Below are 71069 nucleotides of genomic sequence, written 5' to 3'. Positions count from 1 at the left end.
CAACTCTTGGCCATGTGATGGTGTGTGTGCTTATTATTGTCCTTATTTGGAGTTGTGTTTCATGGGCCACATGGCAGAGGGCTAGCACACAGTCCTCCTTCACAAAGGCAAAGCTGCCCCTGACTGCACCCATGGCACCTGTAACCCTGTAAATGTCACTGTACTTAAGCCATCGGATTGGGCACAGGGACATGTAATTAGCATAAGGACAGATGGAAAGGGCCTTGACCCTGGAAGTCTGATGCACCTCAAATTAGTAACTGTTACCCAGGAGAGTTCCTCCTACAATTTTTTCACTCCTTTTATGAGGAGATGAGGAGTGAAATTTCCATCTCTGCCAAAGCTAAAAACTTGTTCCTCTCACTGGCTGAGTCTATAGCACAGACACTGAATGTCACTTCATGCTATGTTTGTGGGGAAACTAACATGGGAGACTATTGGGCTTGGGAAGCAAGGGAGTTAAACCCATAGGAACCGTTTAATGAAGTGCTTTTCCAAAGCACAGGAAAGGCATCTGGCTCATAAAAACTTCCATCATGGAAAATTATTGTATCTCCCACCCTAAAGGCCAATTCTCCACCTCAGTAAGGATTTAACTTGTTCAGGACAGAAGTTTTACAATGACACTGCCCAAGAGACCCAATGGTGGGGAACTCCAAACCACACAGAACCCCAGCCCCATCCACTGGCCAACTTTTCTAATCTCCAGAGAGCATGGAACAATTTTACCGCAAACATAGATTGGCAGGCACCCAGGGTGCTACCTAGCAGCTGATTTGGATCTTGTGTGCTATGCTCAATCAGACTATCTTTCTTCTTGCTTCCCCTCAGACAAGGTGAAAAACTGGGAGTCACCATATATAAAAAAAGATTAAGGAGACAAAAACAAGATGCCTTACAAATTGGCAATTAAAAAGATAACAAATGGCCTCCTGAGCAAATTATCCAATACTATGGTCCTGCCACCTGGGCAGAAGACAGGTCCTGGGGCTATCACACCCCTCTATCTCTATATATATGCTCAACCACATCATCAGGCTGTAGGCTGTTGTTGAAATTATAACTAATGAAACTGCAAGAGCCCTCAATTTGCTTACAAAACAAAAGCACCAAGATGCGCAATGCCATCTATCAGAACTGCTTGGCTTTAGACTATTTTTGGCCTCCGAGGGAGGAGTTTGTGGAAAATTTAACCTAAGCAACTGCCACTTACAGATTGATGATGAAGGAAAGGTCATAGAAGGGATCACAGACAGAATAAGAAAGCTTGCCTGTGTCCCCGTCCAGACTTGGAGAGGATGGGATCCCAATGACCTGTTTGGAGGATGGTTTTCTGCCTTAGCTGGATTCAAAACTCTGATAGGGGCAATAGGCCTAATTCTAGGAGTATGCTTAATATTGCCCTGTCTGGCTCCCCTGGTGCTACAGTCTATCAGGACTATTATGGAGGGCATTATAGAAAGAAAAATAGCAGTGCATGTAATGATGCTATGGAAATACAAACCCCTAGATCAAGATGATGCTCTTTGACCCTGAGTGGGTCCGAGCATCAAAGTGGGGAATAATGTAGCAGGAAAGGGGAGGCCAGAAAAGAAACAGACAGGCTGGTGTTCTGACAGTGAGACGGGGTGGGGGGGATGGCAAAGCGGAGAGATAAACTTAAAGAACTGAAACATGGTCACATAGCACTGGGGAAATGAAATAGCTAATGGAGTCACATGCAGCCATATGTGGGTTGAGCTTTGCTTTTTGCTTCTGTAACCTGCTGGCAAGGGTATATAAGGTGAGACCCCTTTGTTCTCGGGGCTCAGCCTTTGGACACAAGTCCGCAGAATCTGTGCCGGCACAATAAACATTGCTTCCTGCTAATCTGCCTCAGAGACTCCTATCTCAGCTCATAATTTCCTGCAACAGTATGAAGGGATCAGATTGAGCTTTCTCCAGGCATTGTGACAGTGTTGGGATGTTCAAGGTGATGGGAGACCATGCCTTGAGATGTTTCCCCAAGATGCAACTTCTATATTCTCACATGGCACCTGTCATAGTGTGTCTGAGTTTCCTGTTTCGTGCTTCACTCACATAACTGTATCAGTAGCCTCCCTTCTGCTTGTTGATGTAAAATAATGAGGAAACAAGAAAATAACTGATTCTGAGTCAAATATAAGTGACCATCACTGAGGAACATGGTTCCACTATCCTCAATGACATGCCCTACTGTAAAAGAGATTAACTGTTTAGCCATAAAACAAAAGAAAGTCATAATCAACATATGTACAAAATACATCAGGAAACCTACAAGATTCAGATGTTGTCTTATCACATTCTTAGCTTTATGGCTAGTGGAGGCTAGAGGTCTATAGACTTAGCACACAGTCAAAGAGTTTTATCTAGCAATTGGGAAGATGTTAGGTCAGATACAGAGGTTGATAGTAACAGCTATTAAAAGATAATTTTGGCTGTGAACCTACAACATTCCATCTCTCTACCGTATGATGCGCTACTTCACCAGGTCAAACAGTCTGGCCTCTTCAATATAGATATGGCTTCTTCAGAAAACTGTATTCCATATGCAACTCTGGGGATGCTTCCATGAAAAAATAATGAGTTCTGCCAATGAAACAGCCAGTGGTCTCAGAGGTACTAGAATTGTTATTGGAGGAGGGGTGAGGGGGCGCCCTCAGCTTCCCAGTTTCCACATAAAATCACAGGTACTTGAGATTCTCACATGAAAAGCATTTCAAAGTGTCTCAACAAGGAATCTCACAAAGTGGAGGTCTTAGCAAGGATTTATTTTAGTATAACAGGATAAAGTAAGGAGGGCAGGGAGGGAGAAACATTTCCTGTTCCCCATGGGAGAAGTGGAAGTAACTCAAAATGGCGCTGTGTCTCTGAGCTGGGGGAATACACGTCATCAAGTGGAAATCTAGCAAATATAATCATTAGACAATGGATCTCAATGGCCAAGATGGGTGCAAAAACATGGAGATGTCATCCAGTGAGACCCACCCAAAACACAACAAGAAGTGATGAGTTTTAGGACTTCCCTTTGCCAGATATGTGTGCCTTTCATTCTTTCCAGCCCTCAACCCCTTCAGGAAGCCTTGCAGTTTTTAACATCTCACAGAGAAAGGCAGATATAGGTTTCCCCTTTAGGTCTCCCTGTTCTTGTAATTTAAAAGGAGCTAGGAGGGAGCCAGCTGCTTTTCAGTTTTTACTTCTTCATTCCAATGTCTGAGACTGGCACTTTAATATTTATTAGAATATTATAATTTCCCTGTCACTTCATCTATCTATCTGGCCTCAGAATGATGTTCTGTTCTGCTCTCTGGACTCTGGACAGGGCCTTCCTTTAGTTTTGGATCTGCAAACACACAGTTTCTTCTGCCTGGAGCCCTCTTTCCCCTTTCATCTTTATTCCCTTGAAAGGTTCAAACAGCTTCACTAACATCTATGCTGTCTTTGATCTCATCTGGAACGTCACTCTCCCAAAGAGACCTTCTACCTCTCGGCTCCTCTCTGGCCCCAGGAATCCTTAATCAGTGAAGACTGCCTGAAATAGATGCTTGAGGAGTTGGGATACACAGGTGGGGATAATTCTCCAGTCCTAGCATCCTGTCTCACTTTAAGTCTTAGCTTGGACTACTGGGTTGTGGTGGTGGTGCTGCTGCTGAGGATATAACCTAAGACCTTATGCATGCTAGGTAAGTGCTCTACTACTGAGCTACATCCCCAGAATTTTTAAATTTTATTTTGATATATAGTCTCACTAAATTTGCCCAGGTTGGCTGTGAACCTGAGGTCCTCCTGCCTCAGTCTCAAGCCCAGCTGGGATTACAGGTGTGTACTTTTAAAGTAAATTCCCTGGTTAATTATAGGAACAGGTCAGGGGACCATTAATGTTCCTTCTGCCAATCTTGCTTTTTATTGCATTGCTCTTAATTGCTGTGTCCTTAATGAATTTTTTTCTTTTCATCCATCCTGGCTTCCAAGTATATTAGTTTCCCCTTGCTACTATAACAAATTAATCACAAAGTTGGCAGCTTAAAACAATACACATGTGTTCTCTTACAGTTCTAGAGTCCAGAACTAAATGGGTCTCTCTGGAATGAAGTCAAGGTCAGGACCTTCCTTCCAGAGGCGCTAGGAGACAGTTCTTTCCTGTGCACTTTCCAGTTTCTAGAGGCCATCTGTGTACCTTGGCTTATGACCCATACCTCCATTTTGAAGCATGCCACTCCAATATCTGATCCCATGATAAGAAGGCCTTCTCTCTGACTCTTGCTTCTTGTTGTGTCTCCTTATAAGCATCCTTGTGATCATATTGGGCCCACCCAGATAATCCAGAAAAATCTCCCCATCTCAAAGTCCTGAATCACACCTGCAAAATACCTCTTACCTTGCATAGTACCATTCACAGATTCCAGGGAGAGGATGGACATTGCTGGGAGCCCATTCTCTCTACCACACCAAAACTCACATTTATCAATAAATACCAAATGTATTATTGGACAACTTTTCAGGCAACATAGAATCCCTGGTTTCTGACTGTCATCAGTAGTTAGAACACTCAAGCCTGTTGTATAATTTCTAAATTGAATATAACACTTTAAGAAATTAGAGAATGTCAGATTTCATTCTGAAAAGTTTGCAACAGCACACTATTCTAGAAGTTTAACTAGAAATTCTGAAAGAAGTGCTATAATGCCAACTTAACAACTTACTGCCATGTGACTTTTAGTACAATGTTTTATTTCTCTAAATTGTAAAGTTGGAATAAATATACCAATATCTCTCAGATTTATTATCTGTAAAAATGAATATAACAATGCCATGTTTCCCTTAGGGCTATTATGAAGATTGACTGAGTTATACTTATCTAGCACTTATAAATGATCAATGAATATTTGTATTATCATTAGGGTTATTTTGCATTTTATTACCATGCCTGCTCCATGTAAAATGCGAATTTCGAACAAAAAGTTCATGGGCTCCTAGGAGGCCCATGAATGGGCTTTGGGAGGTGTATGAATGCCCAAAATTATGTGCACAATTGAGGTAAGAGAGCTTTTCATCAGATTCTTAAGAGTTCAGTGACCTGAACAGTTCCAAGACACTGTAGCTAGTCCTGTAGTAGGTCAGGACTTCACCTTGGTATATCAGAGGAAATGTCGCTGATTATTGGACTTCAGAAGTAGTAGCTTAGGCTCTAGTCGAAGGCTGATAAGTTTAAAATTGCAATTTCATAAGTCTTTACTGTCAATCAGAGTTTCAGAGACCACCACTAGACTAACTCATAAGAGGCCAGTATGCACAATAGAATGTCACTATATTTAAGGATGGGGGAGTGCCTACCTAGTGACTGAAATACCTGTTCCTCTTGTCACCTGTTGCTTTGGGGTGGGGTGGCTGAACACTATTCCTATTAATTGATAAGAAACAGGTCCCCACAGCAGCTCCTTAGTGGCAAATGTGGAAAATAAGTAAGAAGAATGGTAAAGAAAGGGAGTTGAAGAATTGGAAGAGTTGCTTTTATTCAGAGTGTGACAAATCTAACAATTCTCTCCATACCACATCAAAGCGGCCATGACTCCTGTTTTCACACTGTTCTTTTGAAACAGTGAATCAAGGCCAGTCGGATGCAGACCAGCCCTTCCTATTGATGTGTTCTTTCTGTAGAAAAATTATAATACAATTGACTATGTGATGGGATTTTTTTCTTTTTAATATTCAATTGTATTTTGGTGAAATATTATTCTTCTTCCCTTCATTTAATTTGGTGTCCAAAAAGTCCCTTTAAGGTATTTGCCTTCTTTTAAAATAGGCTTTTTTCTCACATGGGTAACTTCATCCATTATTCATTGATCATAATTAGTTTTTGCTGTCAGAGCATTTCCTTTTTAAGTTCTAGGTATACCTCCAAAAGTCACTTTGTGCCAGCAAAGAGAGCTATTGATCATTGTCATCATCATTGTAATGATAATAAAACAATGCAGCTTCTTCTTCCTCTTTGTCTTTTCTTTTTGAGACAGGTTCTCACTATGTTGTCCAGGCTGGCCTTGAACTCTCAACCTCCTGTTTCAGCCTCCCAAGTGCTGGCATACTAGAAGTATACCACCATGCCCAGTCAAATGGAGCCTTTTTTGAGCCCGTTAATATAGACTGATCTCTACAAAATTTAGGTAATATTAGTTCTGTTTTTATAACTAGCTTGTCAATGTTTCCTGTCCTTTTTTTTTTTTCTTCTTCTTCTTATGTTACTGGGGCTTGAACTCAGGGCATTCACCTTGAGACACTTCACCAGCCCTTTTTGTGATAGGTATTTTCAAGATAGGGTCATGTGAACTATTTGCCTCAGCTGGCTTCGAACTGTGATCTTCCTGATCTCTGCCTCCTGAGTAGTTACGATTACAGGTGTGAGCCACTGGTGCCTTGGCTCCTGTCCTTAGCATAAAATCTAAGGTTGGTGGCCAACTGTTGGTGCTTTTAGCCCATCCTCCAATCTGCCTTCCCTCTCTTTTGGTTCATCAGCCTGATCTTTCTTTGGAGACCCACTGTTCGCATGTTCTTCGTGTGGAACAAATTCTCTACTCGGATCTGAAATAGGTGCTTCATTCAGTACTGACCAATCAGCATCTCCATTCCCTTGGCCACAGTGATTAGCACAGGGGTAGACACATGATCCAGATTGGTCCAATGGATCAGGTCTGGACATTTTGTGGCAATTATTAGAAAACTAGTGCAACTAGGATTGCTAAACTGCTAGAAATATGGGTGGTTCTTATATTATCCCTAACTTGCAACATTCTTACCACATTTTGTTTTTCTGGAAATGAAGCAACCCTGAGGATAACAGAGACATTGGTTGTCAGGGATACCATTTGAGTATACTTTAGTCCACACTTCATCTCTTAGGACACTTTGCCACTGGAGAAGGGATGAGGGGTTTCCCTCATATTTCCAGTTTCCAACTACAGGTACTTTAGATCCACACACATAAAAAGAATTTCAAAATGTCTCACACACAAAGGAGAGTCTCACAAGGTGGAAATTTTAGCAAGGATAAAAGTAGGGAGAAATTTCAAAAGAGAGAGGAAAAAAAAAAAACACCTCTTAGAAGTACCAGGGTAGGAGACAAGCTTAAAAATGGCAGCCCTTTTGTGGGTTCTATATGCTGAACTGGGGAATTACACAGCTTAAGTTGAAGACTAGCAACTCATAATAACTACACAATAGTTCTGGGTGACCAAGATGGGTGCTAAGACATGGAGATGTGATCTAGGCCTACCCCAAATACAGAAACAATAGGTGACTTTTAGGAATTCCTTTTGCAAGACATGCTTTTCACTTTTCTGTCTCTCTACCCATTCAAGGAAACTTGTACCTTCCTAACATCTTAAAAGGGACACAGATGCAGGTAGCTCCTCTCATTTCCCCGTAAATGTAAATTAACATCTAAAAGGATATGATGGGAGGAGAGCTTGCTGCTTCTTTTTTTTTCAAGTTTTTACTTCCTGGTTCCAATGTCTGAGTCTGGCCATTTTAATATTTATTAAAAACTATAATTTCCCTGTCTCCTTGTCTATCTATTCTGCCTCAACCTGAACCAATGAAGTCTCTTTTCTCCTTGAACCATTTTATTTTTTACTTTATGTGTGTGTGTGTGTGTGTGTGTGTGTGTTTTGCTGATCAAACCCAGGGCCTCACATATGCTGAACACATGTTCTACTTCTGAGCTATATATCCCTAACTATTCAGAGGGCCTGAATAGTTTGTCTCCTGCTGACCTCTCCCTTACCTCATCTGTGTGCCACTATACCTGTACTCTACATTATAGGTGCTCTGCTTTTCTGTCAATTCCTAGAAAAATCCATACTCCTAGGGAGGCTGAGGCAGGAGGATCACAAGTTTGAGACTAGCCTTGATTACATAGCAAGTGCTTGTGTCAAAAAACAAAACAGGAAGTAAGGAAGGAAGGAAGGGACAGAAGGTAGGTAGGTTTTTGTTGGCTTTGTGTCTATTGGGCGTGCACTGGGCCAAGGCAGGACTTGGTTTGGTTCTTACAGTTCTCTTTCCTCCACCTTCAAATCTGCCAGAGATTTGTCCTTGCAAGCTTTCTTGACCATTGTGTGTAGATCCCACACACAACACACATGCTTATACAATGGACTGTAAGTTTCCTGTGGGCAGAGACCACATGAGACTTGTGCAGTGTCATTACTTCAGCCCCTGGCATTGTACCTGGCACAGAGTAAGTCGTAAGACATTTTGTGGGCAAGTTCCTGGAATGTGTCACACCTGTTCTCCTTCCATTCTGCTTAGAATTCTTTCCTTAGTCTTTGCATAACCATCTTCTCAGGAAGGCTTTCCTTGGTCATAGATTCTAAAACACCCTCCCCCATCCTTTCCATTACCTCGTGCAGTTTTATGTCCTTCATCATACTTATTATCATGCCCTGAGATTATCACTTTCACTTTTCGTTTTTTATTTATTTTCTGTCCCCAAATGTAAGATAAGAGAGCAGAGACTTTTCTCAACTAAAACTTTGCTTTCAGCATCCTCAGCTGTACCTGGTCCATTACTCAGTCTCAATATATACACACTGATTCAATGAATGAATGAATGAATGAATGTCAAGCAGACCACATTCCACTCATTCATATGCCTTGTTTTATCCAATCCTCACAATAATCTTATGAAGTAAGCAGTTTCATGCTTTAGTTTCACATTACAGAGAAGTAAACTAAACCTTAGAAAGTCCATTCGACCAAAGTCACATTTGTCAGTAACTTGAGAAGCCAGAATTCAAACACAGATGAGCCGTTCATTTTCTGTCTCTCCAAATATCTGCTTCATTTCTCATTATGCATGCCTGGAGATCGCAGCTGGGCTCCATGTAGAAAAATGAGATTCATACACTCCACCCCTCTCTCACTAGTGCTGTTAATCTTATCCTTACAGCCACAGGCAGAGAGAAAAGCTGGCAGTTGTAGCTCCTGCAACCTCAGATACATGAGGTAGAGCCTGCCCTGATGGGTTTACCACATACAAGGAAGTGGGAGAGTGTATACTGTTTTTAGATTTCCAGCTCCAAAAGACAGAGCCAAGAAGGGTCTAGCCTGAGCCTACACTACAACCTTTTCTCCAGTCTTCACCCCAGTTTCTTCCCGAGGGACTGGGGCCAGGCAAGGGAATGAGGGGCAGAGAGAAAAGGGCAGAGCTAGTTTCCTAATACTTCCAAGAAAGCCAAAGTTCCTGCTTAATGGATGAAAACATAAGACAGGGAGAAAGAGAAATTTCCCCCACCTCCAATAAGAAATTATACAAGAGACAGTCTAAACTTGCATTTAATAATGGAGAGTGTGGGCTGGGCTGGGAAAGAATTTTACTGTATTAGCAATTTCCGAGCTCAGCTGAGCTAACAAATTTAATCATATCACTTGTAAAAAAAAAATCACTCAGTTCCCTTATACTACATTTACCGTTTGAAGGATTGATAGTTGATTGACTGATTGAGACAGGGTCTCACTAAGTTGCCCAGGCTGGCCTGGAATTTTAAATTCCTTCTCAGGACCAGATCCTTCATGAACAGCTCCTGGCCCTCTGCAGCCAGTGAGTCTCCAACTGGCAGTCCCAGAACTCTGGCAGAGAAGCTGTGAGATCCTGCATTTCCCCATACCTTGGAGACTTTGTAAATGCCATTCTTTATTTACCTGGCTGCTTCCTGTGCAACTCTCAAGGTGAGGCAATTAACCAAGAGCATCTTGAAAGCAGCTTGTCTTGGGCTGCTCAGAATGGCTACATTTAAATGAGTTTCAGAAGTCAAACTTCCTGTGTACTGACTGAACCCAGGGTGTTATTTTCTTTTTTGTGCCCCACCTCCCCCTCTCCCATGTTGAGGAATCAAACCAGGATCTTGTTTATGCTAGGCACATGTTCTGCACTGAACTACATCCCTAGTTGTTGTTTTTGAGACAAGGTCTTACTATGTACCTCAGGTTGGCCTGGAAGTGAGTTCTCCTGCCTCTTCCTCCTGAGTGCTGGATTACTGGCATATGCCACTATGTCCAGCACCTCCCACCTTTTTTTTTTTTTTAATGTGGTACTGGGGTTTGAACTCATGTGTTACACCTTGAGCCACTCCACCAGCCCTTTTTTCTGTTGGGTTTTTCCGAGACAGAGTCTTGCAAACTATTTGCCCAAGCTAGTTTGGAACTGAGATCCTCCTGATCTTTCTGCTTTCTGAGTGAATAGGACTATAGGCGTGAGCCACCAGTGCCTGGGTACTACCTACTTTTAAAACAGATCCAAGCCACATAGTGAAAGACACTTCTAAACTCATTAAGAAATGAGAGAGAGAGGGAGAGAAAGAGAGAGAGAGAGTGAGAGAGAGAGAGAGAATTATAAACAGAAATGAATTGGTTGGAGTGCTTAAAAGTCAGGAAACCACCTTCAAGGGACATTAAGAAGGCTTCTAAGCTAGGTAGCCTTGACTTGGTGTAAAAGGGTGGGATGGTTTAGAGTCTACACTGAAAGGAAACAGATGGTAAGCCTTGGGGGTAGTTAAAAGCAAGTGGTAACAAACACGGGTACTTCCCAAGTCCCTCGGTTTGCCGTCTGGGACATGCCTACAATAAGGCCCTAAGAAAAATGGAATACTCACGAGTACTGGAATGCAGCAACAACAAATCATCCTAACAAGTAAACAAGATAAGAATTTATCTTCTTTCCCATTGGGAGCATTTGGTTTTAAAATCTAATTTGTGGCTAAGCGTTACCAGTACAAACCTTTTCATTGCCGTGTAGGATGGGTATTGCAGAGTCCTGCAGGACAGGGAGCTAGCACTTGAGTTTCATGACTAGAGCAGGACAAGGGCACACACTGGTTGACCAAACTGGATGTGTCCATAAAACTGAATTCCAATTCAACTATAAGCATCCCGAGACTGCTTCCAATCCTAGGTGGCAACCCAACTGAACTTTCCACCCATGAACTTTTACATGGAGCATGGAAGAGCATTTTCTGTGGGTGTAAACGTAAGGAATTAAGAGCTGGAAGTGCCTCATTGGTCAATGCATAAATCAGGCCACACTGACAGCTCAATGTGACAGGGGAGTGGAGGAAGAGGCAGATATGAAACTTGAATAAAAATCCTGAATAGTCTGAATGCACCAGGTCCTCACTCTCTTTTAAACTAATATTTCTCACTGCTCCATTCATTTGGAACTAATTGCAGCTTTGTGACAGCTCAGAAATACTTTCACATTGCTTTTAATTATCTCCCATGTCTATGTGTTTGTACTGTAGTATACTGTGTTAGGCCACCAGAGGAGTGGGACTATCTTTTCGATGTTGAAACCCCTTTCAACATCTAACACAGTGCCTTGCATTTTATACCCTCAAAAAAATGCTTGAGGTGGCTTGCTCCTGTAATCCCAGCATTTGAGAGGTCGAGGCAGGAGAATTGCAAGTTCGAGACCAGCCTGGGCTATATGCTGAGACCCTGCTTCAAAACAAACAAACCCACCTGAGGAATTAATGAATGCACTTCTTTGTAGCAGGAAAGAAGTTAGGATGAAACTTTTTTTGTGGGAGTGGTGGTACTGGGAGTTGAACTCAGAGCCTTGGCATTTGCAAGGCAAGTGCTGTACTAGAGCCACACAGCCAGCCCCAGGATGCAATTTATTTCATTCACGGCTAGAACGCATATTTTCCTGTTTATTTCAGATATGAATCAGTTAGTCAGCATAAATTGTGCTTTTTGTTATATTGTTTTGAGGCAAGTGTCTCACTAGGCAGCCCAGGCTGGTTTCAAACTCCTCACCCCCCTACATCCGCCTCCATAGTGCTGGGATTATAGACGTGAGCCACCACAGCCGGCTCTTAAATCGTGTTTTAAATGCTCACCAGGTGTAGGAAATTCATCATCGCACAGTAATAAAGTGGGCGGGGATCTGGTCGGCTCAGAACGGAGAGGAGGCGGAGTCACAGAGAGTTTGAGCATTTTTGTCCAATCAAAAGGAGCCGGTAGGAGCAGGGGAGATAAAGCGGGAGCCGGAGCCAGAAAATCCTGCCCAGTTACCGCAGCCAGCCGCTAGAGCTGCAGCTTCTGCCCACCGAAAGCGGCCGAGTCCTAGGCCTACTCCAGCAATGGCCTTCGCAAGTCTGCGCAAAGTACTCATCAGTGACAGCCTGGACCCTTGCTGCCGGAAGATCCTGCAAGATGGAGGGCTGCAGGTGGTGGAGAAGCAGAACCTGAGCAAAGAGGAGCTGATAGCGGAGCTGCAGGTAAGGTGAGCGGGAGAAGCGAACTCCCCGGAGCATCCTCAGCCCAAACAGGCCTAGCGCACCCTCCCCCCCCAACACACACCCATGTCTCCTGAGAAAGCGCGGGAAAAGTGGGGCGGGGGTAAAGACGGGCTGCGAACTGCAGGATGCAGGCTGGGCAGAAAGTTTGCAGCCGCGTGCTGCTCTTTGGCGTGATTCCCGCGAGCATTGCAAAGTGCAAGCTGCTCCAACTGGTCCTGCGGGATGCCACCGCGGCTGCAGCGCCTTCGCGCCTAGTGGCCTTGGCAGCTGGACGCCTCCCCTTGCCTGGGAACCTCAGGGTAGGGGCGCCAAAGTGGCGTCCTCGCGGGGAGTCCAGGGCTGGCGACCGTTCTCGCACTTGGCCTTCTCTTCTCCTTGGTTGCAGGGGGAACAGCAGAGGAGGGCGGCCCTGTAGGGGTGGCGGCGCGCACCGCCTTTGTCTGATGCAAGACCGCGGGGAGCTTTCACCGCCCCTCGGTCTCCGGGGAGGCTCGGGGAAGGGGCGGGCCGGGGCGCCCACGCGGCCTCATCGCAGATCAGGAGAGACCTGAATCCGATTCCAAGCGCACCAAATTTTTAGGGAGGTGTCTCTGATTGTTACGCATAATTAGTTTAATCGACTTAAAATCTTTGCCTTGTTTAGAAAGGTCCTGCCAAGTTTGGTAACCTTGCCCAGTCTTTGGACATTTATTTCGTGAACGCTTCACTCCGGTTCCTGCCCTCTAAATAATCCAACCAGCTGCCCAGTCTCTGCTTCACCCCATCCGAGCTGTCCTTCCCCCACCTCCCCACGCCCCACGTGCGCGCGGTGCCAGCTCGCGCCAGGCTAGGCGCAAGTGTGCGCCCCTGCCACCCGCGCACAGAGGCCCCTTAACCCGCTGACGCTGCACAGTTGAACTAGCTGTCCTGGAAACTGCCTGCTCTCCCCGGACCCTGCCTCCACAGCCCCCTGCCCCTGTGGTTCAGTATCCAAGGGTTCAGATCCTGTCCTGGTCTCAGAAGTTTCTGACTGGTCCCTATATTCAAGGAGCTTATAGGAGCCCAGTGTACGGTGGTACACAGTTGTAATCCCACCACTGTGGAGAGTGAGACAGAAGGATCGAGAATTCGAGGAGCATGTGAGGAGCCCTACCTGTGCAGTGTAGCTAGACCCTGTTTAAAAATTAAAAAAAAACTTGTAGGCTATGCAGAGAGCAGCACTGCTGCACGCATGAGAAGACTGATCAATCAGGCGACACAATACCTAAGTGCTGAGAGCACCTAGCAGCCGTGTCTGTGCCCACTCCCCTGCTGGAACGTTCAGAGAAGGGGCTGTCATCTCTGACAGTTTTGGAGTCAGGGACTCTTACCCTGACCCTAAAGCACAGGTAGGATCGGATGGGGCAGGCTTCCCCCACTGTCACCCCCTTTCTTTATATCAATGGCACAGGAAGGCAGTGGAGTAACCTCGGACCAACTTCAAACCCGCTCCACCTCCAGCGCATCAGTGGCCAGAAACATCGTGCTTTGACTCTCCAGTGGAATCGATAAATCTTATACCCCCATGAGGGGGACAGCTACAGAGGGAGGCCTCACCAGCAATGGGGGGCGGGGGCGGGGGCGGGGGTGGGGTGGGCTGAAACTGGAGAATACTTACAAGGCTTTGAGAACTTGGCTAAAAAGGAGTGGTGTTTGCTGGCCCGCTTGGTGGTGGGCATTGTTAGGCTGAGTACTCAGCCTTGCTTGGTAAACCCTCAGTTCAGAATGCCAATTAATCTCCTGAGCAGCTGGCTGAGAGGCCGTCATTTCTACACATTTTATTCCATGGAGAGGGATCCGGTGGTGTCTCCGGGCCTTTTCCCTCCATAACTTATCAATGCTCAAACAAAGTTTTGCACCTTGATTGAATTGGTCCTGGGTCACATTCTAGGCAGGTACGTTTAACTTTCTCCTCTCCAGTCAGGAGGTGTAATCACCCCCCAACCCCAGTGGTGCATTTCAGGCTTGAACCAAGTCACAGCTCACTGGGGACAATGAAGTTGGAGTAATGAGTCGTGATTAGCATTTTAAAAACCAAAATAGGAAATAAACAGAAATGTAGATAGGCATTTGGTTTCAATTACATGTGCTGGGGGCGGGGGAGTATGTGAGCAGAGCCACAACTTAAAGATGTACTTCTTTGAGTCTTGGTCAAAAAAAGTTTGGAAAAGGGCAAAGGCTGTAGCTCAGTGGTTTGAGCACTTGCTTAGCTAGCATGTCCAAGGTCCTGGGTCTGATCCCTAGCCACATACCAAAAAAAAAGGCTGAGAATGACAAAAGTATCTTGTTTAGGAGTCATGTCTTAAGTAAACCTAATGTTTAAATAATCTTATCTCATGACAGTGACCTTCAAACGTTAGCTGTGTCCCACAATAAGCAGTTCACTTTACATCATAACTCCGTGCTCACACCAAGTGCACATCCCCTCACACACAGGCTGATGAGGACTCTAACATGGCACTTTCTGATCTTTACTGTTTCATTAGCTAGCAGGGCTGGTCAGAACCGCAACGCTGTGCGCTGGCAGTGAACTTAATACACTGAGGCACATTTATATATTTATCTCAGAATTTTAAGAAAGACTAAGAAGGGAATAAATCTTTCCATGCAAGAGTCCACCTTTCCAGGGGCTCTTTTAAAATGGCACATTCCCAGACTTCACACTAGGAGTTAGTTTGCACAAGTTAACTAACCACTTAGTTTATCAGGATCGCACTTACTATGCAAAACAGGGTATCCTGCATTTGCTGTAGCTGGGGAATCTGACCTGGAGAGCTTTACTGTATTGCCCTGGGGTTTTTAAGCCAGGCAGGAACTACTCCACAATTACCCACAAGGCCAAGTCTAGCTACCTGGGGAAGAAAACATGTATGAACTTGAACAGGGAATCCTTTCCATTGCTGAGTTAGCACAGTTTGTCTGGAACAGCCAAAAATCAAGCAGATCAACTGACTTGATGTTTTTTAGCTCTAAGGTGGGGATTAGGGAAAATGGAACTTGAAGGGAAGCATGGGGAACTTGGGATGCGCCTGTTGCAGCTGCAGTTCTGATACAGCAACCATATGCAGAGAGCAGTAAACAGCAGAGTGTGTTGAGATGCACACATTCCCATGAAGGAGTGCCAGAGGGGAGGGAGGACTTGGCACCTGGAGGAGAAAGTTCTAATGGCAGCAAGCTTGCACTGCAGGACTGAGTCAGTGGTGGGCATTCCCATGGTTCTGCAGTTTGTGTAAGTAGGGGAGTGGAGTGGAGCACCACTGGCGGTCTTGGAGGGGTGAGTTATGAGAGAGAGGGACGGGCTCAAGGCTGGGCTAGGTTGGGCTTGTAGGTTCTTAGGAAATATATGCTTAGGCTGAGGGCCAGGGCCAAGTTGACTCTTCAAGAGGCCTTGAAAGCTAGCTAACTGAGTAGTGTGGCTTGCGTAACTATGTTTTTTTCATTTGTGTTTTGGCTTTTCTTTTCTTTTTTTTTTTTTAATGGTGCTGGGGTTTGAACCCAAGGCTTCACACTTGCTAAGCAAGCACTCCTACCATTTAAGCCACTCTGCCAGCGACTTGCCTAACTAATGTGGGACCAGGATCCCCTGAATGTGAGTCTCCAGAGGCAGATTAACTTTTGAGACAAGCCGGCTGTGAATGCACATCTGTGCCCATCTGGAGAAGCTTTGGGCCTCTGGTGTCAAAGAAGGCTGATGAGGGGAAAGCAGAATGGACAGGGTAAATCTCAGAAGAGAGAGGCCTGTTGAAGGGACAATCACGCTGTTTCTGTGCTTGTCCTCAGGCTGCAAGAATAAGTGGACTGTTGCAGAGTCAGCAACCTCTATAGCCAGTGTGACCTACACACCAGGTCCTCAGGGTTCAGGGAGTGGTGCCAGCATTGGAGGGAACCCTAGATTCTCTGGAGCAGGGCTGGGCCTGATATGGGCCCCAAAACTTGATTCGGGATAAGGGGTGACAAGATTATGACTCTGTGGGTAGTTCCTTCCCCATTTGCTCCAGGCCTTCTGCTTGTCAGTTGAACTTGAACTTTTGGTCCTGGGTGGACCACTTCCAAAAGGAGATTTAATTCCTTAGGGTGTTACCAGTGATTTAAGTGGTCACTACTGGCTGCAAAGGAACTCACTCTATAAATGTGTTCAGACACTGCCTGGTGTTTCCCTTCAAAATGTTTGTGCAGTGCGCACTCCCATTTTCCTACATGCTCACCAACATGGGATAGTATCTTTTTTTTTTTTTAACCAATGTGATACCTGGAAAGAACATACTTTAAAATTTACCTTTTCTTTTTGGCAGTACTAGGGTTTGAACTCAGGGCCTCACGCTTGCTAGGCAGGTCTTGAGCTGCTCCACCAGCCCTTTTCTGTGTTGGATGTTTTCAAGATAGGGTCTCAGGAACTTGTTTGCCTGGACTGGCTTCAAACCACTATCTCCTGATCGCTGCCTCCTGAGTAGCTAGGGTTACAGACATGAGCCACCAACGCCCAGCTGTAAAGTTTACATTTTCTCGTGATTCTAAGTGTTGAAGAGTGTTTATAAATTGGTAACCACTTTGTAGTTCTGTGCACTACCCACCTATATCTTTAACTGTACTTTATTGGCTTCCTTGCCCTTTAAAAAAGTTGATTTGTAGGAAGGCAGTCATTTTTGGTGATGAATCCTTGTACTATTGTATGATGCAAGGAAGTATCTCCCCATATTAAGATAGCTACTCGCAGGGGGAAGCATGGTGAAGCACTCCTGTAATCCCAGCTACGTGTGAAATGGGGATGAAAGGTTTACAGTTCAAGGCCAGCTCAAGGCCAAAAAGTTGGCAAAACACGTATCTCAAAAAAAAAAAAAACTGGGTGTGGTGGTACACATCTGTAATCCCAGCCATGCAGGAAGCAGAGGTAGGATCACAGTATCAGATCGTATCTGAAAAATAAACTAAAGTAAAAAGGTCTAGAGCTCAAGTGGTAGACTGACTGCCTAGCAAGCACAAGACCTGAGTTCAAATGTCAGTACCATGAAAAAAACACCAACACTTGATCTCACACAATCTCTTTCCATACAGGTTTAAATGTGAACTTGTCGGTATTTTCTTCCTATAGTTTCTGATATTTATGCCTTGCTTATAAGAAGCTTTCTCATCCCTCAATTATAAAAACTATCTCATATCTTTTCTTTTAATGCTTTATTTGTAAAATTCTTTAAGTCATCTAGAGCTTTCAAAATTGGAACTGGGATAACAATCTAAATATTTTTCTACTGAATTTTCCTAACACTTATTTCTCATTTAGTCCTTCCTTTCCCCATCAGCTTAAGAGCTTGTTTGGAGGTCCTACCAGGGGAGCACAGCTACTTGTGTACCCTTGACCAAAGAACAGTCTTCCTCTGTCTGGGATGGAGCAGTAAGGAATGGGGCACCCATCTAGCTGGCCAGATCAGCCAAATCAACCCTGGCAATCAATGGGGTGACATGTCGCAGCCAAATCACCCTCACATCCTCCCCATCAGCTTGAATTCTACCTTCATTTTCCAAATTCCCCCATCTATGGATCTATCTTTTTGTTTTGATTTTGAGACAGGATCTCCCCAGCACTAACCATGGGTCTGTTTGTTTAGTATTTGGTTCTGCTGATTGATTTGTTGAATCTGAACATGTTTCTCTTTACTCTCTTCCAAATTGTTCTCCCTTTGGAAAAAATTCTTGAAAACCTCTGAGCACTCTTGCAGGTGCATCTTCTGCCTCCTTATTCCAGCCAAGGGAAGGGATTTCTTAGGTGGATTTTTAGGCACATAATGCCTTCAGTTTGGGAAAGGGAGCAGGCATGAGGATAGATTCCCTTGGGTCTCCCAAATCACTAAATTCGTTTATTTGGTGGAAGTGTTAGTTAGCAATATGGTAACAGACAGTCAACTTGCTTTTGGAGTTTTGTAGCTGTTTCTGTTCACTTCCCCACTCACACACTTCCCGGGCTGGCTGCCTGACTGGCTGGCTAGAGGAGCTGACCCAATGATCCAAGGCTGTTTTTGGTGACCCTAGAGATACAGTGAAGGAGCCATGTGATTTCTGGCACTGTCTATTGTTTCATGTGTCTCTATTCTACCCGAGCCACACCTCCAGTCCTTTCTGCTCTGGCTATTTTGGAGACAGGGTCTCACTTTGTGCTCAAGCGGGCCTTGACCTCTATCCTTCTATTTTACACATGTGCCCCCTCACCCAGCTTTTTCCATTAAGATGGGTCTTGCAAACATTTTTGCCCAGACTAGCCTGGAACCAAGATCCTCCCAATCTCAACCTCCCGTGTAGCTTGGTGGTAGGCACCCACCATTGTGCCCAGCTATTGGTTGAGATGGGATCTCATGAACTTTTTGCTCTGGTTGGCCTCGAATAGTAATCCTCCTGATCTCAGCCTCCCAGATAGCTAGAATACAAGCATGAGGTGAGCCACTGGCACCCAGCTTCAGGTGTCCTTAAATGCTGCCTTTGGGAGGTAGTTGAAAACTTGGACTTCAGACCTCAGAAGACTTGGGCTTGATCTCAGCTTCTGCCATAGCCTAGTTGTGTGACTTCAACTAGTTTACCTGTTTGTAATGTAGGGATCATTGTTTTTTAGGATTGTGAAGTTTGGAGCCTGACGTAAAGTACTTGCTCAAAAAGTGATTGCTATCACTGCAAATCCCTCTGAGGGATTTTACAGCTTGGTTTCTGCATCTGCCTGGCCATGGCCTTGACTCTGACCTTATTATTTTGACATCTTGACATTTCCATCAGCTCTTCCTCAGTTATAGTCTCTCAGCGTTTGCCAGTGGCATTGACTTTCCAGTTCTTGGGGCTGGTCTTTGATCTGTAAGAATGACCTTGGGCAGGTTACCTCTCAGAGCCTCTGCTTTCCCTGGAAAATTAGGATAATAATTTATGCTCCTTCCTGGAATTATAAGGAGAATAATGCAAAGCACCAGTATAAGGCCTGGCACACAGCGGGTGCTTAATAAACAGTTTCTGTGTGCAGTACCAAGATTGGCACTGTGGAGATTCAGAATACAGTTGCAGAAAGTGTCTGAATTACAAAATCCTCGCTTCAGAATGTAAAATACAGCCGAGGAGGCCAGACTGCAAGTGAAGGAGGGAAAACTAAATACAAAACATGGGTGATCAGAACAAAAACGAGGGAGTGGAGAAGCAGTCATCTGGTTCAGTTGGTTAGCAAAGGTTTGTGGAAGAGAGCTTATTATGCCTTGAAAAGTCAGTAGTGTGGTCAGGCTGGGAGTGCCTTTCCTGGGAGCCAGTGCAGGCCTGGCAGCAGTGTCCCCTTTCTGTTCATGGTATATATGTTACTGACAACTTCAGGGCCTGAACTGTTTCTTATTTATTTTAACTTGGTCTAGCTTAGTGCCACATATATATCAGGGACCCAGTAAATGAAAGAAATGATCAGGGAGGAGGCGGGGAATGGACAGTAGGCTGTCTTAGTGGGACTTGGGTTTCTCATCTGCAAAATAGGGCTTGGGCCAGACCTCACTTTCTTGTAATCTCCCACTTTGTGGTTTTGTTTGAGAACCACGCACATAAAAGGGCTTGAAGTGTCTTGCACGCAGCCTGCAGGAAGCTCTCTGCCAGCAGGCACAGCCCCAGCCAGTGAGGACACAGGAAATTTAAACAACTCCAAAGAAATAATCCTGCAGCTGCTCTTGATCAATCCTTCCCATCTTTAAAAGACTCCAGACTTAAAGATTCCGTGCTGTAGGATAAACTTCATCCTTTTCTCTCCCTAGAGGGGATAAAGAACTCTACGTCCTCTCTACCTTTATCTTGTGCCTAGACTCCAGACTTGTGCGCAGTAATTAATGCAGTGTGGGCCTCACACTAGGAGCCAGACTTTTTTTTTTTTTTGGCCGTACCAGGGTTTGAACTCAGGGCTTCGCACTTACTAGGCTACCACTTGAGTCACACCCTCAGCCATTTTTGCTTTAACTTTTCAGATAGGGTTTTGCACTTTCACCCAGACTGACCTAGGACAGTGATCCTCCTATCTCCTCCTCCTGAGTATCTGGGGTTATAAGTGTGGCTATCACTCCTGGCAGAGCAACCACATTCTCAGGGCCTTTCTCCATCTCCAGGATCCATGTGATAAGGAGGAAAGGGAAGTTTTCAGTTCCAGCTGAAAGCTCCACTGGGGAAAATGCATCTGAAGAGTCATTACTTCAACCCTGTTACATTACAGATAGAGGTGAGGGGTAAGGAATAAAGTGACTTGCCTAGGCAACCTACCCTTTACTGATAGACTTGGGACTAGAACCCAGGCCTCCTGATTCCTCCTGGCTTAGTCCTTTGTTATTGTTGGGGGTGTTTGGTTTATTTATTGTTTGTTTGTTTTGAGACAGGGGCTGGCCTCTGTATTGTGATCTTCCTGCCTTAGCCGCTCAAGTGCTGGGATTACAGGTGTGCACCATCGCCCCTGTCTGCTGGTACTTTTATAAGGGCACCTGTGCACCTTTACCAATCTGGGCCCACCATTTGTAACAGAGTGTGGATTGCTCACTGACTCTGTCTCTTGGGGATTCTCATTCAGTAGTTGGGCGGACAGCATCCTTGTTCTGGGAAGATAACACATGATGACACGTGAGCCTAAGGAACATTGTTTTGTGGGTCCAACTTGGCCCAAGTGTAGTGGCTGTGGTGCATTTAGGGTCTTAATTTTCACATGCCTATTTTTCGCCTTAATATTGCCTGGGTGTCTGAAAAACTGCAGATGAATTTACTTGCTCTCCTGGCTTTCCCCTCCCCTCTTATTTTGGTCTCTTGTTTTAGGAAATGTTTTTCTTTCAACAGTTTTGTCTTTTATTCGCTTCATTCAGCCAACCAGCATTTACTGGGTACCTTCTGTGTGTTGGGCACAGAGGCTTTCAAAGTGGAATTAGATTTCACCTCTGCCCTTCCATGGCTCAGTGTCCAGTGGAGGAAGTGACTTTCATTGAGTAGCACCAGGTGCTGAACCTCTCCACCTCATTTCCTCCACACACTTGGCTGAAGCTGAGAATCATTCACTGTTGGGAAGAGATGCAGAAAGGACTGGCAATGTGGCTGTAGTGGTAAGAGAGTCTGCCTAGCAAGTGTGAGGCCCTGGGTTCAAATCCCAGTGCCGCCAAAAGAGAGAGAAAGAGAGAGATGCAGCTTGTATTTGAATCCAGGCTAGGCTGATGGTGGAGCTTTCCACATGTGTATACAAAAGGCATTGCTTTTTTTTCTTTGACTGTATCCAAAGTTGGCCTGCAATTTGGAACTCCTACTCCGAGCAAAGCAGTGTATGGAGTGCTCCTGACTTCTGCAGTATCTGGACACACTGGGGTTTCATCCAGGATGGCTGACTTCTGTCTGGTTCTGGGCCCTTCCTGGGCTACAGGTATTCTCTAGAGACAAGCCAGGTGCCCAGAGAGTGGGCCAGTGCTGTCACTGTTGAATGTGATGGGTGCCTTAGAGCACCCATCTCAACTCTAGACAAAATTGGCTTGAGTCCTAGTCCACCTGTCCCTGCAGTATGCAGAGACCATACTAGAGCTGTCCATGTATGAGTGGGCAGTCCCCACTCACTTCCTATGGTTCTGGGGACACTCCTCTCACTCAGAAGCATGCCAAAGTCTTTAGGAGGTTTCAAAGGATGACTGTGTAGACTCAGGTGTTTCTTCTGCACAGGACTGTGAGGGCCTTATCGTCCGATCAGCCACCAAGGTCACTGCTGATGTCATCAATGCAGCTGAGAAGCTCCAGGTGGTGGGCAGAGCTGGCACAGGTGTAGACAACGTGGATCTGGAGGCTGCCACAAGGAAAGGCATACTGGTCATGAAGTAAGTCATGGAGGCTGAGGATGGGTGTGGAGACTGACAGAAAAATGAGTTTAGAGAAATCTGAGGTGGATGGAGTCAGAGAGCTTTCAGAGAGCTTCCAGAGGATGTCTGGTTGGGCCCTGAGTCTCTATAGATAGTCAACACTTATGACTTCATAGTTTCAGGGCTGTGGGATAGAAGCTGTCTGTAATCTCAGTGTTTCAGAGCTCAATCTTTATTGTGCACTCATTGGCAGGGGATCAGGACAGCAGTCAGTTTATCTGCCTTCTTGGCTCCAGCTCTGCCCTCCCCTCTGTTCTGTTTGTGAGAGTTTTTGTTAGCTCTCTAGCTCTGTGTTACTTGACTTTGTCCAAATCCACAAACTCTTCCTAGTCAGGTGACTCCATGTCCTCTTCCTCACTTCCCTGCACCTTTTTTGAAGCTAAGACCCCAACTTCTGGCTCAGCATTCCAGGCCCAGCAGGAGAAGGGGCTCCTTTACAGTTGTTTTTGTAGAAACCCAGGGGTAAAGTTCATTGTGAGCATGCTCGTGTGTCACTACACTTCTTTGGGTACTTAGATGGTACTTGGATGGTGTACAAAGCCTACCCTAGCCCTCTTGTCTGATCCCAAACCCTTTTTCTGCCCTCGGGGACCTCATTGTCCTTAAGCCCTTTCCCCTCCCCTGCCTCTGCCTCCCTCTGGGGGTACGGGGATTAATTGAACTGACCACAGACAGAGGTCAATATCCCATGGTAGAGATGTTAAAGAATAACTCATCTTACACTCTTGTCCTGGACTCAGGGGCAGCCAGCCTCAGCCTCATCTCTGCACACTACGGCCTGTAGTCTATTTGCTGGGGAGGATGGGAAGTCAGGTAGTAGAGGGACTCTGGGAACCTTTTGTTTTTCATAGGATCTCTTGACTTTTCCTCCTTGTAATCGTCATTTCCAGAAATGAGGAGACCCAGTAGGGAGAGAAGGAGGGTGAACATGTGTGCTAAATTCTTTCAAAACATAAAAAGCCTTTGAGAAAAGAAAAGTTCTCTCTATTGTCACCTTGCTTTTTCTTCCTGTGATGAAGGAGGCCTTGTCAGATGAGAAATGTTCATGAAAGGGAGGAATTATTAGATCGGGTGGCTGGATGTTCAGTCTACCTCTGAATTCAGTAGACTTGCTCAACCTCAGTAGTACCCATGGCTTTGAATTTTCTGTAGGCAGGTAGGTCCTGAAAAGAGAGAGAGAGAGAGAGAGAGAGCTGGGCAGAGCCAAGCACACCTCTCCCCCACAGTGTGAGCCACTTTTCCTCTGCCTTGGGAGAAGCGGGGCCAGGTGGGCTCCTCTGACAGAGGCCCCTTTGCATAGGAACAGAAGGCAAGGGCCAGGCGGTTCCTTCTAGCCCTGGGCTTAGCGCAGGAGTGTGTCAGAGAATCCAGGATGGGGGTCTGGGATTGGGACAGTGAAATACTAGGTCTGGGCCCACTGATGACTGATGTCCCCTCTTCTCTTTGGCCGTTAGCACCCCCAATGGGAACAGCCTCAGTGCTGCGGAGCTCACGTGTGGTATGATCATGTGCTTGGCCAGGTAAGTCCCTGTGTTCCCATCAGAGCCCTCTGGTGTGTCAGTTACTACAGCTTGCCAAGCAAACTGACCCACAGGAATACAGAAACCTTTCAGCTGGGCGATCTGCAGATTGCCAAGAACCCTGAAGACCTCAGTCCTGTCTTAGCATGCATTCCAGCAGTTCTGAGCACAAAGAGCTTACATGGCTTCTCAGGTCCCTTGTGAGTGCACGTGGGGAGCAGAGGAGACAGAGCTGTTGCTCATTACCTAGAGTCACACTCATGCAGAGACCTGGATGACCTTCTTTCTCTCTCTTTTACTCATTTACCCCGCTGCGCGTGCATGTGCTCTGCTTTCTCCAGCCTCCAGCCCTTGCACTTGCTCTCTGTACCGTGGAGCATCCTTCTCCACCATCTTTGTCTAGGTACCTCTGCTTGTTTTTTAAGCATTTAAGCTCCAGATTTTCAGATTTAGCTCAAGTGTCAGTTCATTCAAGAAGCTCTCTGGTTTCCACAGCTAGGTCATGTCCTCTGCTGATCCCCTGGGGCTTCCTGTCACAGTCCTTATAAATCTGATGGAAAAAACACCTGCACCTTATCCCTGTGCCTACCTGTGGATTGCTAACACAGATGGTTTTAGCAGGGGCTAGTGGGGTGAGTCTCTTTAGTAGAGGGGACAGTGTAGTGGCACATAACTGTGTGTAAGTTCTAATGTGTCTGGTAGTTATTTGGCAAAAATGATGTACTTTAACAGACATTTCCTGCATTTTTGTGATCATCACGAAGACTAAAACCTCCCCATAAACAGGGCAGGAAGCTGCTTTAGATCTCTTTTGAAGATCCTTGGATTCTTAAGCCAGGCACCCAGGACTAATTATACTGAGGCCTGAAACCTGCTGGGACCAAAAAGTTACCCTTTTCCCTTCTCAAGAACTGTTGGGGAGGATCTGGGGAGTTAACCTTTGCTTCAACCCCTCCCCAGTACTGCCCAGGGCCTCAGAAGGAAGGATAGGGAAAGGGAAGATCAGTTTATACAGTAGAAAAGGCTCAGTCTAGAAGGGTCCCTGAGCTGGCCTCAAGCACCTGGGCCCATCCACTTAAGAAGTGTAGAAGGCTGGTCTCAAGGTTTCACATGCATTGTTAAATTCAGCCATTGACTGATTGACTGGAGTAAGGGAGGGATCGCATACCATCTTTCCATCTAGGCTTTTCTAAGGTAGAATAATTTCCCTCCAGTTCCAGGACCAGCTTTATTTAAAGGACTAGGCAAAGTGCTGTGGTTTGAAGGAAGCTCTCCCCCCTCCCCCAACACCCATCCATGACTACCCTCATCAGTAGTTCCCTATCAGCAAAGAGCTGCCTGACTCTCATAACTCACTGCCTGTCAGTCCCAGCAGACTGTTTCCTGTCAGGTGACTCTGGTGAGCTATTCAGCCCCAGGGCCTCCCTCCGCTGGATTGTGAGCTTCCGATGAGCTAATGTGTGCCTGGACATTTCTTACAGAGTCTAAAGCAGAACAGGTACACCCCATTCATCGTTTGTTATCTCCCTCCAGAGATGGCCCATAAAATATATATTACCCTTTGATCTCTAACCTCACCCTAATTGTCACTGCCTCTGTGGCCTTCAGAAAACACATGGAAGCTCAGACCTTCCTATGAACCAGTAGGAGAAGATAGGCTGTGGTGTGTGCATGGGTGAAGAGTGTGGTGGTGGGACAGGAAGGGGGTGTAGATGTTGGAACTGTTGGAATCAGGCATTCAGGACAGAGTGGGAGGGTCTGCACTCACCTTGGCTATCCTGAGACCTTTGTGACTTAAGAAACTCTCAAGAAAGAATAAGTAATCAGGTGTCCCCTTGATAGCAACAGAAGACATCATGGGTTCAGGTCCTGATGGGGCAGGAAGGAGAAGAACACACCAATACCCCATTATATTTATCTGCATAAACCCTCAAGAACTAGCTATCACTTAATGGAGAAACTCAGGCAAAGTCACTCACTGATACCTTGGTGGATGAGGTAGATCAGAATGTCCACCCATCTTCCTGGCTGGAGACTGAAGTCCCACTGTTTCCAAGTCAGGTTTTGCCAGCAGTGTCTCTGTCCTCAGACCCACTCTGAGCTTAGTTCCCAGGGGAGTGATCGTATGGGTGATGGCTGTGCAGCCCTGTCATCAGCCCTTCTTCCTAAGCTGGTGGGGGGCTGGGTGGATCTGCTGAATCTGTTTCTGTCCTTGCAGGCAGATTCCCCAGGCAACGGCTTCAATGAAGGGTGGTAAATGGGAACGGAAGAAGGTGAGCAGTGGCCTTGCCCCACCCATTGGGCTCAGTGTCCCAGCTCCGCTCTTGGTGCTAACTTAGCCTTTTGTCTGTCTGGTTGCAGTTCATGGGAACAGAGCTGAATGGAAAGACCCTGGGCATTCTTGGCCTGGGCAGGATTGGGAGAGAGGTGGCCACCAGGATGCAGTCCTTTGGCATGAAGGTAAGAGGTGGCTGGATTCCTTGGACGTGTGGCTTTCTGGAGCAATGTTGGAAGAGGCAGCTTGGCTTGAGAGAAGCCCTGGCTTTGTCCTAGATGGGTCATTAGAGCTTCTGTTAAAGCCAGGGAGGGAGAGTGAGTTGGCCTCTTTCTTGGGACATTTTAACTCCAAAGCTAGGAATACTTGATGGAAGTTTTTTAGCTCTCGGACTTGTCAATAACTCTGAGTCCCAGTGAACAGAGAGGTTCTTGTATCCTTTCCTGTCTTGCTACAAGGGCCTCATGGCTTGACTCTGTCTGCTCTCCTCTGATGGTTTAGGAAGCAGTAGCAAATTTACAACCTTACAATAGGTTGGCCTTCCTGCTTGCCTCCATATCCCAGGATGATTTAATGGTGCTTTTTTTGCACACTCTGATAATGCCTATAGGGCCCATGGTGGTGGGAAGACCTCACACCTGTCTCAGAAATCATGCCATACCCTTTCTTGGCCTACTCTGGGGACTCAGAAGTCTCTGGCTGAAGGAGGACTGTGATCAGTGGCGTTGCCCCTCCTACAGGCCAATCCAGGAGACTTGTACACAGGGCAGGCCAGTCAGCTGAGAGAGGGGGGGTCTCAGGGCTGCCCAGACGAGCCAGAAAGATGTAAACAGCTTATAGTGCTAGTGGCTTTCGCCACAGTCACTGACAGTTGAGGGAATTGCAGGGATTGTGGATCACACTGAAGCTAGGAAGCCTTTAGTTAAACACTAAGAAAAATTGTTTTGACAATAATCACATCATCCCAGGTCTAGAAAGTTTTACATAGAACTGCTACAGAGTTTTTCCTCTTTCTCTCCCTTGCTCTTTCCCTTATCTCCATCCCTCCTAATGTAGAGTTAAAAGGGATGTTATAGATGAGCCCTCAGTTTTATATTGGCACCCAGAATTTGTAAGTTTATGCCTAAGGGCACAGAGCAAATCGAGAGTAGCCTAGACCCCAGATGGGCATCCCATTGTCCCTCCTCATCATCTCCCTTCTGCCCCCACTCCTCACCATATTTATTTAAGCTAGACATTTTTCCTAAGGCTCAGCACTAAGAAAGACAGGTATATTTTATAGATCTCTGAAAGAGGTGGACATGTCCCACTGAACCCACTGATCATGAAAACTGCAGCCTGTCCTCTGCAGAGGTGGAGAGATGCCACAAGTTACTAGGAACACTTTTTTTCCTTCCTCTTTTGTGAGAACCAAGGTCAAGGTTTATCCCATGGATAATTCTAATCCTCTAAAAGCAGAGGTCAGCATTTAAACAACACTAAAAGTACATGAAACCATCTCTTTTAACAGTGTCTTCGTGACCAGTGGTGTGATGAATCTGACTTGAGAGCAGAGGCATGGATGTTGAGCATGGGGCACTGGTTGTCACTGATCCTCCAGGTTCAGCCACTGTATCCCGAAGTCTGTTTGTGTTACTCACAAACTCACATTACTCACAGTAATGTCCCACACTTACAGATAGGGACACTGAGGCCCTGCAAGGTCATATATAAGCTCAAGACAGCATGACTCTGTTCCTTCTGGTGTCCCAACTTCTAACCTGGTGCTGTTTGCCCAGTACCACCACTGTCTTCACTCACAATCCACATTAAACAGTTCTGGTGCCATGTCACTATGCTGCCATTCTCTGTATAGACACTGTCCAGGACAGGCAGCTCTTACCTCAGCCTGGCTCCTAGAATTCTTAACTGCCTTATGGTGGTGATTTTGAAACTTCTCAGAGCCTTAGGTTCTAGACAGGTGCCTTAGGGACACAGATAGGAGTGGTGAGGGGGCCCAGGGAGATAGAAGGTCATAGACTTTGGGTCTTTGCCTCTCAGTTTGAACTGATTAGGTTTTTTGTTTTATACTTGCATTTAAGATTCCATTGCAGTGGTAGGAAGAGTTCCATCACTTAGCTAAAAACCTGGACTGTCAGGTGGGGAGGCATGTGACCATCCCAGCTGTTCTTGGGGGCCCCCATCCTCTGCTGAACCAGCAGAGCCCTGGAGCTAGACAATAAGCCTTCCAGGGCTGCCTTCTGTGACACCAGTGAGGGGAAACCCAGCTTCATATTTGGGCCCCAACATCCAAAGTCTGGGCTGGGGTTGAGTGGATGAATCTTTTTTCTTGCTTCTTCCCAAGGTTCCTTTCTACAAATAGACTGAAAGGTATGGGTGTGGAGGTGCTCCAACTCCTGTACAATTTACATGCCCTTTCCAGAACATGTCAGATCCTGAGCAGGCATGTGGCTTCTGGGCCTAATGTCATTCTTTCAACTATCCACAGTGTGATCTGCTGGTGTGGGAACCCTAAGCCCTAGCTGAGCTCAGCTCCTTTCTGTCCTGTTTATCTCAAGTTGAATATAAGAGCAAGAATTTTCTCAGCCAAGTTCATTCCTGGCAGTTGCCTGCAGATAAATCAGATACTATCTCTGTGACAGAGAAGCTGAGTCAGTGCCCCACCAATCACTGGGGAAGATTCTTATCTCCTCCTAGCTACCCTCCTCTACCCCAGGCACCTGCTGGCATACCGGGGCACTGGGCCAAGTGAGGGCTGTGGTGTCCTTCCTTCTGCCAGCCCTGGGCTGGTTGTTGGCCCACCAAAGCACAGCAGGGTATAGGGAGCTGTGTGCTTATCAGTCATGCATGGCTTTGTGACCTCTGTTGCTGTCCTTTTCCTCTACCTGCTTCATGTGAAAAGAAACTACATCTGGATTAGACATGAACGGGGCCATTGTCTTACTGGCATCAGCACCAGCAGACAAAGAAGACTTGTCAGGACAGGACAGAGGTCCTATCCCTTCCCCTGAACATTTCCTTCTCACCAGAACCAGGTTGGTTCCATTTCAGGGGAATAACAGCATCTGAGCCACCCACAACCCCTACCCCTGAGGCTTTATGCTCCTCATAGAGCCGAGGGCAGCAGCATCTTTTCCCTAAACCTCCACTGATGGTTGGGATGGGGCTGTTTGGCTTTGCTTGTTCACAAGGATATTGATGAAAAGAATGGGATTTAAAAGCTTTATCTTATTCTTAACCATTTTTATCTTCTTCCCCAGAAGTTCTGTATTGGAAATGGAAGTCCTTATTTCCATCATATTCTAAAAGAACTTTTGAAGTCCCCTAGTTGCTAAAGTAACTCACAAACAGCAGAGTAGAGCATTTAAAAAGCACAGGGAAGGAAAACCCTAATTTTGCTCCCCAGAGGCATGCACTGTTTGAGTGTCCTGCTGTACTTCCTTTCTGTGTGTTTTTGTTTAATCCTGGGTCAACTCTGGACATTCCCTCACGATTAAGGGAAATTTCTCTTCAAGTAACTTTGGATTATTGAACGTTAGTGCAAGGGATAACTGAGGTCACCCATCCAGCTCTCGTGTAGGGGCGAAGACCTAGGACCAGAGGGACCTGAACTGTGCAGTGACACATGGTTGGCAGCAGCTGAGGCAGGACTCCAGTTTCCCGTGTCCTTGGGTGCTACAGGCCTAGCCAGCTGTGGACTGCCCCACCTGCCTGAGGACATCAATTCCTTTGTGATTTTCCTGGCTCCTCTGCCTCTTTCTCCGTTGGTCCTGCTGATAAAGCTGTAGCTCCAAGAGAGGCCTGGGTAGACTAGGCAGAAAGTGGATGGGTCCTGTCCTGGCTGTTGTGAGAAGCAGACCTTTGATGCCTGGCTGCTGTGCTGGTTTGCTAACTTTGAAAGCTGGCCCTTGCTGGGTCTTGCGTGACAGGTACCGAGACTGTTCTCTGACATAGGAGACATGGATATCTAGCTCCATTTGGCTTTCTCAGACAGAGCTGTTGTGGCCTCCCCATTCTACCTCTAATGGCTGAAAGTCAGGGAGAGTGGTATGTCCCTGTGCTGACTGTGACAGTGCTGCCCTCCTGTGATACTCACTGTGCCCCTGCCACTGCATGCTCCCCCTGGGACAGAGTTCCCCATGCTGACCTGTGACCTCTGCACTTGACCTGCTTCTTTTCAACTTCCAGGTACTCTGGAGGGTGAATGCTAGGAGGGCAGGCTCTGGTATCTGAATACCTGGCTTATATTCAGTGCCAGTTATGTGACCTCTGCCTCAGTTTCTCCCCTGTAAAATGGGGAAATAATAGTATACTTAAGTATGAGTAAAATAAAAAGCATCCAAAAGCTGGATATGGTATCATACACCTATAATTCTGATACTCAGGAGGCTGTGGTGGAGGATCACAAGTTCAAACTCAGCCTGGGCTACATAACAAACCCTGTCTCAAAAAAGCAAAGACACAAACACAAAAAGCTCCTGACATAGTAATGCTAAGTAAACATTTGCTTTTATTAGCTATGAGTACCTGTTCTTCCTCCTGTCTGAGGGTCACTCTTTGGGTTGCTGTTATCTGATGACCTTATACCAATTTCATGAGGCTTAGGTAGTTGACACCAGCTCCCTGCCTGCCCCCACCTCCTAGGAGTCAACCTTCCTTTCTTCTCAGTGGCCCCAGGGAGGATCCCTGCTTGGAGCCTTGCTTCCTCCCAGACCAGCCTCTACCAAGGCTCTCTTGGGAGAGAGCCTTCCATATTCCTCATTTCTGGTGCCATTTGTGTCTCACTTCTCCCTGGATGTTCTTGATCCCACCATGGTGAAGCCTGCCCTGTTAAAAGGATTTACTACAAGTTATGGTAAGTTATGCAGTAAATCCAGGTTATTCCAAGACTAGATGCATTTTAAGCCTTACCAGAAAAAATTTCAAAGAGGGACTGTATTCTCCGTGATGGCTATGTCAGCCTTGGTATTTTGCCCTCATCCATGACACACCTTGGTCTCAGTCTTGTCCTGATCCTGCCTCACCAGTGCCCTCATCCCTCACTTCTTGTCATTCTGCCTAAATGCTTAGTGCACCTGACTATTTCCTGTACCCAAGGGCCCTATGTCGCAGCTGCTCTCTTTCCTCCATTTCCTGGCAGCACCCAATAATGACGTCATTGTACCCAATGTGATCATCCTCCTTCAATGAGGGCTTTTATCTCAGGGCCCCTACTCCACCTTTTGTCCAGTCACACATGAGAAGCTGTCGCATTTGCTTGGGGTCACAGCTTGGAGGTAGACAAGCCTCCCTTTGCTTTGACTGTGCCGTGTGCACCCTCTTGTTTGCGCAAGCCCTGTTTCCCTCTACTCTAAAGCAGGCAGAAGAATAGCACAAGCTCATTATATTGTCATGAGAGTTAATTGGAGGTTTTATAATAGTTAATTATAATCCTTCTTTCCTCTCTCTCACTTCTGGTCAGACTGTAGGGTATGACCCCATCATTTCTCCAGAAGTCTCAGCCTCTTTTGGTGTTCAGCAACTGCCCCTGGAAGAGATCTGGCCTCTCTGCGATTTCATCACTGTGCACACGCCTCTCCTGCCCTCCACAACAGGTAGTATGTCTGTACTTTGCTGGTTGGCCATAAAGGGCCACAGACCACATAAAGAGTGGGCCTTCAACAGATGCTGATGAGCAGGTGTGGAGAGGGGCACACACAGGACCTGCATAGCATGGTCTGCATCAGGAAGGAAGGCTAGTTAGAAATGTGCAAATGTCTGCATAAGCTGAGTGCATGTGCAGCCAGTGGCCCAAGTGGATGCCACCTAGGGCCCTGCAAGGATTTCTGATTTTTGAACCCACTTAGCACTCATGTCTCAATAACTCCTCTAAGATGTTTACAAACTGAATCTAGCCTAGATCCAGACTATCCCTGTCCTAGAGCATCTGAAAAGGAAGAGGCATGAACAAAGGCAGCTGTCCTGCAGGAAGAGGCCCCCTGGGGAAACGGCCGCCCCCTGGGAGCCAGTGCCGCCAAGGAATTGAGGTACCATCACAATAGGTGACATGTTCGCCCTTCCCTTTCTTCCAGGCTTGCTGAACGACAGCACCTTCGCCCAGTGCAAAAAGGGCGTGCGTGTGGTGAACTGTGCTCGTGGAGGGATTGTGGACGAAGGTGCCCTGCTCCGGGCCCTGCAGTCGGGTCAGTGTGCAGGAGCGGCACTGGATGTGTTTACAGAAGTAAGTGCTTGTGGCCTCAATGTTGGGGAAGGGAGAGGTGAGAAACAGATGCCCAAAGCAGGAGAGGAGAGCCCAGCATTTTGCAGGAGTGCAACTTACATGTCTGGCATCAGTGGTAAACAGGTAAACCATGCTGCCGTGAATTTGCCTACGTGGCTTGAGAACCCTTGCAGAGCTTGGCAAGGAGAAGCTGCATTGTCTTCTGCAAACCTTGGGTTTTATGTAGGTCCCAAGTCCCCTGGGCTTGGGCTCCCCAGACTGCTGTTCTAGAGAAGACAGTTCTTTGGAGCAGACAGTGAGGTTGAAGATTTGAGGTGGGAAGAGAGAATTTGAGTATATTGTCATAGGTCTGTGATTTCAGTGCAGTCTGGAGGTCAAGAAGATGGTACACTCAGTGTCTGGCGGTATTTCTCTTCCCAGGGAGGGACAGAAGACCAAGGACAGTGGCAGCCTTCCTCAGGATTCCTGGGATGAGTATTCTCCCAGCTGGAGCAGAGGCTCAGCTGCATAGCAGATAGGATACAGGGCACGTTGCCACTAGTCAGGCCCTCTCAGAGAGAGATCTCAGCATTGGGTTGACTCACATGGACTTTGGATTAGGTAGTGTGGTGTACAGGGTACTGGCTCTGTGGCCTCACCAAGTCACTGGCCTTTCCTGAGTTTCTATAGTCCTCCCTGTCTGTTCCCAGCCGAGGGTGCACAATGAGTGCACTTTGGTTTGTACTCCTGCTTGTCTTTCTCAATTCGATCAGAAACTCCCTGAGGCAAGGGCATTCCTTCCTCTTCCTTGTATGGCTATCCTCTCTCCATGCCCCTTCTGTCGTTACCAGTATCTTTGTTCCACCTGCTTCTAGGTGGCTGGAACACACACAGTTCCATGTCAAGATTCAGTGGGACCAACAGAGCCCTGGGGAGAGTGGCCGAAAAAGAAGCCTAAATCACATTCCCAGGCAGTGTTCTACTCAATAAGCAGAAGGGTGAAAGGGACACTGAAGGGTGGAAGGGAGTATCACTGTAACGAGCTGTCCTGACCAGAGTCTTTGTGGAGAGAGTGCCTGCAAAGAGCAAGATGCTGTCCTAAGAGCCCAGTGAGGGCCAGAGACATAAGTGCTGTGGGGGTGGGGGGTGGAGGTGAGTTTCAGGGAAGAGAACTCAAAACAACAAACCATAGCTACTGCTGATTGGGAACTCGGGAACCCCTTATGCTGCACAATCCCCACAATGTTAGGTAGATGATACTGACCCATTTTATGGATAAGAAAACAAACCAAGACTTAGATGGAGTTTCCCCAGAGGCAGCTGGGTGGTAGGTTATGGAAGTGAGATAGGAATTCTGTCCATGGTTTCTGCTTTGTCCACTCTGCTGTGGTGAACCATTCATCAGGAAGCTGGTTACCAGTTCAGGAACCACTCACAAAACAGAATGAGTAGGCTGCATGGCCCCTGCCGTCCTCTTCCCCTCCAGCTTCCCTTATGTCCTGTGGCAGCCCTAGCGGGTCTGATCAATCCACAGCCAACTTAAGAGGTATCTCTTTCTGGACAGGAGCCACCACGGGACCGAGCCTTGGTGGACCATGAGAATGTCATCAGCTGTCCCCACCTGGGCGCCAGCACCAAGGAGGCCCAGAGCCGCTGTGGAGAGGAGATCGCCATCCAGTTTGTGGACATGGTGAAGGGGAAATCTCTAGCAGGGGTTGTGAGTATCATTGCCTGGGATTTGGGGCCTGACTATGACAGCGTAGGTGCACAGATTCAGCCCTGGAGTTGGAGAGAAGGAAAGGCACTTGGGTTGGCCTCCTTGGGGAGGATGGGCAAGACTGGCCTATCTGCAGCCTGCATAGCAGAGATCTTGGTGCTGTTACATTGTAGCCTTTCTAGGCCTGGCCTCTAGAGAAAGGCTCCTTTGTTGTCCACATGCCTTGGGAATGAAGGAGTGTTGCTAGGGCAACAGAGCTGTACCCAGTGAGTGGCAAGGGGGGTTGGTTGGCAGCAGTGTAGAAAGCCCCTGTAGGTAAAGTGAGGGTGTATTTCAAGTGGCAGAGCACCTGCCTAGCAAGTACAAGGCCCTGAGTTCAAACCTCAATACTGTCAAAAAAAAAAAGTTTCCTTTATGGTAGCTGGCACCTTACAAACTCCCCAGAGCACTCTTGGCCTCATGTCCATGGTCCAGTCTCACCCTGCTACCCTGCCATGACAACCTGTCTCCTCACTCCCAATGTGAGCCCTCACTGCTGGCTGGCCTGCCTTACCCCCCATTTGTGGCATAGAAAACTCACTTCTTGTCTTTATTCACATCAGACCCCTCCTGGTGTGTTTTTCTCCAAGATTAATCTAACTGACATGTCAAGTTAAAAGTCTGGGTATTGTGTAAGTTTCATTGGGTACAGATGCTGCCGTGGCCCCTGGGGGACACAGATGAACACCGCAGACATAGCTCCTTCCTTGCAAGGGCTCATCATATCTTTTGCTGGGCTTTGTGGCTCCACCTCAATTCTTTCGTTAATTTACCACATTCTCATTAGTAAACTTCCACAAATTTATATTTTTCTAACTAAATTCTAAGTTCTCTGAAGATAAAACATGACGTAAGTTTCCTTGCAGGTATGTAGGTGGCCCAATACATGTAACCAGTACTCTGGAAAAGTCCACGAATGAGACTGGGGGATGGGGTTGGGGGATAGGGAGTACCTGGCTTCTCCGCCTGTCCCCCAGCCTGGGGACATTCACTGGCAGGATGGACACACTTTGTTTTGTTCACTCGTACCTCCACTGGTTGGATAGATCAACTCCTCGTCTGAGAATTGGGGAGCCTTCTCCTGCCTGGCACCCCTCCCATATGGTCTGTGGAAATCAGGAGGGCTCCTTATGGCCCATGATGCGATGGGAGGTCTGCAGAGCCTGTGGTGGTCGCAGGTCGGGAGGCCTGTCTTTTCTCTCTCCTCTTTATGCTGCATTGGCTCCTCAGGCCAGAGCACGCTTTGTCCTCATCTTGCTCCCCAGGAGGCTTCTGAGCAGTTCTCTCCTCCCAGGTGACTCTCAAGGGGATCCATTGCCAGTCAGCTTGGGCGTGGATCAAGTCTCGCAGCCCTTTCAAAGGGAAGACAGGTTTCTGCCTCCCCACTGCAGCCCTTGTGAAGTATTCATTTGCTTGTTATTAGGTAGTGGTAACACTCCAGGGCATTTCCCTAACAGGACTCCTTAATACAAGCTCCATCAAATGGAGCCACAAAGTGTCCCCATCTTACAAAATAGGTAAAACCTCTTGGTTAATAGTTAAACGTCAGCAAATTTAACTGTCTACCCAAAGCTGCTAATGGGCTTCAAGAAAGCATTTGGAAAGAAAGACCGTTCTGTCACAAGGAAATACCTCTTCCTAATTCTTTGCCGCATCTTCTCCAGTTCAGTTCTGTTCTAACCATAGCACAGATGAACGTTAGTGGCAGATTGGTATCCAAAGGCACCTGACTGTTCCTGGAATATTTCTGTCTGTCTTGTAGACATGGCCACTGTGCCTCTTTTCATTCTGTAGACCTGCAGTGAGCACATCCCAGGTTGGGTTTTCTGGACCCCAGACAGAGGACCAAAACCAGGCATGGCACTGCCTTTGGGGCTTCTTAGCTAAGCACATTTCCTGTGCCTGCTGTAGCTCCTGGCCCAGCCAGCTGTTGCATAGCCCTCCAGCTCTTGGCCCAGCAGCTGATCTGTCCCTGGTCCACTTCCTAGCACACTGCTCTTCCTTTCTGTGTCCCCCTTGGAGAAGATACGGAGAGTGCCTGCATCAGGAAACCCTCTCACCAGTCCCCTCACACCCAGAAGGTCTCGTAGGAAGGTCATTTCTAGTACCAAACCTGACAAGTAGAGCCAGAAGTATCTTGAACCACAAACAGAAAGCTGATGGCTCATGCCTATAATACTACAGGGTGAACTACTTAGAAGGCTGAGATCAGGAGGATCTTGATTCCAGGACAGCCTGGGCAAGTAGTTCACGGATCCCGTCTTCAAAATAATGAGGAAAATGGACTGGAGGTATGGCTTAAGCAGTAGAGCACCTACTTTGCCAGTGTGAAGCTCTGAGTTCAAACCACATTCCCACCAAAAAAAAAAAAAGGAATAGAATTTAGGTCTAGAACAAGCTGGCTTTGTTACCACCCCTCCAGCCAGTGAGACCCTAGACATGGAATCTCAAGAGGCTTTGTGACTCTGCTGCTCGCTTTCCCAGCATACCTCCCAGTGGACTTGACATATGTCAATGTTTGAAGCATGATAGGAATGCGAGTCCCACCTTATGAATTGTGACGAGTGATCATAGTATCCGATGACAAGATAAACATTCACTTAAAAACAATCAAAATAGAAAAAATGAAGGCAAATAGGGATGACACTCTATCTCCATGCCATACATAGCTCCCATGTTTTTTCTGTTAAGGGCCCACCTTTTATTGTGCTGTCCAGATCCTTCTCCAGCACAGAAGAAACAAGTCTCCCGCAGGGGGCCAGGGCTAACATAAGTCAGCAAAGGGAGTGAGGCCTCTTTCCCCTCTCTGGCCATTTTGTGTGGTCTTCACCTTTTGTGTCCATTTCTGGCTCTACAGGTCTTCTCCCCTGTAGGGACAAGTCATTATCATCATCTTGGTGACTGATGGAAGTTGTTACCCACCAGGTACCCAAAGCACAGGTGGCTCTAAACCTCCCATCCATGCCTACTGGGCTTTTGGCAAGAAGAGCTTGAATCACTTGCTGACTGAGGCTAGTGTGCCCAACCCGTCTCACCCTGCTCCCTCCTTTCTCTGCAGGTAAATGCGCAGGCTCTTACCAGTGCCTTCTCCCCACACACCAAGCCTTGGATTGGTCTAGCAGAAGCTCTAGGGACACTGATACGAGCCTGGGCTGGCTCTCCCAAGGGGACCATCCAGGTGGTAACACAAGGTGAGGCTGGCTCAAGCTGACAAGCAGAGGGAGGGGACCCTTCCCTTCTAGATGTGTCTGCTGCCAGTCACAGCTAGGGAGAGACGCAGGTGACTTGGGCCTTGCTCACTTACCACTGAGGAAAGAGCAAAGGGTATGGGTATAAAGTCACTGGGGAAATATATTTAATTTTCATAGATCATGTTTATGCAGTATATGTAGGGTAGATGTGTTTGGGTGCAAGAGAGACCTTCTGTTGGAGTCAGCAATGGGACCTTGCCTGTGTGAGTTGGTACCTGGCCTTGTGAGAAAGCTCCAAGGAACTGGGGCAAAAGTCTCAGACCAGACTGTGCCTGTGTGAGTTGGTATCTGGCCTTGTGAGAAAGCCAGACGTCCAGAAAAACAACATTCAGGGTTCCCAGATGGCTTCGTGGCCTTCAGATGTAAATAAGAAAGTTAGGTTGACTGTGTGCTTCTCCTGCTTCTCTGTTCCTGTTTTAAAGGAGACATAACAAAGAGTGAATTTTAACTGTGCTTCCCTGAGCTAATGTAACCTTGACACATAATACTTGGCATGCTTTTTCTGACCAAATGCTCTCTGTGTAAAAGGAGTTTATAAAAAGCAATGTATACTTCATTAAAGTGGCTATTGAGCAGGACTCAGTAGTCCCCTCATCTCTTCTGGCTTCGGTCACCCAGGTTCTGCTGGTAAATGGCATTACAGCCTTTGACACAATTTTGTGTAAGTGAATAGGTCAATGGAGAGTCCCAAATTAGACAATAGGCTTGTTTAGCTCTGTTTTTTTATTTTGTTTTTGTTGTTTGGTTTTTGTTTTAATTTTGTGGGTTTTTTTTTTTTTTTTTTCGCAGTACTGGGGCTTGAACTCAGGGACTACACCTTGAGCTACTCCACCAGCCCATTTTTGTGAAGGGTTTTTTAAGATAGGATCTCAAGAACTATTTGCCCAGGCTGGCTTCAAACTGCGATCCTCCTGATCTCTGCCTCCTGAGTAGCTAGGATTACAGGTGTGAGCCACTGGTGCCCAGCTTGACTCTGGTTTTGACCCTGTTGCTTGCCTGCTGGATGATTTAGTCTCCTCCAAACCTTGGGCTCTTCACATGTGAAGGGAGTCAGGGTAGATGTGTGTCCAATGTGGCAGTGCGGACATTTTGTGCTCTTTGACTTACCAAGGAGGACCTTGGGCAATCTGAAAGTTCTTGTGGGTGTTTGCTCAGCCATACGTGGGAATGGGCATGGTGCTCTCTGTCTACCCCTGGCTGCCGGCGGCTCACTGTCTTTGTAGTAGATCCAGCATTCTTGATTAAGTGACCAGGGAGGGTTCCTTTTCCCTTCACTGTAGAAGTTTGTCCTCCTCTGTTGACTGTTGGCCATCTGACACTTGGGGAGAGTTAGACCCCAAATATTGGCAGAAACAGCACAGGGAACTGGCCACAGTTGCTTCAGTTGCTCCTGTTGCTCCTTTCCGTTCATTTCCTGAGCTTACAAGGGTCTGAGTGCCAAGTATGGGTGGGTGTAGGGAATTTTCCAGGTGTCCCCTGGGAGTTAGATAGGCAAGCCAGGGTAGCCAGTAGAGGTAGCCTGAGTTTTGAAGGGGAGTTTCTCAGGCTGGCTCAGGTGTCTTGGGTTTCCTGGCTTGGACAAAGAGATGTCCTCTGTCTGGATCTGAGTGCTGTAGAGGGGGCAGGCTGCCCAGTGCAGCTGCACAGTCCCAGTGAAATGAGGAGGTCATAGCTCAGAGCTATATGCCTGTTCCCCCCCCCCGCCACCAGCCCCTGCTCAGTGAACAGTGACCTTAGGATAACTCTCTGTCCCCAGGCACATCTCTGAAGAATGCTGGCAGTTGTCTAAGCCCTGCAGTCATTGTCGGCCTCCTGAAAGAAGCTTCCAAACAGGCGGATGTGAACTTGGTGAATGCCAAGCTGCTGGTGAAAGACACTGGCCTCAATGTGCGTTGCAGCATACCCGTCCCCCTCCACCCGCCATCAACACTGCTCTTCCACCCCACCCCCATTTCAGAGCCTACTTACAGCTTTGCTCTTTGTATGCCAGTCCTGCCATCCACCCTGCCAGGTTCTCCATGAGGTTGCACACCTTGGGGCCAGCATACTCTGTTGCCTCTCAGCTTCTCTGTGGCATCTTCCCTTCTGGTTTCCTTTTCAGACCAAAGTCTGTATGTCTCAGCCAGTGAGAGTTGGCAGTAAGCCATGGAATATAAAGATCAGCCCCTGCCCCGCTCCTCCCCTCCTCTCCTACATCCCAGGCAGGACACTGATGCTGGAAGGGCCAGGCTGGGTCCTCTACACAGCCCTGCTTTCCACCTTCTCTCTTTCCCTCTTCTCAATTCCCAACCCTCCCCACCAAGCCTGTACCTGGCAGTCTTCTCTGTATCTTTCCTGTATGGAGGCCATTGACTGTCCTAGGAAGCTAGTGCTCACAGGCACAGGGCTTACCCCACTTGCGTCTGGTCCTTAATTTGCTGAGCCCGCTGGCTAGGCTAGAGCCCTGCTCGTGGGCAGTCAGGCTGAGTGAGGTGGGGGCAGAGGTGGTGTAGCCAGGAGGAGTAACTGTCTCTTTTCCTCCCTCTGCAGGTTACCACCTCTCACAGCCCTGTGGCACCAGGGGAACAGAGCAGCGGGGAATGTCTCTTGACCGTGGCCTTGGCAGGTGCTCCTTACCAGGCTGTGGGCTCAGTCCAGGGCACCACGCCTGTACTTCAGGTGCTCAACGGAGCCGTATTCAGGCCAGAAGTGCCCCTCCGCCGGGGCCTGCCCCTGCTCATGTTCCGTGCTCAGCCCTCCAACCCTGCAATGCTGCCTACCATGATTGGTGAGGAAGGCTGTTTGTGGTGAGGTGGGGTCTGTCCTGGTATTGGGCCTACTTCCTTCCACCCCTTTTCATGCCTCAGGGCATGTCTGGATCTGTACCATAGAGGGGTCTTGTGCCAGTTTCCAGAATATTCAGGGTTAATTTCTTGTTTAGAGAGGGCAAGTGCCTAATGTAATGTCACAGAGCAATATGGGCAGGGGTGCCTATTACTAGTCCAGCCCCAGGTCCTAGACTTGCCAAGTTAAGCACACTGCTTACACCTGCCTATAATATCCTATCCCAGGAGCTCAGGGACCACTGAGTGCTTGTTTCCCACTCCTACCTGCAGGCCCTGGTAGCAACAAAGCCCATCAGATCATGACTCCAACCCCTCCCTCACTTGTCCCCTCCTCCACCATGGTTGTGGCATCTTGGACCTGCTGGAGTCTTTTGGGGGCCTGGGCTACTAGGAGTTTGGGAACATGTCCAGGTTTGACAGAGGGCGTGTCCCCAGACCCTGAGGGACCTAGTTTCACCATTCTTGTCAACTTAGCAGAGAAACTTCCCTGCTTTTCTCCCTGGCTGTTGACTTGGCAATCTGCAAATGAAAAGCTCTTGCTCTTTGCCTGATGGTCAGGCTGTGCCTAAAGTCTCTGGAACAGAGGAGAGCTAGACAGACACCCTGTTCTCCTTCTGTCTCAGCTCTGATGCTGAGACCAGCGTCCTCTGTGTAGCTTTGGTCACAGAAACCTGACTTCTGACTGCTCAAGCCCCTTGCTCCTTCTACCATGCCAATCAGGAGTTTCTTCTCCTTCCAGGGCTCCTGGCACAGGCAGGTGTGCAGCTGCTGTCCTACCAGACTTCAATGGCGTCCAATGGGGAGACCTGGCACGTCATGGGCATCTCCTCCCTGCTGCCCACCCTGGAAGCCTGGAAGCAGCATGTGTCTGAGGCCTTTCAATTCTGCTTTTAACCTTGGAACTCACTGACCCTCGTGGGGCTTTTCTGAAGAAACCTGCCCAATGTGAGCCATAGGAAGAGGAGATCCACATTCCTGGGGCACAGGCCTCTGGCACCACTTTGCTGTACTAACCTGCAGTACAGCAATATAATGATGTAATAAAGAGCATCCCTGTGTTTTTGTGCTGTCATTACTCAGGAGTGCCACCAGAGGGCATCCACAGACAACCTTGAGACCTGATTTGGCTTTGGGAGGGTAGGCTGGTGTAAAGGGAGTTGCCTCAACCAATAGTGTAGGTGTGATGACCCCGTCCTCTCAAGGTTATTCAGAGGCAAAGCTCAAGGTATTCCATCTGGGAACGATGATGAGTGAAATTCAGTAAACGTGCATAGCACTGCCAGGTAAGTACTTTGCCTTAGATGAATTCAGGGCTGACCCCTCTCAGAAGTCTGGCTTGAGCATATACAGATCACAGAAGCCTGAACTGGGTGCAAACCACAGGGGGATGGCAAAGATCTCTGAGTCCCTAGGAAGAAGTGACTTGAGCTGAGGACATTGGAGTCTCAGGAGATGTTTAGAAGGATTTCACAAGAGGAAGAAAGTGAGAAAGTTTGAAAGGTGCACACAGCAAGCTTGATGTGAATTGACAATATATTTTTTTTCCCTAAAGGTGATTTTCATGAAAAATTGAATAGCACTGTATTTTAAGTTTCTGCCTTTTGAGAGTTTTCCTCCTATTGCGGGAAGACCCATGGCTGATAGCCTAAAAAAGCCTGACTCTGGCCAGCTGCTTTCACCTCCTGTGAGGATGGAACTCCCAACAGCAAGGGTTCGCTGGCATCTGTGGTGACCTTGAGTGGATATCATAACCTTGCTGAGGCCTTCTGATTTGACAAGTAGCTTTCCTGTGCCTTCACTTTGATGGCATCCAGCCAGATGGAAACACTGGGTGTCCTGACAATAGATGGCCCATTTCCTCCTATCAGGAAAGTAGCTGTGCCTCACATAGCACCTACTGAGGTCACTCACTGATAACATCCAGTTAAACACAGAGCTCAAGCCCAAGCATGGTGTTACATGTCTGTAATCCCAGGTTGTGGGGAGGAGGGGAATGGAAGGATTATGAATTAAAGGCCAGCCCAGGAAAAGTTATCAAGACTCTGTATTAAAAAACAGTACAAAAAAAAAAAGGGTGTGGCTCAAGTGGTAGAGCACTTGCCTAGCATGCACAAAGCCATGGGTTCAATCCCCAGTATCACATACCCTACATCCAATTTTCAATCCTTCAACCTCCTTGCCCCAAATCCTTAGACAAGCTAATTGCACACCAAAGTGGTCAAGACAATGCCAGAGACCCAAATAACCTGGGGATCTCCAAATACCTTCCTTGACATAATCATGAGAGGACATGGGACGATTTCATTGCATCACCTGGTCCACAGCTGTTTAGATAGCCTTTCCTAAATGCAGGGCCTCGCACATGCTAGGTACATGCTCTGCCACTGAGCTACGCCCCAGGCCCAGGATTAAATTTAGAATGCAGCTGGTGCTATGGACGTGCCATCAATTCATTTCTGTCAGTTTGGCTTCTGCACCACCTTCAGAGTGCAGTTTCATGTGTGTGTGTGAAGCAGAGGCTCTCAGGGAGATGGCTGATCTATGAAATGATGGAACTGGACTCAAAAAGCTGTCTTCTAGCAGGGTGCAGTGGTTCACATCTGTAATCCTAGCTACTTGGGCGGCTGAGATCAGGAGGATCAAGGTTTGCGGTCAGGTCAGGCAAAAAGTTCACAAGACCCCCATCTCAACCAATATCTGGGTGCAGCAGCATGTGCCTATCCCAAACTGGTGGGAAGAGCAAAACAGGCCAGGCTGGCCTGGGCAAAAAGGACCCTTATCTCCAAAATAACCAAAGCAAAAAGGACTGGAGGAATGGCTCAAGCAATAGAGCGCCTGCCCAGCAAGTATGAAGCCCTGAGTTCAAACCTCAGTATCAAAAAATAAAAACAAATCCAAGTGTCGGAGTTCTGAGCTTTAAAAATTAGAAATTTAGTGTGTGATGTGCACGGTGTTCCTCTAGAGACAAAGTTGCCTCATGGTTGTTGGGTGTTTTAAGACACCATTATCACAGGTGTCTTAAAACAGAAAATGTCAAGCATTCTTGTGAGACAGGCATCATTGGGTGTCATCCCTCAGTCTGCCCAGTCACACAGGGAAGTTCTCCGTGTGCCTGGTATAGCAGACTTCAGGGTGAGTGTGGTGACAGGGTGATTGGAATCTCCTTTTCTCCTGTGCTGACCTTCCCTAGGGGACAGGGCTTTCGAGACCGGCTGTGTCCATTTTAATGAAGAGATCCCAGAGCTGCCAGAGGAAGACCTGGGACTCAGCATAAAAGCTGGTGAGGAAGGGTGTGGAAGGAGACCCAGGACCTGTGTTTGTGTGATGGTGATGATGAATGCCATCTGAGTGCCCTACATGTGACCCGAGGCTGACACTCAGCTGGTGTGGGGACATCCATTCAATTGGTCAGCCACTGATACCCTGGATGTGAATATTTTTAAGATCATCCCTGCTTGTGTGCAAATGATCCCTGGTGGAGGCAGGCCGGGCCCCAGCAGTAGATGGCAGGGGAAGTCCTGGTTGCCAAAGCTGATGGAGGCTCTTTTAGTACCAAGACCTTACTGAGGGCTCCTGCATGGCTAGAAAGTGGGACTCAGTTCCGTCTCAGGAACTCAGGTGAACACAGACTTTTCTCCATGAAAACAGACGCTATTCCAGACTTCTAGGGCGTAGCGATTGTCCTGCCAGGGGTGCCAGGCAGATTTGAGAACCCCACTGCTTGCTGAGAAGCAGGCAGAGGAGAGGCTGTCAAGCGGCGGTTCAGCTGGGAGTAGAATGCCGTCCCAGTAGCACCCCAAGGGCCTGGGTGGGCAGTCAACTGATGCTGGATCAGCAGCTCACACTGGGCTCCTCTCAGATTTGCTGGTATCTGTGTGACACAGTCATCTCTTCATGGGCTGCCATCCTAATCTCTGGCTAGGGAACCGCTCTTCTCCAAGGGCTTTTTAAAAGAAATGAAGGGCAACAGCCCTAGTGCTCCCCTCTTCTTCCTTGTTTTTCCTCTCTCCTCCTCAGTTCAGGCCCCAGCTCCTCCTATGAGGACTCTGGAAAGAGCAATGCCCTCAATCCAAGTGAAACAGAAATCATTTAATGGACACTTTCCTGCTTGGTATCAAAACTTTTAAAATTTCTTTATTTATCTGCTTAGAGAATCCCCAAACTTAATCTATTAACCTGTGCCCTGGTTTGTTGTCGTTGTTACTGTGTAGCCCAGGCTGACCTCAGACTCTGATTTTCCTGCCTCTGTCTCCTGAGTGCCTGGTGTGATCTGTGTTTTTTGGTTTTTGTCCAAGTAACACTGGCCAGGTGTGAAAAGAAGGTTTGATCTATAGTTCCTGCTGGCCCCTGCCTGGATGGTGTCTGTAGAATAGAGAAGGCGTCTGGGGGAAGAAGCCATATCTCATTATCTTTATTTGCTTTATATCTGCCATAATACTTCTTTTAATTTTAATTTTTTTTTGGCAGCACTGGGGTTTGAACTCAGGGCCTCACACTTGCTAGGCAGACACTCTACCACTTGAGCCACTCCACCAGCCATAGTACTTCTTGGCAGGTGGCATTCAAATGGAATCAGAAGTGGGTATGGTGAGTGTCTGGCCTTCAGTGTGCTTTGGGTTCCAGAAAATACAAGAGTCATTTTCTTCTCTCTTTTTTAATGACCAGGTATTAGCTCAGAACAAGATACAAAATTCAGAAAGTCACAGGACACTGTAAGAAATAAGCAAAAAAAAAAAAAAAATCACAGCAGTATAATAATAAGCTGTAACAAATGATAAGAAGGTTTATCTGGACCTTGAAGGAGACAACTTCTATTCCACATTTCAGGAAACCAGTGATGCAGGAAGCAGCCTTACCTTTCCTCATCTCCCTCTTCACAAAGGGACCCTGGCCATAGCACTATGAACCCTTGACAGTGACCGCAGCAGGGAAAGTCATGAAGGACCGCAAAGGATGGGCCCCTCACCACAGGGCTGATGCTTCTTCAGGGGACTACAGTGTCAATTCATTTACCAGCTAAGAGTGGAATACTAAGTGTGTGATTTGTGGACAGAAGCTCTGGTAATGAACCATTCCATGGATCTCTACAAAGTAAAACAAAAAAAGATTTATTCATGAATCTCATCCTATACACCCCGACCCCCACACCTGCTCCCTGACCAAGATGTAGGAGTGGCTGTACAAAGGGGCTCCCCTAACTGCACCCTGAGGTCTGGGATGCCCACTTAGCTCCAAGCCTTGATGCCTGAAGGACCTGACACCCAATGCTTACAGGAGTCAAGGCTGGGGTGAAGAGGACCCCTGTCACATGCTCTGCCTGAACAGGCAGGAGGCTGGGGCAGTGCAGGGACCCAAGGAGCTCCACCAGTCATTGACATAAGTCCTTCCTTCAGCTGAAAGCCATTGTCACCTGAATAATCAGCATGAGCAGATACGGTCCCAGTAAGCACAACACTGCCCCAGCACTGGTGAAAGAAGACATCTAATTTGGAATTATCCTTTGAAAACCTCCAAGTCCCTGTCTCTCTCTTTCTCTGTTTCTCATGACTGAACTAGCTGCATGTACTTGTTAGCCTGTTTTGCCACTAACCTGCCCCTAAGAACTGTATTTCAAACAAACTGCCTGGTATAGTGTGAAGTCTTGTGACCCTGACATTGCCCTTCTCAGTCCCACATGTAATCCCAGCTACTCAGGAGGCAGAGATCAGCATCACAGTTGGCAGCCAGCCAGCGCAAATAGTTCACAAGACCCTATCTCGAAAATACCTAACACACAAAAAAAGTGCTGATGGAGTGGCTCAAGGTGTAGGCCCTGAGTTCAAACTCCAAGATGAGGAAAAGAAAAGATTTCAGAAAGTGCTTCTCTCCCAGCTTCTGCCTTCCCTAGCGTTGTCATCGCTGCTCAGGCACACAGTGGCTTCAGTCACTTCGTAGGTGTGATGCTCTCTGGCCTGGCTACAGAATCCCAATAGCAACTCCCACCCGCAGGAAGTCATCAGGGCCCAGTGCGCCCCCTCCCCGGTCCATCCCCGCGCCCCCGCCCTCACTCACCCCCTTTAGACCGGGCGCCGCGCATACTTGCGGCGGTGCATTTCGTCCACTCGCTCCAGATACCAAGTACCTGGGAAAAGGTTGTTTGTGTCGCCAGGTGGTGAGAAATTCACTGTAGAATGAGGCAAAGAGATCAGATTCAAAAAGAGCTGCCTGGGTTTGGGGAAGAGAAAGTTGGAACAGGAAGGTGCACAGGTTCAAGGTGAAGTGCAAGGTCACATTCAAGGTCACAGAACACTGGGCAGGACAGCCGGAGAGACAACCATCTTGGATCTGGTACTCGTGGCCTGCCTGGCCATCATCGTGTTTATTACATGAGTGATGTATTTTTCTACAGAAAGCACGCCGTTGGTCCACTGAAATCTTCATCGCATCTTTCTGCCTCAGCTGAGTATCCCTTAGAACTTCCTGCTTCCTAATCTACACTTCCTTCCCCATTTCGGACCTGTGGCTCTGAACCATTGCAGTGCTGAGAGCTTTGTTCGTTAAAATTCAGCACAAAGATCCTGTTTTTATTTTCAGTGCTCAAATGTGTCCCTGCTGCTGATGAGATCAATGATCCCCAGGTCTAGGGCTTCTAGAACATTCCCAATTCCACATATTCATCCTCCCGTTTAGGCCACCCTGCAAACCATGTGCCCCGACCTTTGTTTGAGAATATGTCAACCATGGTTTGAAAGCCCCACTTCTCCAGTCCTATTTTTGACTTTTATTTCCTTTTCATTTGTTGCTTTTCTGGTTTTTACGTTTGGCCAAGAAAGGGGGCATCTGGAAGGAGACAATGATATTTGATGATAACTTATCTAAGAACATTAACTCATTTAATCTCTTTGGAAAGAAATCCTGCAAAGCTAGTACAGTTTCAGAAATGAGACAACAGAGAAAAGTTCAGTCATTTTCTGAAGGACACATAGTAAATGACTAGCTCAGGTTTAGATTAGGTTATCTAAGAATAAAGTCTGGGGTGTTTCAGGATTTGCACAGACAGCGTTTTCAAAGGCTTCCATGGGACAACATTGATCCTCAGGTTCCAGGTAGTTAGCTATAATCTCTCCCCGGAAGCCCCCTACCTCCTACCTCTTCCCACTTTAGCATTCTATTTGCACACACAGTTCTTGCTCCTTTTGATCTTCACCCAATCTGATCTCAACCTTGACCTGGGTCCACTAGGTGCTAGATTTCTGATGACTCCCACTTCCCACCTACTGGCATGGAATGGAGATGAACATTTTCTCCTCCCTGCTTCCTGTTCCTTTTCTTACCCTTGTGGTAGAATTGCTCTCTTTGGTTCATTATTTCTGTGAATTCTTCAGGAGACATGCGCTTTCGGGAGTCCAAGCGTTTGGGCAGGTCTGATACACTAGACACCAGCTTCTCCAGTGGGGAGCCTGGGAAGCCAAAACAAGATTGCTAAATATTCATTGTCATTATCACTAACACCGACAGAGAGCCACGACGCTCGGGAATTTGCATCCTCAGGGAAGGGCTGTATGTATGGCTCAGAATACAAGAAATAATAAGCAAATGTGAATGTTAGCAAAATGGACTGGCAGATGCATTCAGTCAAGGTTTTTCCTACATAGTGCTTACATATGTGTTTTTGATCAGCACAATCATGAAACAATTGACAAACTTTACTGGATACTTCAAGTCCATTAACTTTTCTTTAATCAGTTACAACCAAACTATCATTACTCTTGCCTACACTATTTGTGGAAACAGTCCAACTGTTTTTTCCCATATCACCTTTGCTCCTCCTCAGTCACTAAGTTGTAGCCAAGGAAGTGTTTTAAATACATAAATTACACTAACTTACTCTGTTGCTAAAATATCTCCAGGGATTTTCTTTGCTCTTGATCACAACATGGCTCTGTCAAGATGCAGTCTCAGCATGGCAAGGCAGCAGAGGGCTCTAGTCAGGAGTCCCTGATAGAAAAACTCACCTGGAGATGCGTCTTGGGACACTCGGAATGAGAAAAGACTTGCAGCTAAGCCTGAGCCATAGGAGAAGGCACCGATCCTGGAGCCAGCCAATTCTTGGGCAGAGTGACTGCAGAGAAAGAAAACAAAATCAAAATTCTGTGTTTAAGTAAAGCATTGACTCGTGTTTTACATTTCAAGTAAAGTCCATCCTGTCTCATCCTTGTCCACCTCAGGCAACTAGAAATGCACTCCAAGCATTCCTCACAGAGAGAATCTTGGTAGAAACCATGACAGAACCAGGAGTAAGAAACCTTGTGAAGAGGAGAGCAGCTGGCCAGGCCAGGTGTGATGGTACATATCTGCAGTCCCAGCACTCAGGAGCACTCAGGTGGAAGGATTGAGAATTTGAAGCCAGCAGGGCTACATAGAGAGACCTTGTCTCAAAAATAAATAAATAAATAAAAATAAAAAGAAACACAGCAACCAAAGTTTAAACATAAAGCATAAATAAAATTCTGGGGTGCAAAGAAAATTTCTCCCCACTCTAGAGAAATGAATTCTGTGAAGGTGCATCCAGATGGAGGTCAGGCCCCTAGACTCACCCTCAGGTCTCCTTAATTTCTTAAGTCATAGTCACGCATTAGTAATAATTTGATCAAGTTCACACATAAGTATTTTTATACATATTTATTATATATATGGTACTGGAATTTGAACTCAGCGCCTTGCACTTGCTTAGACAGGTGCTCTGTCACTTAAGCCATGCCTCCAACCCTTTTTGCTTTAGCTATTTTTCAGGTAAGGTCTCCTGCTTTTGTCCGGCTGGCTTAAGATGGCAATCCTCCTACCTCCACCTCCCTCGGAGCTGGGATTACAGCAGTGAACCACCATGCCCAGCTTATTTTTTTGAGATAAGGTCTTGCTAACTTTTTGCCTGAGCTGTCCTGGAACCTTGATGTTCCTAATCTCCACCTCCTGAGTAGCTGGAGGCCACCAAGCCTGGCCCCAAGTTAGGTAATTTTTTTCAAGATCAAAGCTCAAGAGATGTAAATAGATTTGAACCCAAATTGTGGGATATAAAGCTAGACTCTCTTAATCACCATGCTGGACTAAGTGCAAGGACTTTTTTTTTTTGTAGTTCTGAGGCTTGAACTCAGGGCTTACACCTTGAGCCACTCCACTTGCCCTTTTTTGTGTTGGGTTTTTTCAAGATAGGGTCTCTCGAACTATTTGCTCGGCCTGGCTTCAAACTGTGGTCTTCCTGATCTCTGCTTCCTGAGTAGCTAGGATTATAGGTGTGAGCCACCAGTGCCTGGCAAGTGCAGAGATTTTAATAGATGAGACAGAATATGTACCCAAGCCCTACCATTTTCTCCTTGCACCCAGGTAGATCTTGAACTACACACATGTGCTTCACTTGGAGACACAGATGGTGACTCTGCCTGCATACACACCTTAGAAACAAGTTTTTTCATCTTCCTTCTTCCTTTCTCCCTCCTCTCTCCCTTCATTTCTTTTAAAAGAGGAGCCAAACTTGGATGACCCCAGAGGTGGACCAGACACAGTACTCACTGAGACAGAAGGGAGGCCAGGCACCCGTACAGGGAGGAGGTGTACATGTTCCCATTGTGCGTGGAGAGGTAAAGGGAAGTCTTGGTCTTCTTGTTAAACATGTCCAGAGAGGCCTTTAGAAGTGCTTTGTCCACTTCCTTGTTGGTGTAGGTGTCTTCCAGCTTTAGATCCCTGTGAGGCAGGCAGAGGCAGTCAGGTAAGGTGGCTGGTGGCGGGGGTGGGGGGGGCGGGGAGAAAGTGACAGTTTTGGGGCTGGAGAGAAGGCTCTGGAGCTTTGGGGTACAGGTTTTTTTTTGTTTAATAATACATGGAAATGCAGAAACATTCAAATTAAACATGCCACTAACAGTTCTACCATTCAGAGATAGCATTTAGAGGACACGTTTTTTGTGGAGTCCATCCCTACTTTCATAAACTACTAGAAAACTAGAAATAAAATTATAGTACACATTTTGTTCAGTATGCTTTCTTTACTCAGAATATGCATATATTTCTCCAGGACATTAAATCATCTCTGATCACCTTATTTTACCTGATAAAATACTGCCCAAAAAGCTCTACGTTCATTTACACATGTCCCATGACTCCTTAAAACATGCAAACCCACTGTTACCCATTTTTCCCACAGCCTCATCAATTCTGGGTATTAAAAATTTAAAAAGAGTAGGTAAATCAAATAGTAACTTGCTTAAATGTTTACTAATTTGCATACACATTTTAAATATTATTTGCATTTCTTTTTTGAGGAAAGTTCTTGTTCATATCCTTTTGACCACTTTTCTATGAGAGTAGTTATTATTATATTATAAGATTTATATATGTTAAAAGTACTAAGCTATTTTCTTTGGTGCTACACCTTTTGTTTTGATAGGGCAAGTTTTACAAGCACTGTTTGTGCTAATTTTGATGTTTTAGTGTCAGGGTTAGTAGAAGTAAGTGCTAGTATAGAGGGAGATATTGGTAGACTAAAACTTAAAGTGAACAGACACCAAGAAGAAAGAGAAAGTCCCCCTCCCAGGGAGAATTCCTTACATTGCAGATGATTCTTTTCTAACTATCTTAGAGCAGGACACCAATAAACAGCTTTCTTATTGCTTTTAGACATCTCGGGGATGAGCTGGACTATGTTCATTTTATACATGAGAGAAACTGTGGTAACCAGCAAAACAATGGCAAGTGAGAATGGGACTGACAGTCCCCACATTGCCATCCTTTACTGTAATTGTTTGCTTCTGTATGCCTATGTCTGTGTAGACAGCAAATCAAAGGCCTGGACCATGGAGTCACATTCATTTGAGTATCCCTAGAGTTTAGTATGATGTTCAGCAGATGTTCAGAAAACATTTACTGACTGAATGATGTAGCCACACTTCCTTTCCTCTTTTTCTTATTCTCTGAAGCTTATTTTAGTACCTTGACCCAATGATGCAGGTAAGTTATCCATGCTCACCTGACATTACATATGCAAGGCACCACACAGACTTAACCCATTCCATCCCTCCATGGAAAGGCCCAGATCCTTTGTCTTGTGTTGGAGGAGTGCCAGAAGTCCAGATCCAAGGTCTGAGGTATTTCCTCCTGGCTCATCCTCATGAAACTCAAGCCTACATAAACAGGACTTACTTGAAAGCCTCGAGCCCCTTGTATAAGCTCTGTCTGTCGCTGCTGGATGACAGGAAGTCACTGAACATCAGGCGAGCCAGAGATTTCTGGACCATCTTGCAAAAGGGTGTGTGGAAGATCATATACTGTATATCATCGAGGGTGAAAGTCCGCTCAATTCCAGCTGGAAAAGGAAGTGCAGAGGAAGCATGAGGCTAGACTGCTTAGACCTACCTACTCTAGGAGAGAGGTCTAAGGCCAACGGCCTCCAGACGCAAGCACATGAGGTGTGTTCATTCATCTTACATGCATGGACTAAGTACCCTCTCCATGCAGGGAAAGACACAGGCAAAGTCAGCTATGTAAACAGAGCCCTGCTTTTTCCCATCCAAATCCCATACCTTGCTTCCACTGATTCTGGATTTTTTTACGGTAAGCTGCATAACATCGATCCAAGGCCCGTAAGTAGCACTGAATGGAGAGCTTCCCGTCCACCAGCGGGTATTCTGAATTCAAATTTGGCTTATAGAAGTCATATGCGTTCTCCATGTGGGTTCCCCTCAGCCCTGGAAAGGCACAGAGGGGTCAGGGGCTGTGCAAAGCAGGTGGCCTCCAGCAGACAGGATAGGAGAATCATGGGCAAAGAGCTTCCTGGCTTTTATATGTCTCCCATACCCAAGCAGAGCCTACTCAGTCCCCCCATATGGATTACATTTATTACATTGGATTTATATTTCACTTTCCACACCCACGTGGGCTGAACAAAGCCTGGAATAGAAGCCAAGATCTTCAGATGCACTTTGATCTCCTCCTGTTCTTTCAGGCAATTGCTGGTTTAGTTCCCCAGCACCTGCCCCACTGGTCCCATGATCCTATCCCAATGCGTGCTAAGAAAATCTCACCACTCCCTTCTGTCCATCCTCCTACCTTCTGATCCCCTGATAAGACTTTTGGAGGCCAGAGACACTGTCCTCACACCCTGGGATTAGGATCTAGGTATTCTGCTAGGCCCTTCACAGCTCTTGGTAATGGTTTGATACAAACCTCGCTCTAGGGCTAGAGGGGCCTGTGGCCCAATCAGCATTGCCACAGCTCCAGCCCCACCTGTGGGGCGGGCATTGCCACTGGGGTAGACAGCAATGTCCCCACACACCACCAGCGCATAACGGCCTGCAAAGACAGACAAGAAGACCTTATGTCATTCCCTGCCCACTGTGTGCCAGCATAGTTTTAGAGGGAACGAAACAAAACGACAAGCATAAGTTCTAGTGGAACCCATGGCACTTTAGAAATGTAAAGTCAAAACTCTGTGTCCTCTAATTCCACTGTAACATGCTTATTTGTTCAGAATTCTATTTCTTTTGGTTTTTTGATTCTATTTGTTTATTTTCTTGTTTGTTTTTTTGAGACAAAGTCTTGCTATGTAGTCCAAGCTGACTTCAAACTCAAGATCGTCCTGTATCACCCTCCTCCCTCTCCCAAAATGCCAACACACCTGGCCAAAATTTTGGTTTTTGATTAAATAAAAAATTTGTTAATTGACACTTGCGGAGACAATTTAGGTTTGTACCAATCACTTTTTGGCACTCCATGATCCTGACATATCTTCTAAAACCATAGAAGGACAGGGAATAGAGAGGGAAATCAATATTTAAAATATGAATTGATGCTACTTATCCTCAAACAATCCTTAAATAGTCCCATAAGGTAGTTGATGTCTACACTTAGGGAAGAAGACACTGCCTTCCAGAGAGATTAGCTTGTCTAAGGCCACATCTTAGTGAATATGGAATTTGAAAATCAAACCCAGTTCTGACCAGATCCTAAGCTACTGTTTTGATCTCCTTGATCTACTTTCATGTGGAAAGAGTTTAAGTAAGCACATTTGATGGGAATTCACAGTAGCTAACTCTGTGATACAACATTACTCAACAAACAACTGTCTTGATGATTTTCTGTACTTGTATCTGAATGCTGAAGCTCTTATGTATGTTGATGTTGAATGATCTCTAAGACAGCAGAGATGAAGAATGTGACAATGTTTAAAGCTGATCTAGCACATAGAAAATTTTGGAAGAATACGTGGAAACTATTGGTGTTAATTAAATTCTGGAAGTGGTAATGGGGTGTCAAAAGGGGACTTTTTCTTCACTTTACACCTGTTAGTGTATGAGTACATGTTTTTTATTTTTCCAACTATAAGGTTCAATTACTTTCTCAAAAAAAAGAAGTCAATAAAACATGGGGAATTCCAGCCAATCTGAGTCAGCCCCACTCAGGGTCCTTCACACCCTGCTGTTTCCTCTGAGTGGTTCAGAATCCCTTGACATGTCCTAGAGGCATTCCCTGTCATTTGAGGGTCCCCAGTGGACAGTTGGCTAGATCAGAAGCAGTGATCTTAATCTCCACTGGCCCCCTTGGTCTTGGTGGTAGGTATCACCTCCAGTCCAGGGGTTTGGGTTCAAGCTTAGAGGTACTTTTTGTTTTACATACAAAACTAAGAACCAAACCCACTAGTTTGGTTTTTTTTTTATTTTTCTAAGATATCATATCAAAGACAGATGTATTCACAGCCTCTCATGTTTGGAGTACTCAGGCACTCAGCAAAGCCTACTCATTTGAAATGACATACTTGAAGCTGACATTGTCTCTAAGAATAGAATCTGATTTTTGGTTAAAAATTGGTGGATGTTCCTTGTCTTTCATTTCTACTCCCTATATAAATAGGAGGTTGAACCTATTGTGGTGGTGATAATAGCATAGGTTGCTATAATTATTATTGAATCAATAAGAGTGCCATGCGGGAGAAGCACTGTAAGAAGAAGAGGTTTGACGATGTAGAAACTGGGCCATCCATGTTAATGGAACCATTGAAGGTGAGGCCACATAAGATATGAATGAACTTGTGGGGTTGTACTGTCTTGCAGTGTGAACAGAGATAAACTGTTAAACTTCTCTTGACTCTTCCCCACTTTTTTGTTTAAAAAAAGAAAAGAATATTGGATTAGGTAACCTCTAAACTCTTGGTCAACATGAAAACTTTATAATTAATTATAATGAATATTTACTATGGTTTCCAAGGTTTTTAGTCCTACTTTCAAACTTGGTAAATATAGAGTGCCTTGATGGTGGGGTGGTTCAAGTGGTATGGTGCCTGCCTAACAAGGGTTTGGCCCTGTGTTCAATAAAAACAGCCTGGTACTGACACAAATATGAAGACCAGTGGAACAGAATAGAGGACCTGGATATAAATCCATACAGCTATGCCCACCTTATTTTTGACAAAGGTGCCAAAGACATACAATGGAGAAAAGACAGCCTCTTCAACAAATGTTTCTGGAAAAAGTGGTTATCTGCCTGCAAAAAAAACTGAAACTAGATCCATGCTTATTACCCTGTACTAAAAAATGGATCAAGGACCTTAATATCAGACCCGAAACTCTGAAGTTAGTACAGGAAAGAGCAGGGAATACTCTGGGAGCAATAGGTATCTGTTCAATAGAACCCCGAGAAAGGATGGACAAATGGGATAACATTAAATTAAAAAGCTTCTGTACAACAAAAGAAATGGTCTCTAAACTGAAGAGACCACCCACAGAGTGGGAAAAAACATTTGCCAACTATACTTCAGACAAAGGACTAATAACCAAGAATGGAGCTCAAAAAACTAAACTCTCCCAAAATCAATGAACTAATAAAGAAATGGGCAACTGAACTAACCAGAACTTTTCAAAAAGAAGAAATTCAAATGGCCAAAAAACACATGAAAAAATGCTCACCATCTCTGGCCATAAAGGAAATGCAAATCAAAACCACACTAAGATTCCACCTCACCCCTGTTAGAATAGCTATCATCAAAAACACCACCAACAACAAATGCTGGCAAGGATGTGGGGAAAAAGGAAACCCTCGTACACTGCTGGTGGGAATGCAAGCTGGTGCAACCACTCTGGAAAACAATATGGAAGCTTCTTAGATTTGCCATATGATCCAGCAATCTCACTCCTAGTTGCTTACCCAAAGGAAAGCAACTCAGGTTACTCCAGAGGCACCTGAACACCCATGTTTATTGCAGCGCTATTCACAATAGCCAAGTTATGGAAACAACCAAGATGTCTCACTGTTGACGAATGGATTAGGAAAATGTGGTACTCTCTTGGGGATATACCCAAAAGACTGTTACTCCAGAGGCACCTGCACATCCATGTTTATTGCGGCACTATTCACAATAGCCAAGTTATGGAAACAGTCAAGATGCCCCAGCACTGACGAATGGATTAAGAAAATGTGCTATCTATACACAATGGAATTGTATGCAGCCATGAAGAAGAACGAAATGTTATCATTCGCTGGTAAATGGATGGAATTGGAGAACATCATTCTGAGTGAGATTAGCCTGGCTCAAAAAACCAAAAACCGTATGTTCTCCCTCATATGTGGACATTAGATCAAGGGCAAACACAACAAGGGGATTGGACTATGAGCACATGATAAAAGCGAGAGCACACAAGGGAGGGGTGAGGATAAGTAAGACACCTAAAAAACTAGCTAGCATTTGTTGCCCTTAACGCAGAGAAACTAAAGCAGATACCTTAAAGCAACTGAGGCCAATAGGAAAAGGGGAACAGGTACTAGAGAAAAGGTTAGATCAAAAAGAATTAACCTAGAAGGTAACACCCACGCACAGGAAATCAATGTGAGTCAATGCCCTGTATAGCTATCCTTATCTCAACCAGCAAAAACCCTTGTTCCTTCCTATTATTGCTTATACTCTCTCTACAACAAAATTAGAAATAAGGGCAAAATAGTTTCTGCTGGGTATTGGGGGGGGGAGAGGGAGGGGGAGAGAGGGAGGGGGCGGAGTGGGTGGTAAGGGAGGGGGTGGGGGCAGGGGGGAGAAATGAACCAAGCCTTGTATGCACATATGAATAATAAAAGAAAAATGAAAAAAAAAAGAAAATGTGGTACTTATACACAATGGAATTTTACTCAGCCATGAAGAAGAATGAAATCTTATCATTTGCAAGTAAATGGATGGAACTGGAGAACATCATCCTGAGTGAGACAGGATGATGTTTTTGTCAGAAGACAAAAAAAATCTTATGTTCTCCCTCATATGCGGATTTTAGATCCAGGGCAAATGCAGCAATGTTGTTGGACTTGGGTCACAAGCTAAGGGGAGAGCACATATGGGAGGAATGGGATAGGTAGGAAACCAAAACATGAAAGTGTTTGATGTCCCCACTGCAGAGGAGCTAATACAGTAACTTTAAAATGACAGAGGTCAATATGGGAAGGTGATTGGGAAGTAGTGAAGAGGTCAGGTAGAGATGAATCAACTCGGGTTGTAACACACTTGTGCATGGAAGCAATGTTAGGAATTTCTCTGTATAGCTATCCATGTCTTTCTTATTATGCTTATGTCTTCTTTTCAACAATATTGGAGGAAAGGGCAGAACAGGTTCTGCCTGGAAGCAAGGGGGGCAAAGGGGAGAAATGACCCAAACAATGTATGTACATATGAATATATGAAAAAAGAAAAAAATGTTTTAAAGAACTGAAAAAAAACCTAGTAAAGAAAAAATATAGAGAGTGCCTTGATGGCAAGGTCTTGCATACATCTATGCATTATTTTATTCAATCCTTTTACTAGTCTTGAAAGGCAGAGGCACATAAGAACTCTGAGGCACTAGGAGGTAAAGAAACATCACAATTATTGAGTATGCTAGGCTTTCTAACTCTCATCTTGTACTGCTTCCCTTGGAATTTTTCTAGCCACTACAATAGGAGTAATTCCTCCAAAATATAGGTTTGAGGGAAGACATAAGCAAGATACCAGGTAATGTTAATATGTTAAGCAAAAATCAGTATCTTAGGAGCCAGGAAAGGATTGACATACTCTACAATAGTCTCTGTGTGATATCTTGGCTTACTTCTACCAGTGTTTGCCCTCCAACATATAAATATGTATAAATCTTTTACAATCATCAATCTTTCTCTCAAAGACTTAGGAAATATTTAAGAGAAATAGATACAGTAAATTGAGAAATACCTTGGATTTGATTTAGTGTCAGATCTTCATTCTCTCATCTATAATCAGGTATGACACCCACATCCTATGGTATTGTAAGGACTAAGTGAGTGGCTATGTGATCATGCTACCTGACTAGCTGTATAAAGCTGTACACATGTAAATGGTTATTGACACTGTGGCTGTTGGATGGTAGCAGCAACTATGTGAATAAATTGTCATTCCCTCCCAGGACAAACCATCTGGGGAAGTGAGAAGAAAAACTGATAGAATTCAGCCTATAACCCGAGCTCTTTTTTTTCCAGAATGCCCCTTGTGCACATACCGTCCCAGTAGCTGGACTCCATCCAGTTGGCAGCATTGAAAAGGGAAGCAGTGCCACCGTAGCATGCATTGGTGGTATCTATGCCCTCAATGTCAGTGTTGCCTGATTCCTGAAAGAGTTCCATGAGCACTGTTTTGACAGCCTTCGACTTGTCGATGATGGTCTCGGTGCCCACTTCCAATCGGCCCACGGAGTCCCATGGGACCTGTGTACGCTCCATCAACCGTTGCACCACCGTTAGGCATAGGGAGTTGATGTCTTCCTGGACTGAGCAGAAACCCATACGGGTTTGGCCCAAGCCCACTGTGTACTTCCCTGCTTCCACATTGTTGAACTTCTCCAAGTCAGTTTGGTCCACATATTGGGCTGGGAAGTAGACCTCCAGGGCAAGGATGCCCACATCTTTTGGCCAAGCATCTGTTTTGGCCAAGGGGACTGCAGAGACTGTAGAAAACCTGTGGGGAAGATACCAATCATAATCTTACTGATAATCTATAGATAGCTGCCTCAAAAAATAGTAACCTAGCAATTATTTGATTCATGGCGATATATTTTTAAACTATGTTAGTGAATGAGTAAATTGTTAGTATTGTCATATGGGCTGAATTGACCCTTTTATCCTTATACTCTTACCATAAAGTCCACTTTTTCTGATGTCAGTATGAATACACTAGCTTTTTGGCTACTGTTTACATGGTAATCCTGTCCCTTTATACTTTTAGCACGTCATATTTTTTGTCCTGTTATTCTTTCAACCTCTTAGAGTCTTTATATTTAACATTTTTCTTGTATAGACTGTATTTAGTTGAATCTTTAAGAAAATTTAACAAGTCTGATAATATTAGTGTATAAAATTAGAGTGTTTAGTCTATTTATGTTACTGTAGTTACTGATATAGTTGGAGTTAATTCTGCCATCTCTCATTTATTTCTATTTGCTTCTATGTTCTTTGTTCCTTTATTCCCTTTTCCTGAATTCTTTTTGATTAAGTAAATATTTATCAGTCCTTTTTATTCCATTTTTCTTTTATTGATGATCCCAGAGGTTACAATATGCATAGTTAGCTTACTGTAATATAACTTAAATTAATACCTCTACTAGGAAAGTGACATCAGTATATGGCTGACTAGGAACCTGGCTCACTTCCCTCCACGAAGGAAAAACAACAGCTATTTCATTGACACATTTGAGCAGAATGCTGAAGAGAAGTGGATGTGGTAAAGACATTGCATAGTATGGAGATATATGGTAGCCTCATAAAGAAGGGAATTATAGCATCTACCCTCCCATCTGAACCAAGGGGGACTTTGCTCAGTAGGGAAAGGGTAAGTGAGAGGCCCCCAGAAGTCTTGGCTCACAGCACAGATAACTGAGACATTTGCTGTTGAAGTAGTCTATAGCCTTCCTAGGCCCTGAGTCAATGTTTACTACAGATCCCCAAAGAAAGAGCCTAGCCCAGGTTGTTCCCTCCCCACCCAGGCTCCTAGAGCACAGTGCTATCTTGAGACCTTGCCCACCTCAGATTCTGTGAAATAATCAGGAAGCCACCTTTATAACCTTTGGCTGTGAAACAGCCTAGTGACCCTTCCTATCCTCCCTCCCACAGCCATGGAAAGCACTTAGTCACCCCATCCTGACTAGCTTGGCCTTCTGAGGCCCACTTCCTACTACATTCAGGAGACCTCACCCACTAACCCTGAGCTCTGGGAAGCAGATGGGCAATCAATCATCTCTGAGTGGCTTGGACTATAAAAGCTGTCACTCCTGAGCAGGGTTGACCCACAAAGCCCCCTAGGAAGCACCCAGGTGGCTCTACCCATGCTCCTGAAGGCTCCCCTAAAATCAGTTGAGAAGCCCATCTAAGAAGGTTACCTCACTCTCACTAAGGCCCTGAGAGGCAGATGGGCAGGCTGTTCTGAGCAAGTTGGAGGTTCAACAAAATCATCCATGGTTTTCTGTCACTTACAGGAGCACTGTCTGGGCTCACTGGTGCAGCTCAGCCCCTGTACAGCCTTTGCACACTGGCTGCTGAGCATGCTGCACCACACCCACCTGGGCCCACTGGGGTAGCCTTGTCTCCACATCAACTGTGGAAACTGACAGTTGCTTCGCCCCACACAGAGCAATCTCACACCTCCTCCTACAGCCTAGGCCACTGAGACACCATAGACTTCACCAACATTGTTCACAGCTGAAGAATCTTCACAGATGTTACATTAAAGCACCCATTAGTAACCAAATCAATGTAGCCATTCTGACCTACTACCGGGAGAAAACCTTCTACTATAAAAGCCAGTCTATAAAATTTGTAGAAGGAATTGACCCACCAGATGCACAAATACCAATGTAGGGTCACTAGATAGATGAAAAATCCAGGTAACAGGACACCTACAAAGAAACACAATAATGCTCTAGCAACAGACCCCCAAAAGAAAAGGAAATTGATGAATTGCCTGAAAAATAACTCTAATAATGATTTAAAGGAAACTTACTGAGATACAAAAGAATACAGACAATTCAGTGAAATTAGGAAGCTAATTCATGATATGAATAAAAAATTGAGGACAGAAAGCACAATTCTAATGGTGCAGAGAAAAAAATGGAAGGTCATCAGAAGAGGGAAGAGGAAAACCGTTTTCTGGGCCCATTCACCCCTCTTCAGCCCTGACTCTTGAGATCTGAAGTTTCTCCTCTCAGCTCCCAGTGCTCACCAAACACACCTCCCACCTGGTCAGTGATGATCAGAGAGCTGCGTGGCTCCCTGCCACCCATGTGATAAACTAAACTAAACCATGTGGTCTCTAAACTATTCATTGTACCTCAGAACTAACCCTGTCTTTCATTCTGCTTATGCTCTGTGTTCAATGAATACTGAATACTTAAGAAAATGTTTTGTTCTTGGGTCTTCCCCCATCCAGCACCCATGGAATCTCATTAGCTTCCTTATTTTCTTCATGAATGTAAAATCACCCCCATCCCCCACCCCCACCAAACCAATGCATACAGATCCAGTGTCCCAGCTCAGAATTTAACTTGTTTCTGTATTTGTGAGGAAGGGGTGGGCAACAACTTGCTTGTTTCAATCAGCAACAGTTGGCCTCTGACCAAGAGTCAAACCTCAGTCCTTACCAACATTTTGACTTCACTGGTCCAGACTCCTGGAGACCTCATCCCATTTCTTTTCGGATGTCCTCATTGTCAATGTCACTATCCATGTCCTGATCTAATATTGAGAATGGTGCTTATGGGGCACCCTTCTGTAGATATCTGTCCCCTCTAATCCAGCTTTAAGTCTAATCTGAGAGCTGTCCCATGCCAGCATCAGCTTCCCTTGCCTCTAAGAATGAGCAAGACCACCAGACCAAGATACAACAAAAAAAGAAAACTACAGACTAATATCCTTGATGAGCATAGACGCAAAAAACCCACAAAATACTAGCAAATCAAATCCAATAGCACACCAAAAAAGACTGCATCATGATCGAGTGAGATTTATCCCAGGGGTAATAGCATGGCTCAATGCATGGAAATCCATATACGTAATGCCTCATGCTCACATAATAGAGAATGAAACCAATGCGACTATCTCAATAGGTACAAAAAAAGAATGAGATAAAATTCAACAATGCTTTATGAAAAAAGCCCTCTCCTTTCTTTTTACTACACAGAAACAAAGCTACCATTTCCCTATGTTTGGAGGAAGCCTTCTGCTGGATTCCTTCCTCTCTGCCTTTTCTGATTATCCCTCTCAGGATTTATTGAGCACACCCAACACAACTGACACACAATAGTGGATGAATAAGACATCCTTCGTCCCCACAAAGAGGCAGAGGTTTTCAGGGCTCAGTGTGTAATAGAGCCAGCAAACCTGTGGGGGTGCAGAGGACAGAAAGCACCATTCTAATGGTGCAAAGACAAAAAAAAAAAAATGGAAGGTCATCAGAAGAGGGAAGAGGAAAACTGTTTTCTGGGCCTATCTACCCCTCTTCAGCCCTGACTCTTGAGATCTGAAGTTTCTCCTCTCAGCGCCCAGTGCTCACCAAACACACCTCCCACCTGCTCCCATGTGAAAGTGCCTGAGATTAGGTCACTTGGTGACCTTCTTCATTGTTCACACTGGTGAAGCCATGTGCTCACAAGAACTTCACGGTTTTTCATGTGGAGGAAATAGTCTGTCCCCTTACTGCTCTAGGTGACTGAGTATCTCCATGTCACAGAAGCCTAAATAAGAATGAATGCTCTTAGTTCAATCACTTTGGGACTCTGTGCAATTTTGGCACTTCCCACCAGGATGGTCTTTTTTTTTTTTTTTCAGTACTGGGGCTTGAACTCAGGTTCTACACCTTGAGCCACTCCACCAGAAGAGTTTTTTCAAGATAGGGTCTTGCTGACTATTTGCCTGAGCTGGCTTCAAACTGCAATCTTCCTGATCTCTGCCTCGTGAGTAGCTAGGATTACAGGCATGAGCCACCGGCACCTGGGTCAGGATGACCATTTTTAAGGAACGATAGGAGATAAGAGTAGTGCTGGTCATTTTCCAACCAGAGAGGTTGAGAACTTATTTATCTGCCAATTTATCTAGTGCCCTCTAAATAACTGGAGTTCGTACTTGCAAATATTTATGGAGGAGCGTCCCCAGGACTACAGAGCTAATGGTTAGCCAGCACCCGGAGCTTCCAGACTCACTGGCTTTCCCCCAGCTTTGTTCTCACTCTGCCTTCCCTGGCCCAACTCTCCCCTAAGGTTCAAGGAGAGGTGCCAAAAACAAATCTCTTGGTAACTTTTGTAATGGTCTTGGTAGGATGATTTCAGGATGTCAATTTCAGAGCCTGGAAGACAGGGAACATGTAATGTTAAGAGTGCACATATCATTTTGCACCTTCTCTAAGGAGCAGTCACTTTACTTAATTTAAAATCAGTTTGTTCAGGCATTGCCTGGTTCAAGAACGTGCACCAAATTTTTATTCCTTCATTCCACCTTGCCTCCTTCCCTTGTGCTCCCCTCCCCTGTGTTTCCTTGTGCTTGCACAAGTACCTCCATTGAGGGTGACTGTGTGTTTCAGAATTAAATATTATGTGCCAGAAACTGTGTTGGAAAGGATGCCATGGGGTGGAGGATTGCACAAGGAAGAGGGCGATGTTCTTGAAGACAGCCATGACAGTGTGAGGAACGAGATAAGCACAAACATAGCCCAGCTGTGAGGCAGAGGCCATGAGGACCACAAAAGGGACATGGGCAAAATTCCCTAGGAGTTCAAAGAAGGCAGAGGAGTCTGCATGTGGGAGGACAAGGACAGGCCTCATGAGAGAGGCTGCATTTGAGATCAAGCTTGGTAGATGAAGGTGTTTCTGCTAGGGAAGGAGTAGAGGGATGGAGAGGAAGCCTGAAGGCTGGACTACTGAGGAGGAGAGCAGGAGTGGGGAACGGGGAGGTGGGAGACATGGGTGGTCTTGCTCAATCATAGAGGCAAAGGAAGCTGATGCTGGCATGGGACAGCTCTCAGATTAGACTTAAAGCTGGATTAGAGGGGACAGATATCTATAGAAGGGTGCCCCATAAGCACCATTCTCAATATTAGATCAGGACATGGATAGTGACATTGACAATGAGGACATCCGAAAAGAAATGGGATGAGGTCTCCAGGAGTCTGGACCAGTGAAGTCAAAATGTTGGTAAGGACTGAGGTTTGACTCTTGGTCAGAGGCCAACTGTTGCTGATTGAAACAAGCAAGTTGTTGCCCACCCCTTCCTCACAAATACAGAAACAAGTTAAATTCTGAGCTGGGACACTGGATCTGTATGCATTGGTTTGGTGGGGGTGGGGGATGGGGGTGATTTTACATTCATGAAGAAAATAAGGAAGCTAATGAGATTCCATGGGTGCTGGATGGGGGAAAACCCAAAACCAAAACATATTCAGTATTCATGGAACACAGAGTACAAACAGGGGACTAGTCCTGAGGTACAGTGGATGGGTTAGGGACCACATAATAGCACGTGGGTGGCAGGGAACCACACAGCTGTATCTCATCATCGCTGGGTAATACTTGGGCCAAACTAACAGGGTGTTTACAAAGAAAAAGAAGCAGGCATATTCTTCTTGCACAAGCATATGCACACACGTGTAAAAGTATACTCACACATTATCTGTACATTTCACGTCCCATTTCATATCATTGGAGCATAGAGAAGCACTACTTCTTATTCTTATCCACTTTGGATCTTGGCTCAGTGACTTTAAGTCACTTGTTTAACTCCACTGTGGCTGTGGAGTCCTGAGGGTCTTGGCTAGAGCTGAGGGTTAGAGGTGAGGAAGCTGGAGGAGAGGAGAGGGCTATGGGCTCTGCACTGAAAATTCTGCTTCCTGTTGCAGCTAGCAGAGGAAAAGTTGCTGTTGTCCCAAGTATGCATCACATGCTTGGGATTCTCCAATCCTACAACTGAAAGGACTGTCCCTCTACAGACAGGTAACTGAGACCCTGAGAAGTTAACTTGCTTGTCAAAAACTATGCACAAGCCTCACCAGTGATGCTTCAGAAAGAGTGGCCTGTGCTGTCCTTGGAAGAATAGGACTTACCGTTGGTGGGCTGCTGGGAGCAGGCGAGCAGGTGTGATGGAAGCACCCTTCATCACTTGCAGCACCTGTCTCACTGGAGCCAACAGCCGCTGCATTTCCAGAGGAGCAAGTTGAAAGCTAGCAGTTCACAGCCCTTGGGAAAGATGCCCAGCAATTCCGGGTTGGCCTTTATAGAGAGAGCCCTGGGACTGAACCAGAAGCCACGCCTCAGCTTCTCCAGGCTCAGCCTGCTTCAAAAACTGGGCCAAAGGTCTCAGAACATGTACGAGTCAAAGAAAAACATCGTCTCTTCAACATGTACATAGCTGCCTGGTTCCTGGGTCTTGTGGACTGGCTTCCTTTTTTAGGCTCCCAGGCAGCTTTATTTTTGCCCCACCACCAAAGGGGGAAGGCTTTGAAGTTCCTTGTGACACATCCATAGGAAACCCCAATTGGCCTCTCTTGGACCCCTTAGTTGAGCGAGTCTCACTTGCTGGACATAATCATCTCTGAGGTGTGAGCTGTGACTGTATAGTATAAGAAAAGAACATTGAAAACCAATGGAATGAATGTTTGAGTAGCTGCTCTTCAAAGAGGGGAGTGGGTATTGGCCCATATATGAAGGCTGGGCACAAGGAGCCTGCTGTAATTTGCTTATCTTTACTGTCCACCACTATGTGTGTGTAGTGCTGCACAATTTCCAAGTCGGATGCAGTGAGCACTACAGTGGAGATACAGGACCCCCAAGTGGTGACTGTCATTTGAAGCTCAAGTTCTCCTAAGAAAGAAGGACAAGGTCAAGAGCTATGTTGAGAGATGTGGTTTCTCACCCAAGACTGACAGCTAGTAAGTTGCAGAGTGGGGACACAGCCACGTCTTTTGACTCCAGATTCTACTCTTTCTGTCTGTTCTTCTACTTCTCCGTGCAAAGGTTACCCACATCAGGTATTTGTATTCTAAATGAATCTCTGCCTCCATCCTTCTCATGGCACTGGTCTCCCTTTATGTTTTATGAGGGGCATACATCTACTCAGTGGTTTATGCACTTATCCCTTTTGTTTAATGTCACTGTGAAGGACACAGAAAAGAATCAGTGGTTCCTGCATTAGGCAGATAGAGTTGACTTTATTTTCCTGAAGACAAAGAACCTCTAGGAACCCCCCACCAAAGTCCAGAACTCCTAGTCTTCTACCATCTTTAGATTCTTATCTCCATACATCATGGTGCATTGCTATTCTGACTCAATCTCTCACCTAGCTCTGTCACTTGTACCCTTCCATTGAGCCGTCTTCAAAGTTCTATCATCAAAAAGATGCCTCATTTCCTAACTGGACATGGTAGTGTATTCCTGTAATTCCAGATAATCAGGAAGCAGAGGTAGGAGGATCATGTCCAAGAACAGACTGGGCAAAGTTCGTAAGACTACCTGAAAAACAGACTAAAATAAAAAAGACTGGGATCATGGCTCAAGTGGTACAGCACTTGCTTAGCAAATGGGAAGACTTGATTTCAATACCTACCACCACAAAACAAGACAGAGAATCTTTATTTTCTATCTCTTCTCTGAATTGTCTATTGCTTCTTGTCTGTGTCACCCTGCAGCTTTTTCAAATGGTGGCTGTGATCTTTTCTTCTCTGGACCACCACAATCCAATACAGTTCAGTGTGTAAAATAAGGCATGTGTCTCTTTGCTCTTTATTGACACATCAGAGTATTTTTGCTCTCCATCCTCTCAAAACACCCTATTGTCTTAAAGCACATGCCATCAGTCTGGGTTGTCCCATGTCCCTTTGCTCTTGCAGTCCACAAACATTCTTTCTCCATTTCCCCTCAACCATAAAGACTTAAGCTCATGAACCACAGCCTTTCTCTCCACCATCTCGGCATTCTTGGTCTCTCACTGAAGTTTCACTTCCATGTTTTTGTCCTCCATATGACTTTACCCTCACATTCCAGTCATAACCTTGATGCTTTGAAGAGTCTTGTAAACGGGGTGCAAGAACTGTGCCACATCAGTTGTGAAAATTAAATGCGCTAATGCGCACACATGGCTTAACACAGTAACTGCCTAGTTAAAAGGGGGAAGGGGAGGAGTTGATTCATCTGTCAGAATTCCCAGTGTTTATCACAGGCCAAATTTGTTATGTACACTGAGGAGGAAAGTTTGATTAGATTGGGTGGGTTTTGTGTTCAATTTTATCAAATGGCTCCATTATGTGAATAATCTTGTGTGAATATTCCTGTAAAAGTCTATTTTTTGTAAATTGAGAAAGTTCCAGAAATGTATTATAAAAGTACCCATTGGCGGGGGGGTGTTTTTCACAGTGAAAAGAATCTAGTTGGCTTAGTTGTATGATTGCAATCAAGTACAACGAGGTAGCTCGCCAGTTCATCTACTAATTAACCAAACTGTTGAAGGAAATGGACACAACAGTTGTGTCTAAAGAAGACACACCTCCCCAATACTTAAATGAAGCCACTTTTTGATACTTCTTTTTAAATTAATAATAGCACATATTTATTCATTGAATAAATTAATGGGTTTTGCTGTGGCATTTCCACACACGCACAATCACATCCACCCTTCCCCTCCTCCTCCCTCCCACTTTCCTCCACCCTTCCCACTCCCTAATAGTTCCTCTTCTACTTTCAAGGTTTTTGTTTTTTCAGTTTCCCCTTGACCCCCGTCCCCCTTTTTTGGAATGGGGTTTGAACTCTGGGTTCATGCTTGCAAAGCAGGCACTCTGCCACTTGAGCCACACCTCCAGTCCATTTTGCTGTGGTTGTTTTTGGAGATGGGGGTCTCACAAACTATTTGCTAAGGTTGGCCTTGACCCACAATCCTCCTTATCTCAGCCTCCTAAGTATCTAGAATTGCACATGTGAGTCACCAGTGCCTGGCACCCCTTGACACTACTTAAATGAAAACAGAGATCTTTACTTTTGCTTTGAGATTTTGGAGTTCTTCAACTGCAATAGGGTGTGGAGAAAAGTAAGAATTAATTTTTTAAAAATGTATGCTAAGTGTTAGATAAACAGTAAAAGAGAAATTGATGATTAGGATTTAAACATTACAAAACATTGTTTGTTTTTAAAGCAATTCTGCCATGACAGCTGATTTAGTGAAGTCAGCATTTAGCCCATGTAAGGTCCATGGGTCTTCTTTTTCAGAAAGGTGAAATCCTTTCAACAAATGCTCTGCAAAAATACCCAAGTTTCCTGTAACTGGTAAATTGAAGCCACCTCCTCCCACATGGATTGGCACTTTATACTTTGATGGAAAGGAAAAAAACCTCAGAATTTTAAGAATCAGAATGTGGGTAAAAAAGTTATTTCTAGATACAGAAGTCTTTATATTTTGGGAAACAAACTGTTTATTTCATAATAATCCTGGTACAGTGTCAGTCATCTGGAGCTCCGCACATCCAAGTGCAGGCCTGAGCTTCAACAGCTCTGCGAAGGTGACCTGAATTCTTACCCCCATTTGGAAGAGAGGGACATTGAGGCTTTGAGAGGCTAAGTGGCCTGGCTTGTGGTTTCCCACACGGTGAATGGAGTGGTTTGACTCTAACTGTGGTAGTTCTGAGTCAGAGCGCTCTCATTTCATGGTCACATGGATTCTGCTGTGGAACAGGGGCAGCAAATGAGACATGTAATTTTGTTGTGATTGGCCCAATCTCTTATTTTCTAGGCCTGGACTTTTGTGGTTACCTGGGATGAAATGCAGACCTTTAATTCCAAAGCCTGCAGAGTTTGGAGAGAGAGGTGTACTGAGTCTTATGGGTAGTGTATTTAGATTCCTATCTAATCACATCAGAGTTGCTGAGGAAAGTAGGGGAAAGGGCACAGAGTGTGATGAACTGGTGCCAGAAGGGAAACAATGAGCACTGGTGTTCCAATGTGTGGTCCTGCCTTTGATGGGCATTCAGGTCCTACGTTATACATCCTCTCGGGGACAGACCTAGAAAGATGAGGTGGGGTCTCAAGTGGGAAAGATCCAATGTTTGCACGGGGGAGAACTTGTTAGAAGTGGTACAGTCATCCATGATTCTCAGTGAGTAAACTCAGGTCATCTTTTCTCTGTGCTAGGCCTTCATCTTTGCATACCTTTAAACAGTTTGAAAAATAATTCTTTTCTCACATTTTATGTCAATAACAAATAATGTGTCACAAAATGCCCAATTTGCACAAGTAATTTCTTTTCTGTTTTGAGCTCCTGAAATTTTATTAGTAGATAATTATCAAGTAATCTGTCCTAGTTATCATCCTAATTTGGGTTTGCATAGCATTTAATCATGTCAAAACTTCTGGCAATGTGGCAAACTGTCATGAATGTTCTTCCTACATCCACCTGGGAAGCACCAGAGAAGAAGAAAAAGTGTGAATTCAAACAAAGTGTGAGAAACCCTTGAAGAGCCTGAAGGTGGCTGGGGCTGATGTGTGTGTGGGCAGAGGCTGGGCTGGAACCTGTGGGCAGGAAGTGAGAGGAGAAGCAGCGAGAGGAGAAGCAGCTTATAAACCAGCTGTGGGCCCATCTGTAGATTCGCTAATCCTACTTTGACAATCACCCTAAAAGCCTCAGTTTCTAACCCCAACAATATTTTCTCCTACTGCTGTGTTTTCAAGCAGCTCAACCAGGGAACCTTAGCTAGAGAAGTCTCCTGGTGAAGCACAGATGCAGTTTTGTGGTGTCTGGGGCAGTCCACACAGGCTGTCCCTGACCTCATCTTAAATGTGGCCAAACTGGGTAGTGCTTCCAGCACCAGAGAAGCCATTACTGCAGACAGCACAAACTCACAACCAAAATAATCCACTCCTGAGGACCAGAAGGGGAACAGGACAACACTACCATCCAACACACAGCTTTTGAAACAGATGAAACAAATCGGAAGAATAACACTGTAGGGCATTAGAAGAAATCATAGCTCAGAATTGCGTATGTAATAATGAAATAGATTATTGAAAGAAACATGCTAGATGAGGACTACTACAACATGGAAACAAAGTAGTTAGTGAGTAGGACATTTGATTGGGGAACTTTCAACAAAGGTCAGTAGGAAAAAGAAAAGGGGAAAATCTTTTTCTGAAAATGCTAAGATATTGTCAACAATATTTGAAAAACAGGAAACCCGAGAGGAGGAATATTGGGTGAGTTGATAAATACACATTTCCATTGTTCAACAATGGGAAAATATCTCAGTTCAGAAAAACTTATCAAGGAATATAGTCAAGGGGAAAATGGACCTAGGCCACTTATAGACAAAGAAGTCATTCTAAAAGTTTCGAGAGAAAGATCACCTAAAAAGAAACAAAACAACAACAGCAACAAAAAAAAAAAACCAATGGAATTATATCTCATGTCAGCAACACTTGACTCAATTAGATATTGAAGTCATATATTTAAAGAACGGAGGGAGGACTTAAACACTTGCCTAGCATGAGTGAAGCCCTCCTTCCATCCCCACCACCACAAGAAAACAAAATAGAAAACCTGTCTTCTAGCTGGGCATGCCTATAATACCATCACTTGGGAGGTGGAGGCAGGAGGATGGAGAGTTTGAGGCCTGTCTGGGCTACATAGCAAGACCTTGTCTGAAAAAGAAAATTGTCATCTGGGAGCTGAATTGGAGAAGAAACTAAATTTAAAGAGAAACAAATTCAGGAGGATACAGTACTTAGTACAAAAAAGCAAATATTTTAGTAAATGTATTTTTGATTCGGTAAATCTGCCAGAGACAGCACTGATTTATAAAAATCAGTGGGGTTTCTACATTTTCTAATATGATGAAATATGAAGTAACAATAGAAACAAAATAATATTTAGAAAAAAATTTACTCAAGACTCTATAAGACCTCTACAGAAAGATTTAAAACTCAAATACACGTTTTTCCCTTTTCCTTTTGGGAACAGCCTGTGTTTGGTTACAAGGACACAGGATCTAGAGGAAAAGTAGCAACCAAAGCCCCTGGACAGAGTACACAGCCCTGGAAAGATGGAACGCTTTGCTCACGTGTACAGTGCTGTTCCATGGTGGTGCTCAGGACTTTGGACTTCTATTCCTGTAGAAGTTCTGTGCCTGAAAATTATCAGTAAGTACCCAGACTTCTTACTAAGCCATCTGGACAGCAAATGTGAATTTTTCCAAAGGGACTTTCCTTAGTTGTTCTCTTCTTAATATAAAGACAAAACTCATTTCAGAAATACAAATAAGCAAACAGAAAACATACCATGATTAACACTGTCATGTGTATCCTTTTTTTTATTCTTTTATTCACATGTGCATACATTGTTTGGGTCATTTTTCCCCCCTGCCCTCTCCCCCACCCTATCTCCCCTTCCCCCCTCAGTTCCAGGCAGGTCCTGTTCTGCCTTTATCACTAGTTTTGTTGAAGAAAAGATATAAGCCTAATAAGGAAGACAAAGTGTTTTTGCTAGTTGAGTTGAGGATAGCTATACAGAAAGATTCCTAGCATTGCTATCTTTATAGATGGTTTCCAAGTAGATATATTAAATTTTTTTAAAAAATCACTTTACATCAATGCAGGAAGCTCAAAGCACCTACAGCTGATAGTGCACTTGTGAATTTACATCAGACATCACTTCCTCCAGTAGTGGATTTTTCCCTGTCCTAACTTACATGCCACTTTTTCCTTTACTTTCAGTTTAAATACCTGTTCAAGTCATTCCCCCAAAATCTCTAGTCTCACTGCAAGGCTACCCATGCTCTAGAGTTCAAACACCTGCCTAGACACCTCCCAGACCTTTTACCACCACTCGCACTTGCTCTCTCTCTCTCCTTGGACTTTTAGAATTGATTATTGTAGGCAGAACATGTTTTTATCACAACCATGATTAACACTGTCATGTGTATCGTCCTCAGTCCCTGGTCCTAGTTTATCCATTCCAGACCCAAACAGCAGCTCTTCAAACAGTGCCAGCTCCCCTGTACCTCCTCTCCTGCTCTGGCACAGCATAGGGTGTGAGG

The 71069-nt window shown here is 45.6% G+C and overlaps 2 protein-coding genes across 3 annotated transcripts; one reads left to right on the top strand and one right to left on the bottom strand.

Moving 5' to 3' along the window:
• The first annotated feature begins 12058 nt into the window (after positions 1–12058).
• Positions 12059–41079, top strand: Phgdh (phosphoglycerate dehydrogenase). The gene is made up of 12 exons (XM_020187997.2): positions 12059–12287; positions 22002–22153; positions 23650–23715; positions 25934–25988; positions 26077–26175; positions 31452–31584; positions 32062–32210; positions 33754–33906; positions 37004–37136; positions 38953–39083; positions 39726–39963; positions 40761–41079. The coding sequence occupies exons 1-12, from the start codon at positions 12150–12152 to the stop codon at positions 40913–40915; spliced, it is 1602 nt and encodes a 533-aa protein (XP_020043586.1). The 5' UTR covers positions 12059–12149; the 3' UTR covers positions 40916–41079.
• A 3580-nt stretch (positions 41080–44659) lies between these two features.
• Positions 44660–64258, bottom strand: Hmgcs2 (3-hydroxy-3-methylglutaryl-CoA synthase 2). Of its 2 annotated transcripts, XR_012439881.1 has the most exons (11): positions 64104–64258; positions 57526–57980; positions 52214–52339; positions 51571–51735; positions 51191–51353; positions 49568–49738; positions 48016–48122; positions 47335–47460; positions 46073–46184; positions 45432–45486; positions 44660–45105 (listed from the first exon to the last, which is right to left on the bottom strand). XR_012439881.1 is itself a non-coding variant. In XM_020187998.2 (10 exons), the coding sequence occupies exons 1-9, from the start codon at positions 64196–64198 to the stop codon at positions 46078–46080; spliced, it is 1515 nt and encodes a 504-aa protein (XP_020043587.2). In that variant the 5' UTR covers positions 64199–64258; the 3' UTR covers positions 44660–45105; positions 46073–46077. The 2 variants fall into 2 exon arrangements, 1 of the variants encoding a protein (XP_020043587.2); XM_020187998.2 differs by lacking the exon at positions 45432–45486.
• Positions 64259–71069: the final 6811 nt, after the last annotated feature.

Source organism: Castor canadensis, chromosome 12, assembly GCF_047511655.1.
Source record: "Castor canadensis chromosome 12, mCasCan1.hap1v2, whole genome shotgun sequence".
Lineage (NCBI taxonomy): Eukaryota > Metazoa > Chordata > Mammalia > Rodentia > Castoridae > Castor > Castor canadensis.
This window is presented reverse-complemented; position numbering and strand designations above follow the sequence as displayed.

Bases quoted from the DNA above. Each gene is read 5' to 3' on its own strand.
- Hmgcs2 (XM_020187998.2), bottom strand. From the start codon at position 64,198: ATGCAGCGGCTGTTGGCTCCAGTGAGACAGGTGCTGCAAGTGATGAAG. The intron at 48,123-49,567 runs GTGAGTACTGTG...CTTTCTCTGCAG, and splicing joins CTGGCCTCCCTTCTGTCTCA to TCACTCTGCCCAAGAATTGG. The intron at 46,185-47,334 runs GTAAGAAAAGGA...CTCATTCTACAG, and splicing joins AGAGCAATTCTACCACAAGG to TGAATTTCTCACCACCTGGC.
- Phgdh (XM_020187997.2), top strand. From the start codon at position 12,150: ATGGCCTTCGCAAGTCTGCGCAAAGTACTCATCAGTGACAGCCTGGAC. The intron at 26,176-31,451 runs GTAAGAGGTGGC...ACTTCTGGTCAG, and splicing joins TGCAGTCCTTTGGCATGAAG to ACTGTAGGGTATGACCCCAT. The intron at 32,211-33,753 runs GTAAGTGCTTGT...CTTTCTGGACAG, and splicing joins CACTGGATGTGTTTACAGAA to GAGCCACCACGGGACCGAGC.